This window comes from Lagopus leucura, unplaced genomic scaffold (assembly GCF_019238085.1).
Source record: "Lagopus leucura isolate 7727_CA_CO unplaced genomic scaffold, USGS_WTPT01 Super-Scaffold_100021, whole genome shotgun sequence".
NCBI classification, from domain to species: domain Eukaryota; kingdom Metazoa; phylum Chordata; class Aves; order Galliformes; family Phasianidae; genus Lagopus; species Lagopus leucura.
In genome coordinates, this window is record NW_024962274.1 from 8,728,620 (window position 1) to 8,800,708 (window position 72,089).

Consider the following 72,089-nt stretch of genomic DNA (forward strand, 5'->3'; position numbering starts at 1 on the left):
TCTTTTTAATTCAATCTTGATTTTAAAAGTTTTGAGCACTTACATAGCACTCTGTTCTATCTCACTCCAAATGGACTTTCAAATTCTGAGGATAAATGAATTTACATCAGAGAATATGTTTGCCAAAAGTAAGTGGGTAGTGGTTATCATGTTTTACATGAACAAGTAATTATTTGCAGGGAAAAAAAGGTTCCAGAGATACAGAAATGAAAGACATGAAAGAAGTCTCTTACTTATCTTCTGATTTGCCTTCTACCATAACAATACAATCAACATAAGTGTTAACCATCATGCCTAAGTCTCAAAGCTATATGTATTCTCTGTAATAGTTTGACTGCAGATCATGAAGTTTCATATTTACTCAGTCTTTTTCCTCATACAAATGAAAACAATTTCAACTGGAGATGAAAGTTAAGTCCCAAGAAGTTTACAAAAATGTAAGGGTACTAGCTTAAATCAGTACAAACTGGGAGAAAGTACTGTTTATTTCTATGTCAAAACAGCTCAGTATGATTGTATGATCAATGAATACACAGTTGTTATAATTACAAAATAAACAAGAGAGTTAGGCAAAGCAGATTATAACAACAAAAAGAGAATAGATAGAAAGCTTACCCATACCATAGGCTCACTTACAAAACTCCAGCAGAGCAGATCTCCAGAAGAGATCCTTCCCACAGGTAGCCAGCTCTTAAATAGGTCTAGGAGAGGTGCAGCCAGCCTCCACGCTTTCCGGCAGCACAGGAGAATTGCCTTCACCTGTGCTCCTGTGGCTGACTCATTGCTCACCTCAGGTGATCAATCAGAGGTTCAGGCTGTGATTCAGCAGTTCCCATACAATGATTAAGTATTTCAAAATTCCACCCCAAATACCAAGAAATGAAAAACTGTTGTTTTCTATAGCCATTATCTCTAATTAAATTCTGCCTGCATTTTATTCTAGCATAGTGTAGTTTCATATAGATTTTTTTAAAAAATTCTCATCTAGTTTTGATTCAAAGCATAAAAGCATTTTTTATACAGTAGAGCAGATAAGACAAAGGTTTTACACTAGCAAAAGCACACATATGTAAGAAAAATATTTTTATCCCATTTTGGTATAGAAATGAAATTATTCAGATAATTCAGTTTCTATGAATTCTTTCCTGAGTAACATGTGATTCATGAGATCAAGGAATTAATGTTAGTTTGAATAGTTACATCTCTAATAAGCTTCATAACTAGTTATATATTTAGTTTCCCTCTGTGTTCAGTTTTATTGATTGAAAAAGCTCCAAAAAAAATTGGTTGCTTTCCCACACCAGAGGACTCACCCAACCTATAAAATGTCAAAGGCCAAATTTTCTATTCTAAAGAAGGAGATCTGGAAGAATACAGTTTGGAAGAATGTTTTGAATTACCAGATATCCTACAGTGGTCTTATTAATTTTTACTACACATTTTTCAACATTTGGACTTTAAAAAATTTTTCTACTGAACATTGCATCCAACTGAGTATGTTCCCATGAATACTCAGGGGTATTCCTGCTGTTGTTATTCTCTCTCTGTTGTTGTTGCTGTTTTTACCAAAAAAAAAAAAAAAAAAAAAAAAAAAAAAAAAAAAAAAAAAAAGAAAAGAAAAAAGATCAGACTAAACTCATTAATGCTCTTCAAAATCCATCTGTGTTGCTACTAGCTTCTGCAATCCTTTTTATTAACTTCTGAGGAGTTACTCACAAGTGTCCTCGTATGAAATCTTTAGGAACTCTTATGCATGTGACTGAATGTTCAGGCATGAACTAGATTATTCATATAGTCTATACATTTTCTCTGGAGAGCAAGTCTGGAATCATTTCATTGAAATACCACACATGCTATTACTTGGAGGGAATATTGCAAGATAAAATTGGTAGACAGCCAATAAATCTTTGTTTCTCTAAGCCAAAAATAAAGAAATTATATTTTGTTTTTCTTCCACCAATAGTTCATGTCCTCTTCACATTACCCCTAGTCTGAAGTCTTGGTCTCCTCTTCTAATTCTATCAGAAGGAAGCAACTCCATTGTTTTACCCTAGCAGCTGACCACATCACTCACACTTAAAAGAAAATTTTGTCAAGTCAATAGTAGCAAAACATTTTGACGATGTGTAGCATAAAGCACTGACAATTTCAGATCATAAGCATATGGCACGTGCAAAAATTACAAGTCATTGGTAGGCTAGAAAACAGTAGGAACAGTTCTGAGAGCCCCCCTTATCGTATTTCCTTCTGACTTCCTTACCACCTACCATTCCTCTCAGAACTTATTCCTTCCCGCCTTTATTTTTGCACTGGAAGAGCCTCAGAAAATTCAGGATGTAAAAGAGACAGACATTATACAACAAAATCCCTGTACCATTACAAACACCAAGAGGATGTCCACTACAGAATAAGAACATTTTTTTAAAGACCGCTTCATAAAGAGGGCAGCTTCATCTTAATAGGGCCATAAACTTACATTCTCCAGCTCGCTCTAAAGCTGTCCTTTACTAACTTGGGGCCTTAGCCAAGAGCATTGAGATATAAGGAAGTTGTAGCTAATTGAGTTCAGAGGGCCTTGGATCAGATAATCCTGGCAAGTCTTACTCTTCAACAGCTCTTAAAAGGGAAATAAAAAGTCTGTCTTATTTTACTCTTTCAAAAAGAACCAGAACTACACAGAAAGGAGTGGAAAGTATCCAAATGACATACGTCCTCTTTAAATACCTGGTAACCTAAAAAATAAGAGATGATTAACTCATGCTTTCAGAAAATTGAATTTACAGAGAAAACCACAAGGAACTTTAATTTCTCCTTGCTGACTACAGAGCTACATGCATCCTCTGAAAATTTTTGCTTGTTTTACCCGTTTTGTTTTGAAGAAAAACAGAATAAATGGGATCGCTATCTCGACAATCTACTCAAGGAGGTTATAAAGACAGACAGAAAATACAGTCACATGTATTTTTTGAATTTTGTATGGTCCAATCCAATGACAGAAGCCAATCTCCCCATACACCTTCCCTCTGAAGCTCAGAGCTATGCTCTCAAATATCAGAACTACATTGATACAATGCAATGATGACTACATGACCATTTCCTAATAGTACAAAAGCTGCGCAAATGGTCAGCACTAAGCAGTGGTTGTATGACAGTAGTCCTCATTACTTGGCTCATGGAGACCTTTTTAAACAGTTTTCCTTGCCTACAAAAAGCTTCCTTGCAGTGTGGTCGCCTCTGTTGACCAGGCTGGGGGAAGCAGAGAGGTCAGGCTCTCCCTTCTGGCCCAACTTCACCTCACAGCAAGGCAGGAAAATGATACAGGCAAAAAGTAGCTCAGAAGCATTTTCTTCCTGAGGATGACAGCAACAGATCTGGTTCAGGCCCTTTGTTAGTAAAGAGCTGGAAAACCAAATTCAGTCAGAGAATATGCATTCCCATTTATATCAGAAAACAATCTGTGAATCTCTTTTTAAAAATCGTATTTCCCTCAGAAAAGTCCACAATCATCTGAAATGTTGCTAGTTTACCATTAGCTACAGACAAATATTTATGACATTGAGTGTTTCCAAGACAACAAACAGTCTCTCTGTCACACCCAGCATAAGATTCAAGACCAGGTTTGGTTATCTCCTTTGCTTTTGTGAGCTTCTATCCAGCCTTTAACATTACTTGAATGTATTTACTGTGCTCTGGTAACAGAACAGAGAACACAGCACATGATAGTGATTTAAACTGTGTCATTAGCACATGGCAGGGGGGAGGGCTTTACTTGTATAGTTCACACATACCATACAAATTCTTTAAACAAATAAAGAGCTGCAAAGGGAGGGAGGGAAGGGAAAGAGACCTATACAAAACTGAAATTTTCCATGCTTTCCCACACTTGTTTGGAGGTCTCCCCACAATACGATGGAGTCTCTCCTCTTACCCATCTCATCAGCAATTCCTCTCACACTGCACACACTGGGGTGGCACGCTGCCTACACTTCAAGAAGATCTTGGCAGTGCACAGGCAGCTTTGGAACATGAACTAGACACAGAGAACATTACCTCATATTTTAATAGAGGCAGACACCATTTCAAATTAACCCTTTTTGGTTATGAATTCACAGAAGTAAGTACTGAACAACACCCACTGTGTATTGCATTAGGGTGGAAAACATGATGCTTTGCCCGCTTAAAAAAATCACCAATGCATTTTTGGGTATGTTGGAGTTACACAGTAAAAGCAACTGAAAAGAAGTACTGGGCCGAGCCCAAGATAGCACATCGAGCCACGAACAAATTGGTATTCTCTCCTCTCTGCTGGTACATATCATGAGCCAGGCTGCTGTGCTCTGATGGAAGCAGCACTCATCTCATCTGTTACACTGCCCTCAAGGACAAGCAAAAACCGAAGGAGAGGGAGGTTACTGGAAGTGTGGGACACAGGTGAAGTTAATTTTGTATAATTTAACAAGGCATGACAGTTCCTGACTCAATCTAAATAGTTCATCAGTTTTGTTTTGTTTTGTTTTTTTAACTTGGTGCTGGTCTACAAAAGATAGTTCATATGGATTAAGATCAGTAAAACTTCGCGTATATTATTTAGTGACAGTATTTAACAATCTTGTAGATAGGTAAATAAAATTATCTCTTTTATTATTAAAAAAACTGAGGCAAACTCATTCAGGATCAGAGTTACTTACTAAAGATACAAATATTTCTTCAGTGAGTTTATCGGCAGCCCTTAGGAGCCTAAGACCCACTGAATTAACTGGCTCTTTTAAAGTAAAAGACACAGAATTAATTTGATCTGAAACAGTTTGTGGTTATTGTTCAGAGATACTCTACCTTAAAAAGTTCTGCTAACCAGATAGAAGCATGCTCTGAATAACAGGAGACGACAACAACCCTACCAGTCTGTGGGGCAGATGCAATAGAATACCTAAACATTTATACATCACCCAGATCTGCAGCATGTACAAAAACTGATTTATTGTCTTAACAACTCATGAAGAAGGAAGAATTAGCTCTCAGACAGGGAACCAAGGCAGAGAGAGAGTGACTTTCTTACAAATCCCACAGGAAGCACACTCTAAGTAGATTGCTGCATCACCTGCAGTTTCCAGGTTAATTTTACACAAAGATTAGCAGTTTAGCAGCTCCCAAAAGCGTTTTCAACAGCAGCAGGTACCCTGTTCTCCAGAGTTTAATCCCACCCTGAAGAAAAGTAAGCACAAAGAAGCTGAGAGAATTTTCAAAAAACACAGGCAGTGGTCAGCTGTCAAAGCCTAGTAGTGAAAATGAAGTGTTTTCTGAAGTGTCTGCCAGATATGATGTAGATGAGAAATTACTGCTACCTTAACATATCTAATTCCTGGAGGATTTCTGAACCATAATTTATTCTAGATATATCTCTAACCAGAATTAACACCATTCTGCACAGATAGATACATAGTTGATCTTCCTTCAGGATTAAGCACAAAGCTGTAAAAAGAAGATTAACATCAACGTTACCTCCCTCTTTCCACCCCTATCTCCGTAGTTTCAAATTGACAAGACTTGTCCATTTTAAGAAAACTTCAACTGAAAACATGGAGGGAAAGAAGTCAAGGAGAGAAGGCAACTACAGGGAGAGAATGCAGAGCACAGTCATTTATTTTCAGACTGCTTCCTGTGATTGCCTAGTGCCATCTTTGGATGAAGCTCACGGAGTAAGAAAAAGCCTTCAGTCATATTCAGGAGAAAATAAAGATATCATTTCTTTGATATCTCCTTGCTCACAAAAGCATTCCTGCTGTATTCACTATCTTTATCTGCAGTTACTGAACTAGTGTCTCCTTTTCTTGTACCACAACTCTGTTCCCCTCAGTGATAGCTGGAAAAGGCTCACTTTACTTTCATGACTCAGCATTCTCATGCACCATAGGGAAGAGGTATGTGCAAGGAAGCTGCTTCAAGAAGCTGAAACAGTACAGTCTGAAAAAGGAGGGAAAAAGACAAAAAAAATATATTCTTTTGTTGTTTCAGTTATCAGACATGCCCTGTGGATTTTTGTACATTCTTGTCCATGGTTACAACTACAAGCGTCTTGGGCCAAACTCTCAGAGCATGTAAAATGCTCCAGAAAAGCCAGTATAACAATTTTAGCAGTTTCAGCCATTTGCTGTTGCCAAGAATGAGGCCCAGGAGCATAACAAAGACAGTTGCTTAAATCTGTTAATAAGTAGTGTACTTTTACCACCTTGACACTCTAGTGGCAAGTAACAAAGCCATTTCAAACTCACATGTAGGTGGTCTGCTTCAAGATACAGAAAACAGACAAATGAATTGAAAAGAAAAATGAAATACATAGGTGCAGATGCACCTATACATATTGAAGAACACACAGATGTGTGTGTGTGCGTATTTGTAAATGTGCACATACAGAGATATATAAATACAAATATACATGTGCACATATATGTATATACATAACAAAGGCACACAGATGAAAACTCAAACATGCAACAGAAATACAGGATCATTTCAGTGAGATATATAGAGTTACTTTAAAAGTAGGTCTACAGTTTTTTTTACTACACAAAAGCCAACATTTGAAATATCAAGCAAAACAATCATTAAGAAGTTCATGGACCCACCAGCTGCTCCTTTAAAGCTTGAAGTTAACAGTCGCTGTAAGACGCCTTCCAGGCTCCCTTCCTTGCTGAGAGCATGCAACCTTCATTTCTATACAGCTACAGAAGTACTCAAGATAATCTCTTGCAGTGGTGCAGCATTACAGTGCTTGAACAAATGGGTTTACTTTCCACCTAGCACAGCTAGGTATTTGGAGAGAACTTTCTTTTTTAAGGTTAATCTCAACTTCAGGTTGTCAGAAACTGATTTGTGGTTTTTGGTCATTTCGCACTGTAAGGATTTCATACAGAGTCAAGCAACAGCTCCTCATCTTTCTTCTGGTTCTCCTCTTAGGATTTTTAATTCCTTAGCAGGGACAAGGAAACAGAACAGGAAAAATACAATTTCTGCTACTAATGGATAGCAGAATGACATTTACAGATTATATTACTTTAAATTAGGAAAAATAAGGATAGCGCTATTCCAGGTGTGCCTTTAGATGTCCTGGTAGAAATACCTTTGCCACCACTTTATCTCCTGGGAACTTCTCTTTCTATCCCTGCACTCTCATGCTTTGCTTCCTCTTTTCTTGAAGCAATAACTATGCTATTAACAGGCACCACCCAGCTATCATACACTCACCTCTACCTGCTTTCATTTTTGTACTGCACTACTGCAAAAATGTATCCTAAGGAAGCCTCAGGCTGTTTTACTTTGTGACCTGGTAATGATGTTCTCTCATGCTAGCAGATGAGAAAGATGACAAGTTGACTCTAGTCTGCTCCACGCAGGTGCCATTTGAATATTAATTTTCTCTAGGTAAAACTCTTACTTTCAGGCTGTCCTTTAAATTTGAACTTAAGATGATGAATTTCATACAATGAGATTAATTCCTGGTGATTGGAGAAAGCTAATAGGGACCTAATCAATCACATTCTCTCTCTTTCCAGTGACTGTGAGCAGGTCTCAGTTAAGAACCTGAAGTTAGTTCAGGTGATTCTAGACTGTGTCTTCTAGTTTGTATTTGCAGAAGAAGAGTCCTGCACAGGAAGAGTTGACTTCTCCATAGGAGTTCTCAGGGAAAATGGAGCCTGAAGAAGACATTACTGCCATCAGTGGCAGGATGACATGACAGAAGTGATGGCTCATTTTCACAATCAGCTGTTGAGGGAGGGCACATCTGCATGTCACCACCTTTACAGTACTATAAGACACAAATCAATCTACTGTCAAGCATAAACTGTGGTGCTACCAAAGCACTGCAACTGACAGCAATTCAAGACAAGAAGTATTTTATGTTTCTTTTAATCACAGAGAACCCACTCTAAGATGCCCTACATTGACTGTAGTCCTACAAAATGCAGTAATATTCAGAGATAGTTGAAATGTTGCTGAAATGTAGGACTGCAGCTTTCCCACTTCATTCTTGGTGGAGGACTTACTTTTGTTTTTTAAAAAGGTTTTCTTTAAAAAAAAATCTGTTAACATATATATATATTTATATTTATTGTATTTCTGTAGCTTTGTTGGTGATTTTCTATAGATCTACTAATATTAAGTAGCTTTGTATCACTGTTTTGATCCCATATAGGAAATACAAGGAGACAGGAAGCAAGAAGCTATACGCAGTTTACAATAATTGATGTTTCCTCAGTATAATCTTGGCATCTCTTTAAATCCATTTATAATTGTTTGCTACCTATTCCAGAGTATGAACAGGCTATCTCACCCATGAAGGGCAAGTGCTAAACTCCCTGCCTGGCTGTGAAAGATCCATAACTCAAAAAGGTTGCAGGCTGGAGTCTGTGGTCAAGGTTTGTCTTTACTTTCTTTTTTCTTTAAGCAAGTTGAAGAATTATACTCACTCTTCATGGATGAGACAGCCTATTTGTTCTTCGCTTGTGTTTCTGTTAAATTAAGCTTTTTAAAAAGGGACTAAGCCCTGGCACCAGACATCAAACAGAAGGTTGGGGATAGATCTGGATAATTAGTATTTCCAGACTTGTGAGATAAGTCAAGAACATTTTAAAAAAAAACAAACCACTTGATACTGAAACTAATTTGGGTTTTCCTTGGGGTACATTTCCTCCAAGATGAGTAACAAAAGTAACAGTGAAGGAAACGTTTCACTTGGTCAGGCATGAAATACATTGTTTAATTCTCTAGTATATTTATCACTTAGTTTGTGTGGTTTTTTTATTCCAATCTAACAGTCTCTTTCAGTGATTGTTAAATGAGTCACCAATTCACATTAATCTACAAGGGACAAAATGAAGAAGGAAACACAGCAAAGGGAATATCAAGAGACATCAGAAAATTGGTACAACCATGGAAACAGAATTAAGCACTCCTGTAGAAGTGGAAAGGGATAAAAATAAAAAAAAGACAGAAATGTACAACCTGCTTCACACTCGAGCTGGAGGCTATTGCTCTCTCCTTGACTCTTTCAGGGAATACAACATTAATGTATACAAATAAGCCACACCTTACAGGAATTCACACAGGACTGCTGGCAGGGTACCAAAGTCAGAAGATATTGCACCATCCGTTCCCTAGGAGCCACTAGGGATTCACAGCAGAAATCCTTTAAGGTGATAGTTTGATCCCATAAACATCTCTCTGCATGAGTCCGATTCTCTTAAAAGATGTAGATGTAAGTGCCAGCTCTGCAAAAAATCTCAGAGGCAGGAAATGAACTGCATTTAACAAACACTTCTGACTTTGTATTCTACGTACTAATTCACACGTTTTGAACACATCAAATCTCCAAGAGCTGCAAGATGCTTACATTTCTTTTGTCACCTTAACAGGTTTCCTCCTCCTCACCATTATTCTCCATTACAGTATTTCCCTCCCCTAGTTACACTGGCCCCGAATGTTGAATCAAACAGACTGAGCAGAGGGTTTAAGAATCAATATAATGCCACTCTGCAGAGCTACAAATGGGAGTCCTTTCCTGCAGTGATTAAAGATCGCCAGCTTTCCAATGAGTTTCTAGACCTCAAGATCACAAGATCTTTTTAAAGCACTGACAATTTAACTATCCTTACAGGAAATGCATTTTTATTACATGTACAGGTTTTAAAACCTCAGGGAGCGTGTACCAAAATTATATGCATAGCTTTTACAGCAAAACAAATTGGTTACTGTTAATTGTACTATTAATTGCACAAAGTTAATGAGGTCACTTGTTTACTTCATTTGGCATATGTACTTTAGTTGTAAAAGATCAGGAGTGCTCCAGCATGCAGTGCTTGACAGATATAGCTTTAGAAGGTAAGTATTCCTCTAAAATGCTAATATATTTGTAAAATACTTCACTTCCTAGATTATCTACAGAGGGAGCACGGATATATTCCAAATTCAATCAGTTTTATGCCTTTGATGCTTAAATTTGTCCTTTCGGTTCTTCTGCCCTCATTTCCCAGAAGGGACTGGCAGACACACACATAGCTGCCCTTCATTTCCCATAATGCATTTCTACTACAGCTGAACTAAATCTCAGGTTGCCTGGTAGAAATGTTTTAGAGATTATATAACAAGTGTCAACCTAGGCAACAAGTATGATCCATCTGTTTCTGTTACATGTTGCTCGCTGTTGCATCAAGCAAGAAAATAAAATTAAAACTTGGAAGTAAGATATCACAAAATTTCAAAATTCCTGAAAGCCATTTCTCTAATTCTCCGTATTACTATTACTAGTTTGAAATATTCATCTCATACATTCTGGTGCTGAATTTTTCTGTATTTCTTAACTGACTGATATTTACTAGAAGCTCATTTACTATTCCTAATACCTGAAGCTTTACAAATTAGATGCAGGCAAAAAATTCAAATATACATTGCAAAATACTTTGGAAGCTTTCCCAGTCAGTCAAGGATTTCCTCAAGATAAATCTTCAACCTTTTCAAAAAAGAAGAACAAACACAGGCTTTGTATGTATATACTGCATATAATGTGTGAATTTCTGAATGCCAGTGCCAATATTATTTCAAACGTCTCCTAATACCTCTGGAAAAAAAGGTCTACAAGATATTTTCTGTATTTATTTCCACTCTCCATTTTAGCATGAATTATTATTAATAACTTAGAATTAATTAAAGAATGTTTATTCTTTGAAAAAACTATCAAACTCCAGTAAAAAAAAAAAAAAAAAAAAAAAAAAAAAAAAAAAAAAAAAAAAAAAACACTTAAAAAGCTGTTTGGTGCCAAAGCACCTGATCTGTGATTGTGATACCTCAGCAAACTCTAGTGGAAATGATCACAAAATCAAGGTCAATGTTATTACAGAATCACAGAACCTCAGGTGTTGGAAGAAACTTCTGGAGGTCATCCAGTCCAACCCCCTGCTTCAGCAGGTTCCCTACAGCAGATCACACAGCTAGGCATCTAGGTAGGTTTTGAATACCTCCAGAAAATGACTCTACCACCTCTCTGGGCAGTCTGTTCTAGGGCTCTGTCACTTCACAGGAAATAAGTTCTTCCTTATGTTCAGATGGAGCATCCTGTGCTCCAGTTTGTGCCCATTGCCCCTTGCTCTGTCACTGGACACCACTGAAAAGAGCCTGCACCATCCTCTTGATGGCCATCCTTTAGGTATTAATAAGCATCGATAAGATCTCTCCTAAGTCTTCTTCAGGCTGGCCATCCCAGGTCTCTCAGCCTTTTCTCATAAGGGAGGTGCTCCAGGCTTCAAGTAATCTTTTCCAGAAAGTATAAACATGAGCAGGCTATCTCCTACAACATATTCTTGCAAGCACTTTCATTAGTGACAAAACCCAAAAGATGTTAAGCAGGGGTGTGAACTAAGTTGTTAAACATTTACACCTTTCATCCCTCAACATATTCTCTAGTATCCTTGTTCCTTTTTTTTTTTCCCCCAAAGTTATACCAGACATTGATTATATCAAGTTTAGACCCTAGAGGCTAATAGGCCACTATGCATTTAAAATAAGGGAATGTACTGTTATCAGTATATACTGGGAAGAATTAGAGTATCAATTCACTTCAAACACTGCCTGCCAGAGTTCCTGCAACCAGGGCATATTTTTTAGATGGCATGTTTTAAGTTTGTGGATTTGAAGAAATGTGTACCTCGGGCAAACTTGCACAGCAAGTAGAGCACATCTCGTCTGATTAGAGGACCTTATTAATGACTCCAATCACGTCTTCCTTCTGTCACGCTTTTTCTTATGATAAACACCCATGTTCCAGTCATAATGAGTCAAGCAATTCCTAAACGTGACTTTATTCAAATCAGAGATGGTCCCCATAAAGTTCAAGCTACTAGCATCATTTTTATGAGAACGTTTGATTCTTAAAGAGCAATGTGACATAGGAATGGGATGAACAGATCACAGGAAAACAGTTTTTGTTACTATATAAATACAGTGATTGGGAGTAAACAATTTCTAATTTTCTTTCAAGAATTTTCAACCAGGTTTTACTGAAACAAAGGAATAAAGATGTAAAGAGGAAAATTTTTTCTTAAATCATGTCAGAACTTAACATTTCTAATTTTCTCCTCACAATTTATGAACAGGATTACATCTAGAAAAATAATTTATTTTATACTCCACTTTCAAATCCTTCAGGCTGAATTCTCTCAGACATCCCACACTGCTTTTCTCAGCACCACTGCATTACAGCAACAGCCCTGGGAAAGCCAACTTTGTATATAATGTCACAGAGCAGCTAGTTAATTCTCTTAATTGTGCTCTAAATATCCCAATATTTACTTGCATCAGGATTAGAGGACATTCATCCCATAATGCTACACACACACACAGCATGACTTGTGGCATACTGCTTGGCTATCACTGAGATACACCATCAACACATTGCAGCTGCACAAGCCAATTCCATTTCAACACTTTTGAGCAAATCCTTTTTCACTGTCTTTGCATAAAGCAATGAGGGTATCAGCTGATATAAGATTTATTTCTGATTATTTCCCAGAAATGCACATTTCTGACTGCTGTGATGATATTTTCCTGCATTACTTCATCAGTTGTCTGAATTGCACCTACCCATCCTGCACAGCACTACTTTGTTTTTTATTTATGTTCATGTGATCACTGTTATGACTTATACACATACATAAACTATAAATGATTTTTACAGCATAAAGAGCACTAATGATATATTTGTTACATGAAATACTTCATAATTAAGGTTGCTAGATGTTACAGAATTAAGTTTTACTTTTCCTAAACATAATCAAAATCCTCAAAACTATATTTACAAATACAGTACTGCTACTGATCTTAAATAAATACTGTATGGAACAAAATATCTGCTACCAGTTTCAGATGCAAGGATGAAGCCATTTCACTTTTGCTTAAGACTGTTAAAGCTTGGTCTTAAAATGATAAATAGTTTTAAAAGAATTAAGAATTTCCTACAATTCACTCTAGTAAAATAGCACTATGCTGCCCCTGAGAATGTTAATCCTGAGACATTTTAAAACAATTTTATGAGAAAGCTTTACTACTAAAAATTAACTATTGGCTGTCACGATGATAATCTGAGGCATAACACAAACAAATCAGTGTTCATACACTGCATTTCTACAGTGAAAGCACTCACAGGTTGGTGCAGGTTTCATCTACTACCATATTAGGCACATGGATTATCATGCAGTTTTTCATCAGAGATGATGCAGGCCTCCCCTTCTGGCAGAATCCTTTCCAGTCTTTCCCATCTCACCACAGATCTTTTTTTTTACTTACTTATTTCAAAGCTCAGCTACTCATGCACCTTGTTCTGAGCACTACAGCTCATTTCAATCCAGTTACTTGCCCAGCTGGCCCAACTCTCACTATCCTTATAGTTATGTCCCTCTTACATGGGCCTAGATCTAATCTCACAGAGTCCTATGTTAACAGGATGCTGATCCTATCCGAATTGGAGACAGATAGCTTCTTCTTTCTGACACCTGAACTTCAACAAAGAAGCTGCAGATATGCAAGCAAAGTGTCCTTGTCCTCATCCTACTTTCTCCCTCAGTGGTGCTGAGATACAGAAAGCTCAGCCTCACCACTTATTACAGGCAGTGGTTCAGGTACCTGCCAGAACCAATAGCAAAGTATCCATTTTGCCTTGACTATAAACTGCAAGCAACTACTCTTTAAACATAGTGTCTTAATGTTTTATTGCTGTTGCTGATCCCTAAAGGGAAAAAAAAAAGAATAATGTTGCACCTCATTTCCCCAGTTTTCAACTGACTATTGCTGAGACTTTGATTCTGGCTTCTCCTATTGAAATGATGGGCCTATAAGAGTATTTTGGATATGGAACACTATTTCAGGCTTTTTCCATTATCTTCCTCCAGCCTCATAAAATGTTAGACACAAATGGTCAATAATCCCTTCTTATTTATATTGCAGCAGTGGCACTTCAGTATGGGGCTCTGGCTTACTTTCCACTAACATACATCAATACATTTCAGTTTTAGAACTGTACAGATTTTCTTCATTCACATTGTTATATACACACATTACTGGTGACTTAACATCCATCCACCACCACTCTATCAAAGCACAATTAAAACCAAATGTTTAATACTCAAAATATCAATAAAACAGATCTTCACTTGGCTGGTACCTCAGAAGTTATGATACTTTGGACTAGGCATTGCTTTACTAAGATAAATTCCTAAATGTGGTTTAGTTCACCATCCTTTGGGTCTAGAAAGTTCAAGTTCAAAAGCACAATCTGACAATTGACAGTTAAGAAGGCCTTCAGGAAAAGAAAATGAACTGGGGACTGGATAGTCTATGTTAAGCCGGAAGCCAATAGTGAGATTTCCACATAACAGTCTCTTACTGATAAATACTTCTTACTGAAAAATAGTATGGAATCCCAGCCTCTTATTTTGGACAGTCTCCAATACAACTGATGATACGGTGAATATGGATATAAAAGCTCATGACTGCACCATAGTAACTATGAAAGAGATTTTGGAAGAAATACCGTATGTAATTCAGAAGACATTATGGTCCCTTTTTTGTGAATTGAGTGATCTTTAGTGAAAAATCTAATGACACAAATCAAGTGCCTTTGTGCTCACACTAAAATCAATGTGTCAAAAAATTCAACATTTATAACAATAAGAAAAGACAACAATGAAATACCGTCCTTATTCACACAGATATCTAACATCTCTAACGCAGCTATTTCCTTTCATTTTTAACCCCTAAATTCAACTCCAAACTGTAATTTTCTACCACAACAAAAGGCATTTCTAGACACAAACACAAGGAAGGGCTGTTTGTGCCTACTGTTGTTAGCACTAGCATCGGCTAGAATATTATTACCTACTGCTTGTATGTGTCAAGTATCTTGTTATACTAAACAAAATAGCAAGTACAGACAAAACTAGGCCTTTTGCATAAGATTAAAGAATCTCTTTTCTAATTTTTTTTACTGTATATTTTATGTAAATCACACACTATAGTTTATTAAAGAACAATTGATAGTTGCCAGACGTGAAAACTATAATTAATTTGTTGTTGTTGTTGTTGTTGTTTAGTTAGTACATTAAAGGAGAATACTCACTGCTGGAGATGTTTAGCTTATACAATTTATTTTAAAGGACAGTGAAACAGAGAGAGCGATGTGGAGTTTTTTGTGGGTTTTGTTTGCTTGCTTGTTTTAATATAGAAAAAATGGAGATGGAAAGAGAAAAGTTGTACCAGGTATGAGGCATCTAAGCTTTATTTTCCAAACTACTAAGCCTTTTTCTTTTTTTTTCTTTTCCTTTGGAATAATGAAGTGATAAATCAAAACTGTATGAAATATTTGAAGTATCTAAATACCCTATGTGTTTCCCAAAATCTAGATGCTGAGCCAAATCCCTGAGTTGATCAATCCCATTACTCTAGTTTGGTGTTAATGTTTGTTATTTAGTTACTCTACTAGACCACACAGCACAGCAGAAAAACCACATACATTGTATAGATTGTATATTGTACAGATTTCAATTAATAACTTCACAGTTAAAAACTAGGATTAGTTTTAAACCAGCTGTGTAGACTTCAAATCACCATTTGAGCCCTCTTGCTGAAGATTATTGTACAAATGCTTCATGGAATACACTTAACTGTTCCCCTGTGGAAAATGTGGTTAAGTACAGAGGGAAATACCAGCAAACAAACAATAGTGCAGAGTCAGCAGGACTGGTCTAAGTACTAATCTAATCTTGACTGAATTAGCCTGGTTATGTAATATAGGATTTTCTAGTTCGGCACCTCAACTATCCAACACCATTCTTCTCTCAAGAGAAACTCTGTACTTTTTTTCTATGTATTCCATGTTGAAAGAGCAGGGAATAGCCTATCTGAGAACAACCATCATTAATGCTCTAATTAGCTAGGATTCTGTCACTGAAAATGATTTTTCATTTTAAAAATACCACTTCTTTAAAAATCAAAGCTTCTCTTCTGAAGTGCAGTATTTTGAAATAATTAAGGTCTGGCATGAATTAAGTCAGAGACTGTAATTAGCTGAGAGCCCAATGATTAAGGCACTTCCTGAGGATGTGGAAGATTCTACTTCAAATCTGGTTTGCCTGGCTAGATCAGGAATCTAAATCTCAGTCTTTACAACTCCAGCAAACATTTTAACTTTTGGTATAGGAAACCAAGCCCTTCCTATCTCAAAGCGTAGAACAGAACAATGCCAGTAGCAACCATTTGGAGAGATTCATCCCTTTTGTGGGCAACAGTAGCCTATTGAAGAGCCTACAGTATATATTATTAGGGCACCCATACTGCAAGTAGAAAGTTGACACAAGACTCAGTTGCCTGAACAGGGGATTCTAATGCCTTTTCAAATATCTTAGAATCCAAGACATCTTTTTTGCAATTATGACAGCAACTTGCAGAACTAGACAATGACCTGTGTCCATTGTGAAAGCCAGTGGGGGGTGGAGGGGGGGGGGAGTGAAAGTCAGATGTGAGAGTTTAAGGCATCTCCAATAGCACTTGTTTCCTACATTTAATCACCTAAATCCCACCTTGTTTCCCATGCAACTCTCAATTAGACAAAACAGAAGCTTGAAGATGCTCTATATATAAAATTAGTTAGCTGAATACTAATTGTTCTGGATGAGTCTTCTCTCAAAATCTTTTAGATTGCAGTTAAATTTGGGTTAGAAACACTTTCATTATTATTATTATTATTAATGGTAAAAATGTTCATGGGGTGGGAGAACTATTAATCTGTTGGGTCAAGTAAATCTGGAGACAAGTGGTCCACAGTGGTCTCCCAGTATGACTTTGTACAGAAAAGAAGGGGATTTAGTAATAATAATGCTATTTCGAAGTAAACTATTAAATAATGTTAAGGGAGTTCTAAAGGAGAATCTGCAGATTTTTAAGTTTTCTAGTCCACTAAAAACCAAAAAAACATCTGGCTTACTAGGTTAGGCTGCATGTATGCACTAATAAAAACTGTGTTTTATTGCCTGTCATTTCCACTCATCTTTCTCCAGGACAAAATTATCTAAAACAGTGTGTCCTTGAGGACAGAACTGTGGAGGGTTCTCTATGGAAATCTATGGTATAGTTTACTACCATTTATGTCATTCTACTTAATTTGCTATTTTTTTACAACATGTGGGTAATAATCACAGCAAATTGATTCCCCTGAGCTCCTTGGACAATTAAAGCTATTTGGTTATTGCCACCTGCTTGCTGCTCCCATTAATGCAATTTTCAAGACTTTATTTTTTATTATTCCTTCCTGCTTCTTACCCTACTAAATTATTTGCCCAGTCTTGATATATTGCAATTAGCATTAAAATGGTGTGAATGTCTTTCCAGGAACCTGATCGCTCACACTGCCAAATACTGCTCTTTGTAAGGAGTTTCATGAATTTTTAAATTTAGCTTTACCTTATATAGAGTCTAAGGAAAACAAGACTTAATGACATTACACCATTTTTATAAGGATGTGGACAGTTTTGTTCTTATTTAAATCTCTCTGTAAACTTTTGATTCTGCTAATCTTCATGATACTAAATAACTTGCTGTGTCTTAACCTCTCCACTAAATACAGGGATAAGAGAGGAAAGTAGGCTCTGCATTTGTGCAGGTGTGTCATTGCAGTTTAGTTAGATATTTAACCTTTTGTTTCTCAGAATGTCTTCTTTTGCCCACCTATTTCTCTATTTGGCTATCGGATTTTTTCGATCTGCATTCTCAAATGAGCAATATCATATAGATCTCTCTTTCTTTACAAGAACAAAGTGAACACTGATTTTGGAGGGAGAAGAGAGGCAAAAAGCAAGAAAAGATCATGGATTAGAGAAGTAAAGATTGAAAGGGCAAGGAGGAAATTAAAGGCCTCAGCTCAATTCTGTAAGTAAAAATCAAGTTTTGCCCTATAGAGCAGTTAGAAAAAGAAGAGATCTGTAACTGGTTTCATCTTTTAAAATGAAGTCAAATAACATTAGGTTTTCTCATTAGCCTCCTTTCAGGGCTATGCTGGTTACAGTCAGATGCATGTTATACACAGCCTAGTTTCTCCATACTGAATTCCCAAGGTGGTTGGATAACTGTGGGATAAACAGACTGCAAGAATTCTGCTGTTCACAAATGGCCACATAACTTACTGACTGATTCTGATGGACTCACTACTTTAAAACTGCACAAATATGAGCTCGTAGTGTTCCTCATGTTGCAAGTTGCAATTTAAAAACAAAAAACAACAACAAACCACCCTATGAGTATAGCCTTGATTTTTATTCATTGCTATTACTCATTTCTCAAGCAGACAAGTCAAGTTTAAACATGAAAAAATTTAGACCTACACTAAGTACAAATGTAGATCCAAGTAACTGTCCTATAAATGAATGTGGTTATAGACCACAAATTGTACCTTCAATGGAGAGATTAGACATTAGCCACATTCCAAAAACAGCAGAAAACCAATAGGAAAAAGTAGCAACAACCACCAAAAAAATCCCTAATTTAGGAACAAAGCTTAACCTATCTTTTTTTTTTTTTTTTTCTGCTTTGATTATCTAACATGCCAGTAGATTTTATACACCAGGGTAGAATTTCCAGACTTTGCAGATCATTTAAAAGCTTAAGGGATTATCAAACCAGTCGTTTAAAATGACATTTTCACTGTGCAAATATTTGTCTATTAAATAGGCTGTACGGCACAGGACCTGATCAGCCTTGGCAGTATTACAGGTTCTTCATACACTGCAAACCCCACTGTTTCCTCATAAAGCTGTCAAGTCTCAGTTTAATGAAACATATATAAACTCAATGATGTTAGCCATGTCTCAGCAAGCTAATTCTTTTTCCCTCCCCTGTTGAGTTACCCCTATTAGGACTTTTTATCAATTTATCCTTTTAGGAACAATATAGCACATTTGGTGCTGGCACTGTGATATGAAATCTGACTATATTTAATTCTTGAACAGTCAAAACATTTACATACGTAAAAATATCCTGAGTGACCATCCCTGCATTACTCACAGAGGATGAAAATATTAGGGAGCTAAAGTCCCATGAATTCTTCCATGCTATACTCTACTGTTGTTGGAGATGAATTCCTTACAACTTCTTTGTGTTTGTTATTAGAGCTAAAGGGTATTTACTTACATTCCACCAGACTCAGGGTCTGAAAGATTCAGGAGTTACGAGCAGTTTTCAATAGGTGGGGTGGAAGCTCATTAATGTAAACAGTCTTTGGAAATTTAGACTCTTTACCTGGTTTTGTGGTACCTTACTCAGAAGAAAGGTTACCACAACATCTATTCCTTTCAGCAGTAAAGAATATTTCTACCATAATTTTGAAGTACTGAAAGCAAGTAGTGAATGTGAATAAGTGAACAAACATGGCAAAGAATCTTGTTACCACCAGTAAATATATGATGCTTGTTTTCTGAAAACTTGAGCACAACCACTGAAAATTTGTCTATATGTTCTTGCTATTTATGAATTGCCTCAAATCAGGAAGAAAAGGCTTCTACATAGTACTTCTCTTTCTACCAATGAACAAAGTAACTGATGCCTCCTGTTAATGATTTTAAAAAGCAAACCAAACCAAAACAAACCAAAACCAAAAAATCACCTTCCAATACATACAGAACAGTAAATAACACTGACAACATCTGTCTGAGTTTCTGACAAAATTTTGATTGTTTCTGCCCAATGCTATTCTCCACTCCATATTTGCTTTCCACAAATATTCTAGCAAGCAGTTCATCTTTCAGAAACAAACATCTTTAAAAGACTATTGCAGAACAGATTTGAAGTCAACTGCTAGCATTTGTAGGGGAAACATCAATTGAAACAACCCAGTTTGTTCAACTGAAAAACATAAATACACTGTTTCCAGACATAAAGTGAAAACTTGAAAATATAGTTAATGTATGTAAGTAGCAAAAGTTATTTTTTGTACTTTTTTTTCTTTTTACAAAAAAGAGAGCAATAAAAACATAAAGTTAGAGCAATATTTGATCTTGTTTTTGCGAAACGAATGAATCAGTCTCATTCAATGAAAGTGGGTGCAATTTTTAGTGAGTTCTGAAGATGCTCATCAAAGATTTTGATGAAGTTTTCTTCTTTCTGAGCTTTATTCTTGAAACTAGTTGGTCACAAATCTGCTTACTGCCAGAAAGTGATGACATGAATAAGGTGAGATTGTGAAGCAAGGGACATATTTTTTTGCTGGTAAGAGAGATCATATAAAAATCTAGTAAAAATGGGTGATCAAATTTTTCTTTCAGTTGAATGTCTGATTGTAACTCTACACAATCCACTATTCCATCTGAAAATTTGCATGTATTAATGTTGACTAAAAACGAGGTTGCGACTACTCCAAAAAATTGACCATTTTTTCAGCAATCTTGAAAAATATCCTCAAATACCTTCATTTAAACTGAAAGCAAGGCTGCATATTGCTCAAAGGATTACATTTGGCCAGTGTAACAAAATGCATAAAATTATTTGGCATAGCATAATCTTGCCATAATTTAATTTTGAATGCTGTTATGGTTTGAAATACAGCACACATAAGTGGATTTTCACCATGAAGACACAAGTTTAACTCATTCAAATGAGCCATCAAATCCACCGAAAATGCTAAATCTGTGAATCATTTTCAATCTTCATGTTGCGGCACAAATTTTCGTTTTCATTCTATACAGGAGTTGATGTCATTTCACAAATCATAAAATCTTTTTAGCATTTCACCCTGACATACACACCTTTCTTCACATAAGCAGCATCAATACTCTTAAGTAACTTCTTAAATACGTAATAATTCAATTCCTTGGACTTCATGAAATTCATAGTTTTGATGACAATTTGCACAACATAATCCATTTGAAAAGTTTTGAACATAACTTTTTGTGACATATGATGAAGAGATATTTCATCAAACCTGAGTTACTGGCAGCAATTGCATTGTTTTCTATCTATTTCACAGGTCCCTCTTTTTTACTTTTTTCTTTTTTTTTTTTTTTTTTTACCACTGATTGCTGAGGTGCCATCAGTAGCCACAACAGGTATGTTGAAAAAGGTTTAAAAAATCACATTAAGGTAACTTTTACAGCTTCACACAAAATAAGAGATTCAGTTGTGTCTTTCAATTGAATGACATAATATTGTCAATATCTCTAATGAAAAGTTGAGCTATATCAGCAGCACCAATAAGTTCATCAATCACCAAAATATAAAATTTGAAATTAGCAGTTTTACTCTAATTAGAGTAGAGATAGATTTTCCTATTTCTTCAGATCACCTGACTGTAATAAGGGGAGACAAACAGACTTTAGAAGAATTTTTTATCATAATAAATGATATCTTCTATGCATTCTGTATACTGCATAATGAAAATGGAAGGAGGGGACATTTAGATTAGATGTCAGAGAGTGCTGATTGTGCTGGCACAGGTTTCCCAGAGAGCCTGTGGATGCCCCATCCCTGGAGACGTTCAAGGCCACATCAGATGGAGCCCTGGGCAGTCTGATCTTTTGGTGCCTGATTCAGCAGTTGGCAACCTTGCTTGCAGCAGGGAGTGGGAACTAGATGGTCTTTAAGGTCGCTTCCAGCTTAAGCCATTCTATGATTTTATGACAATATACAACTCTCTACTCAAATAACATTAAATTAAATTAAATCACCCCTGAGAGAGGAACAAATAAGGTTAAGATAAGGGAAAGTAAGGACCATCCATTAACCTATTGATGAGGAATGCCTGGGATAGCATTTATTTTACATCATATACCAACATTATTGCAGTTGTTGCATTTATCAGTGGCAACACCAAATATGCTACATCTGATGCTTCAATAAATCATTTATTTTTCTATTTTTGTGAAACTGCCCCAGTGAAAGTCCTTGGGTGGACTCTGGCAGCAAAACTGTTAACACAACTACCAGAAAGCAAATCTCCATCTGCCTGGGAGCCCTGTGATGTCAGTGGAGAGTCACAATCACTCCGTGACCTCAAAACAAGGCAGGTGCCTAGAAATGCCCCAAGAACCCCGAGAAGCTGCATTATATCATAAACAAACTGGTGCTTCTTTCTGTCCAGGAGTAGAGCAGTGTGAGTTTGTCAGAAAGAAAACAATTGTCTTCTAGCAATGCTCAAGACCAGGTTGTATGGGGCCCTGGTAACCTGATCTGGTGGGTGGCAACCAGCCCACAGCAAGGGGCTGGAAGTAGATATCTTTAAGGTTCCTACTGACTCACTCTATTCTACTATTTTGCAATAATAAACTCACCATCAATAAATGCTTTGGTTTTTGTTTTTCGAGATCAGATTTGCTAACACACAATTTGCTTTTACAACACAGTCCGTTTGAGTTGTAACTTCTCAGAAAAATTTGTTGAGATGACCAACTTTTTTTCAGTTCTGCTTTTTTATGTTTACAAAGTGTTCCTTGATACGCATCAAATTTGGCAGCATGTTTTTGCTTATGTCTTTTCACATTGTAATCTTTGAAAAATTAAATAGTGCTGCATTGTTTGTCTCTATAAAAAAGTATTCATCTGTCTACCTTTTCTTGAATACTTTCTTCATCCGTGATTTTTCTTTTTTTTCGTTCTGTTTTCTTTTGAGACAACATTAGGTAGATTTAAATATTACTTTCAGTAATCACTGCATTTTAGTTGTCAAGTGGCACAAGCAAATATCACATGCAATAAACATGGGTTTTTATTTTACTGTCTATGTGTGGTGGGCACAAGTGTTAGAGATAGCCCTGCATTGTGTCCTCCCCATGTCCTGGTTTTAGCTGAGACAGTGCCAATCGCATATCGTTATTTAGTTGTTGTTGAGCGATGGGTGCATGCCAGGCATGGAGACAAACTGCTTGGTGGGGCAGAGCTGCTTCCATGATGGCACATGACAGTGGGCAGCCACAGAATGAGCTGTTGTTACTGCATTACTGTGAGTTGGACAACCTGGTCTAGCAATGTGTGTTCCAGGGAAGAGGGTAAGTAGTGAGACTCAAAACGTGAACTGAGCTTGCCTTTCTGCCAGAAGCATGACTCTTGATCACAGAAACAATTTAAATAAAAATTAGGAAAAAAAATAATCACAGCTAGCAATAAGCCTTCTTTCATTTTCTTTTACTCTTCAGGAGATTATTTTGATGGGAATTAGACAGCCCCCTGCAGGAAGCTCTTTAGTTCATGTTAAGTCTTTTCACAGTGTGCTTGGCAGAAAGAAAGGCTTGTGTTTGATGCTGTTCATCACACTGCTGCTGATTTTCTCAGGTTAAGAAACATCAGTCTGTTTGCACCACTTTCAAGCACTGCCAAAGTGAAGATCTCATATGGGTTCCAAGTCTGGCTGCTGTGTTACAGCACATCCCCTTAGGCAAGCCTACAAGTCAAGGCTGAACAAGTTTCACATATCAAATGCTCATTAGAGGATCTTTAGTAGGTCAAACAGCTCTTTCTCCAAGTGACTGCATATGCTTGCGCTAACACTGATTTAACTTCATTTCTAGATTGTATTTGAAAATCATCAATGAAATCTTTTCCCCTTTTGGGCATCTGCTTTGACAAATGCTACAGCATCTGCCCCCAGAGAGAAACTCCTTTTCCTCTTCTGCCCTAGAGACTGAATAGCATTTTTCTTTACCCCTTTTTATTTCCAGTGGCCATAAGCGATAGCGATGTAGGTACCCGTGATGTGCGGATTAATAATGAGCATCTATAGTGCAGTGCTTCACTAAGGATTAGCTGGAACTTTTACAATACATTATTTTCTGTTTTGTATAACAGCATGTCATTGTTTTCCTCCCTTTTCTGCTGAGGTAGAAGCAGAAACCATATAAGGCATAAGGTGCTGTCCCCCTGCCTTTTTCAGTAACCCATGCTTCCTCTTGCTTGAGTTGTAACTGTGTTTACCTTTCTTTTCTTCCCTCCAACTTTTCAGGTACGTATTTTGTTCCCTGACCTCTTCGCCATTTACTCTCTAGATGTAAGTCAGGTTCATACAAAATTAGTCTCTCAAAGACTGTCCTTGCAAAATAAACCTTTGCTTCTTTGCTACTTTTACTTCCTTTCACACTTCTGAAAATTACAGAGAGCAGATAAAGTTTGAATCACTTTTACTGCTTATCAGGGGTTAAAAAAATTCACAGTTAATAAGACTCAATCACATACATTTGGTTTCCTCTTTCTCTCCCATTACTCAAACTGCCTTTGTATTAGGTGAAAAGCTACTATAAAGCTGTCCTTTATGGCTACCAGATCCTATTATGTCTGCACACAGAGGCAGAACTTCTGTGAACCTGGATCTCTTTCCTTCCTGTTCAAGGTCTGCTCTACTGTAGTTACAGAATTTGGTGTGCTATCATTGCACGCACATAGATAGAAGTGGCTTTGTGCTGGGAAGGGCTGATCACATCTCCTCCTTGCATCATCAGTGGAAGGCTTCTCTTCAGCACACCTTTAAGAAGGTGTTGCCTGCAAGGAGTCAAGGATCCCAGCTTCACATTTGTAATGGCTGCACACTTAGTTAATTAGGACAAAACAATATCTGTGAAGCGTCCAGTCACTGCTGTCAGAAATAAGCACATTCCACTAACCTATGCCACTGCTTGCAGCTCCCATACCAAGAAAATTTTGCATCTCCCTGTGGCTTAGTAAGCAAACTTTCCTTATTTCCTAACCTTTCCCACGGAGGAAATTATACAACGTATAAAGAGATCAGCTTTCAAGCTCATCCCTGCTTACAGGCATACCTATTTTTTCTTTCAGTGGCTGTGATTCAGCAGCATTTGGATCCATAGTTATCCTCAGCACCTAAATGTGAGGTAGCATTAACATCGTGAGTCAGAAACATCACTCTTCAGTGGCTCTGTGGCCAGTCAGTCTCAGATGTCACATTTTTTTCTGGAGGACTTTTGGTTCGTTGTTTCATCTTTCTGCTTGCTGCAGTCAAGTGATACAAAAACAGGACATAGCACATAGATGTTACTATAATTAGCCAGATTATTTACCCGATTACTCCTTCCTGCTTTTTATTCATTCCTGTGAAATGAAGGTATTTTGTGACGAGATATGCATTGCCACAATACAAGAAAATGCTATACGAAAGCCCACAGACCCCCCATGGATACACACTGATTTCACACACATTTTCCACACATTTCTATTGGCTCTGCTTGAGACCGCATATTAAAACCCACCAATCTTCCCAGTACAGGCTGATGAAAGTCTCAGCAGAAACAGCTGCATTTCACATGTGGTTTAAGTTAATGCCTCAGCCCAAACATTTAACTCTAGCTGGCCATGCTGCTTTTTGAATGTTCACAGTCCTCTTTGCTTCACATTAGAAGCAAGGTGCTGCCTCCTGAAAGCACAAAATAATACAATGAGATTGGTAGCACTTCATTTCTGGAGTGTCCAAAATCACGTATTTTTATTGTATGTAAGATGAAAAGTCATCTAGGTTTGACATCCTGTGAACACATAAAACATTTGCATAGCACTGCAATATATAGCATAAACAAACATTGATCTATACGCAGTGATATTTCCCTTCCAAAAAAAAAAAGAAGCATTACCAAAACTAAGAACACTTAGTAGTCCATTCTAGAAACTTTAAAAAAAAGAGAAAAAAAGAGCAAACAAACAAAGAAAAAAACCATAAAGTGCATCATTCTATTCTCTTTTCCTAGATGAGCCAAAAGGGAAAAGAAAAAAAAAAATGAAACCATTTACTAGAAGCTGGCACACATCTAACAGGGAACAGCCTTTTATAATCCAGGCAAATCTCTGAGGTGGCAAATGTGAATACAGAAGGCCCTTCTTTTGTTCCCCTTGAACCCAGAATTAAGCTAAAGACCAGTAATAAATAATCTTACACAAACAAGCCTACAGATATATAAACATAGTCTCACTCACATGAACAATTAGCACAGATCAGTGCTGCCATTTTTTCTTGGCAATACACACTTCAGGCCAGGTGAATGTGCTCTGCAGGTGACCTCACTACAAACTGCTAGCATCCTACAGATTAAAAGCTAATTATTTATAGCAGTGACATAGGTTTATGTGCATTATGTACACAATTCATTGTAGTTTGTCCAAGGCACTGAGTAAATCAATTAGATCGCAGGAAAAAGCTTACGAAGGACCTTCTTGAACACGCTCATTGTTAAGTATACTGCAATAACAACTTGTAACAAATGCAGGAGAATCCATTCTCCAGCAAAAGCAGTGACAAGAGTCCCTGAGTCAAGATTATTGACTAATTTTTTCAGCTCTGAGACAACAAAAACTTCATTTGCCTGAAGCCTTCCTGCTCTCTATTCACTTGCAAGATCAGGGACAAGAACCATCAAATCTCTTTCATGATTTTAGCTACTTCCTCTTCAAGCTGAGATGATGTTACTCTGTGCAATATAACACAGGCACCAATCATTACTAGAGCTCTTCTATCCTAGTATTTGCAGATAATCAGCTGCCTTACAGGAGTGCAAATCCTAATAAAAAACAGAAGCAACTAACTAAATATTGTACAAACTGTAATAACAGCAGGCAGATAATGAGAGCAGAAGGAAAGCTTAGTTTTGAAATGTTTTTACTGCAGTCATACTGAGTAGGGGGTGGTGCCTAATCACATGGCTTTTGGCTCTTTATCCCTACTCCTCTTAAAGAACTGGTGAGAGTCTTACCAGCAAGGCACTATTTACTGTTGTATGCTGTGCCTCTGCTAGCAAAGTTTGACAATACAGTCACTCCAGAAAGCCTTTTGCAATGCAGAATGAGCCCATCATAAATTCCAAACTCACTTCAAAAAGCATAATAGGCAGTAGTTATAGCACTCCAGATTGCTATTTTTGTTTCTATCAAAGAAGAAGATAGTAAAAGATGGGATTTGGTTTATGATTTTGTTTTCTTTTTGATTTTTATGTTTTTTTTTTCTCCACTGTTCTTTACCTTTTTCTCCCATCTATTCTTTGCTTCCATGTTTCTCCTACAGTATATCCTCTTTTCAAAGCGTGAGAAAAAGCCACAGCGTTAGCTCAAACAAGATCTCTCATTCATTTTCTCCCATATTTTTTCTTGCCCCATCCCTCCCTCCAACTCACCCACTAACTGCAGTATCACTGACAGGAGCAGCCACTGTGGTCCCAGTAGCTGTTTGTCAGTATGAGTCTCTAGACACAGGGAGCAGAAGAGGTGACAAATCAGGCAGCACTTCCCGTGATGCTCTCTGAGCTTCAGACAAAGTTTCCAACTACCTTTGATAACCTTGATGGTTTTATTATTCCATTAATTTGCCAAATTGTTTTTAAGTGTACTGTAGTCAGTAAAGTGTACAGAAGTGGCAAAAAGTCACAGCTGATACCTACCTGACTCCTTGATGGGTAGAGGGAAGGAATTTAAGAAAATCATGTATTTTTATTTGTCCCTATTCTGCAGTGGAAGAATGGAATAGGTGAGGCTCATTCCCTTTTGGCAACTTCCCTTTTTGACTTCTTCTAAAGGTGTGCAATAACTGAAGGCAGTCAGCCTTAAGGCCCAGGAAAAGAGAATGTCTGGTTCAAATCTCATGAATACTTATGCATACTGAAGAAATGAAGTTGTGCACAGCGGAATTATACCAGAATTAAGATAGCAGAGCCTCAAGGTCAGACAGTAGGCTAGACAGTAGCACCACACTATGAAACCCATTTCCCTGGAAACCAAGAAAAGGACAGGTCATTCCTTAAGCTGTCAAAATCTGCTTTATTGCTGTTTTAACAGCTAAACAACAACAAAAAAGTGAAAGAGAATGAAGGGAAAAAGAAAAAGTGATGTGACTAAGACCTCCCAATGGACTTTTGCAAGCAAAAGAAGAAAGGCAAGAAGAGGTCACCAAAGTACATGTAATTAACATAATCAGTGTAGGAGTGGTGTCAGCAAATTAAAAATAGAGTCTGTATCACCCAGAATGCATACCCAGGACAATACCATGAAAAACAATGGGGCATGAGACAAGCACTTTAGAATAAAGAACCTGAGGTGATAGGATTTCCAGTCATTGAAGTTGTATATGTACAACGTACCTAAAAATCCTTTAATTGGATTTCATTAATAGTCAACTTAAACATTTTACATATGTTTATGGTATACAAAATACATTCCTAGGACATTCAAAGTTCCCAACCACTGCCTATCATCTTACTCGCCCTCTCCCGTGTCTGTAGGCAATATCCCATGGGATTCTTGATTCTTTCAAAGATCTCTGGGAAGACATGGAATACATTTCCACTTTTTCTACTCAAGCAAGGCTATATTCCCTCCATTCTTCACAAGGAATTGTTGAAGTAAAGTTTTGGGATGAAGAGCAATCTCATGCTTGGAAACAAGGCACATGATTTATCAGTATACTGGAGCACCGTGGTTATATATAATGTGAAGTAATTTGTAATATTCAAAACATTTACAATTAAGCGGGGTGTTTATTGATTTATGTTCCTTTCTTATTTATTTCTTCCTATTATCACTAAGCTATCTGAAGAACTATTTACTATGTATTTTCTGTTGTTCACAGACTTCACAGCACTTCTCTTGTAAACTGGAGTTATTAACTCCAGTTGTATTAACTTCTATATCCACTAATTAATTTATACAGAAAAACATTTCCTTTGTTTGAAATGAACCCTTGAAAAATATCTAAAAAGAATTCTTCAGAAAACCGTATCCTCTGCAGAAATATATTGCAAAGAAAGGTTCTAAGAATAACATGTGAAACACATTTCTTTCTCTTGTGCTATTCTCCCTCTTCCTCTTTGGGTAGTGAATCAAAAAACTTTTTCAAGGAAAAGTAACATGTATGGCTAGAAAGTGGCTAGATGGCAAGAACAAGAAAGGTAAGTTTCAAGAAACTTCACATTTTCCAGAAACTGGCAATAGGAACAATTTTGCATTCCAACAGCAGAGAAACAGTTATGCAGTTAACTTTGACTTCCTTGAGCTTAGCTTCAGTTGCGGGGCTGTTTTAATTTGCCAACTGGAAGTTCTCTCTGTCAAATGCGTGGGGGCCCCATTCAGCCCAGGCTGGACCCTCATTCTTGCTTTGACTATACCACAGGTAAAACTGTGCACATGCGCATCACATTTGGATTCATCAAGTGCTACACTATGCAATAATCGGGCATGGAAGCAAAGGCACAGCACTGTTGGTTAGAAATTAAGGTATAGCATTGTTCACTGGAAATTAAGGTACAGATTGTTCACAGAAGTACAAAAGCAGAACACATCTTGTATGCCATTAAACAGCATGGAAGGTGAAATGGAACCTCTGCTACTAAGTTCCGTGGTCCTCAGTAGTTCCATAGGCAAAGTAACGTGTTGGCAGCATCAAAGGAACTTGGTATACTGGCTCTAAGAAGTACAATGCTGATTTGGGAATTTGGAAGCACCAGGGTTATGTGATAAAGTGGCACATTTTCTACCCTGGACCAAGATTCTGTTGCTTTTTTTGACAAAATGCCATCCTTTGGGTGAACTTTGCTCATTATTATATCTAAACACATCTCCATCTAAAAAGCTGCCTTCTTTCAAGGTGAGACCACCCCTCATGGAGCATATTCTCTGAATTTTTTAGCCTACATCTTTAAAAAGCGATGCAAGAGAATTTTACACCATTCCAAAACAAAGGTATGTATAACTAGAATCACTGAACGTCACCCATAGAATAAAAAATAGTGTAAAAAAGGGTTAAGAGAAGGGAGACCATAGAGCATACCATCACAGACAAGCCAGGAGGACACTGCTGGATTCTGAGAACAGTTGTCAGGCTGAGCCTCTCTTCCCTCCCCATAAGGATAAATATTGGGTAAGATTTGCTCAATCAAGTGTGCGAATCTTACTCAATAGTAAGATTCCCCATGGGGGGAAGACACTACCAGACAAGCTGGGAAAGCATCTGATTCCTGGGTTCAGCTGACAGGCTTTCTTGCCATCCACAAGAATGCCTGTTGCATAAGATTTGCACACATGATTATGTTGAGTGCTTCCTCAGTAAACTTAGAAATATATCTATAGAATTTTTTATAATTCAAGTGTGCTTGCAGCCAGGTTGTATTATTCTTACTTCTTTGCACATGCTTTGCATACAGTAAATTTATCACCATCAATCCAAAAGTATCTATAATCTGTTGCTAGTAAACTGCGCTATTCATTAAGCTAGCTATGTGAGTTCTGAATACAGCCAAAATTCGTTTGCTGATCTGGTCATGTAAGATCTTACTGAGCATTACTGGACAAATAATGAAGGGATCATGTTGGCTCATTTGAATGCTGCGAGACAAATTGTGATCTATTTGTGAATTCATCATCACCATAGGTCATATACTGAATGCAACTGGACTTCCAGCACTAAATAGGGCATCATTCAAGCACTGTCCTTTAACACGGCAAAACTTATGATGGAGCAAAGTTGTCTTTTCTCTGGAAGTTGTGATCACTTGTAAACAACAGCCAAGCAGGATGTAAAACAACACCTAAATGCTTTTGTCTTTGTTTGCTATACACAAAATAAATTAAATGAGCAGCTCAGTTCTTGGAACTGGGGCAGTGGCCTCGGGGAGAGTCAGGTAATGCCTCAGCCTCTGCACTGTATGATCTGCACCCTTCTAACATGGAATACACCTGTTTTCAATTAGAATAAGATGACATTTCCCTCTGCCTTCTTTGTTACTTAAGAAGGACAGAGAAAATCATTCTAATTCTTTCAAATTTTTCAAAAATCTAAAGTTTCACCTCTGCATTTTCATCTTTTCCTTATTAAAAAAGTCTATTAAAGAACAGTATTATTGTAGATAGTACCACTAATTATTTCACCTGAAAAGTCACCCTTTCAATTCAATCATAGCCTTCCCTCAGCCACCCAAAGGCTTTCTATTCAGTCTTGTAATGCATCCCTAATCTCTGAACAAGCTGTCAAATTCAAAACCTAAACATATAGCCTTGAACCACAATATTATGAATTTTCCAAGTTCACATATGCTGGGAAATAAGCCAGTCCTCATTATTCTCATGTCAGAGGCCAAATACAGGAGTCTGAAGGATTTAAAGAGAGCTGAATTTCTTTATTAGCCTGACTTTTAGAACAAAGAGAAAGTCTCCAGTACACCAGGGTACCCAGTGCCAGAAGCGCGTGGTGCTGGCACGGCTGCCCTGCCTGTGGATGATGCTGCTTTCTCTTCTTTCTCCCTGCACAGAAAAGACAACAAACAACTCCTTCCCACTTTGCATATTCCAATCTACTATTTCAAACAGAGTCCTTCGCTTTTTATCCTAAAGTGGTACTTGTTAAAGGAGCTGTGACCACTCAGGCTATTTCCTTTGAGGATGATAACACTGCTGCAGAAGCTTCATTATTATGCTAATCGAGCACAGTCTGAGCAGCTTTCATAACTGCCACATTAAATCATCTACCAAGGGGAGGCCTCAAGAGCCATTTACATTGCACTGCATGCATATTAATGAAGGCACTAGCAGCAGAATTGTTTTTGAAGCAACAGCCAGGTAAAAAGAAAAAAAAAAGTACATTATTATAAATGTTGGAAAAGCTAGAGATGGTTAAACCTCATGAAGGCTTTGAAAGTTCAGTGGGCTTGGTTCTATTGTCTGTAATTAAGACTGAATAAAACAGCAGAGCAGAAACCTACAGCAGCTGCAGTTGTGACAAGGGTCTCTGTGACAGACTGCAATAGACTCAAAATATCTGTGCTGTACAACCAAATAAATAGAAGAGCCCTCCTTTCTTCATTCTCCCCTCTTCAGACCTCATCCCCCTCCCTCTTGTCTCAAGACACGCCACTTGCTATGCACCTAGAGAAGATAACGCTACCGTGAAATAAGATAAAGAACAGTACCTAATAGCATCCCTTCCGAATAATTCAAACACATCCATCAAGACCAAAGGAATAAAAGCAAACAAGTGACATTTAGAATGATCTTGGGCTGACAGCTGAATACAGATACACTTTTCCCAAAAGATAAACCACCTGGAAGCCACCACAGATGAAGGTGGATGATAGCAGACAGGTTAGGTTGAAAAACTAGCAGGAGCAATAATAACAGCAGCTCAGCTGCCCTGACACTGTCACATTGCTTTTATTCACGTATGTTATAGAAAATGTGCATTCTGAAGAGGCAACTTAAGGGCAGTGCAATGGCATTATTGACAAGAACTGGGAGCTTTTCTCACTCCTATAAGAAAACTGCATAAAGAAAACTCTCTACGAAAAATGAAGATGACGTTGACATTGTTATTGAAGCAAAATCAGGACGTTTTTATCAAATCATAGGTTTGTTTAGACAGTTAGGCATATTTTAAAATGATTTATAGGTGAATATTATGTGCAGTGGGGAAAGAGCATTTTGGAATCCTAGCATCCCAGGAAATGTTTTATTTTATAGTTCAAGCCATGCACTCTCTTCCATCATCACGTTCTGCAATATCAACAATCCACTTCCCTATCTTCCTCCTACTACTCCCCAACTCTCCTCCCCGGTCACCTACTCCCCAGATCCAAACAGTTCTTGACAGCAATACTTGATGTCCTTAAGACATCATCTTCAAGCATTCCACCCTTCCCCCAACCTTTTTACTCTGAAGGGATTAGATAAGATGAAGCAAGTTTTTACAGGATCAAAAATTCACCTGGAACAAGTAAATAACATTTTTTCTGCATGGATTTGAAGTATTTAACAACCACAGTCTCAGGTGGAACCCAAGTCAATATCAACATCAAGATATCTATTTTTATTATAAATGAAGATCTTTGCATATGTTCAAAAGGTAAATAAAAGGCCAGTCCTACAACTAACCTAAGTGCTAACCTAACAAGAAAAGGATAAAGCTAGAAAAACTCTGAAATATTCTTCTCTATCCTAAGAGCAAAGGATCACTTGAGAAAGAGTGGACCTACAAAATACTGGCATAGCCAAAACTAAAAGCTCTGTTCAGAGGTACTGAAGAAAAGAAGATACTTTTCTGCAGAATGGCTGATTCCCATGTTCCCCAGCCAAGAAGAAATTATTCTGTACTTCTCTATGCAACTGGCTTTTGAGGATACACAAATATATTTTCCTAGTCATATTTTCTAGTTATTTCTTTTCTTCTCAACTGATTTTTTTTACAACTTAAAAGTCAATAAATAATGCTCACACTCTCATAGAAACTTCTACCAAAAGCTAAAAAGTTTCAGTTTTCCAGTTTTGAGATTTTTCCTTTAAATGCTACCTTTGCTATCTCAGTTCTGTTGCCTGCATTGAGAGGCACCATATCATCATATGGATCTAAGTTTAAATGGACTGTTCTGAACATTTCAATACTGGTTTTGATTTTAGGTCTAAGTAAGTTAAATTAAATAATATTGAAAAATCCTAAAGAATTGTTTGAGATTTGCCAGCCCTAGTCTGCTGTAGATGGTTTTCTAATGAAATTAGTCAAATAAGTTGACACATGGACATAATGTCCATCACTCATGAAACAAGATATTTCAAAATGCCAAACTTTATCAGGAATCCAGTATATGCCCCCTGAGAAAATACAATAAAATATTTACAAGTATAAATCAACAAGCAATATTCATCTGATACTCTGCTATATGGTAGAACAGTTATAATGCAATTACTTAAATATGCTTACAAAATCAATGAAACTATAACCTTAATTATGATATAACATACAAATATAGATTTTTATATAGATTTTAGGTTTCTTGGACAAACCAGCAAAACATAAGGAAGGTCTGAATAACTGCTAAAGTCAAGAGCTTCATTTAGCAAATGGATAAAACATGTAACATTTAAAGTATCTAATTGCAAATCATGTACACACGCTGCATTTTGTTTGCTTTTTCCAAGCCTTACTCTCATTTCTGTCCAACTAGCTTCAAGAGATTTTTGGTACAGACTGATTCCATCTATATGTTTATATAGTACCCCTCACTCCTAAATGAGGTCTTTGCAAACTACACTGCTGTTACTGCTGCTGTTAATGATCATGCATGTGATTTGCACATAGCAAAGAGGCACGTGCCATAACAGATTCATACTTGTAATAGCTTCACAGGCTAATTTTATTTCATTTCATAAACAAGGCAACTGTATTTTGGAAATGTGTTTTCTTAGCAGTTCTAAGACAAGGATTATTTTGAATTATAGGCAAATGAATTAATCCCAGCTTTTGAAATGTGAACAAAGGGCTAGAAGAGAGCCTGTATGTGTGTTTTTTCTGGTGGGCAGGGTAGGGCTAGTATTACTATATATGTTTGCTAAGATATTATCCAAATAGGGGACATTTCCCACTTTTGATAATCCAAGGATTCAACTTGCTAGTCTGCGAATCACAAGTTCCTAAAACACTGTGTATTTCATTTTAAGCACCATCTTATCCAAACCATTTAGTGTCTATTAGATCACTGTGACATTCTGGTGGTGCCCTGTGTAATTTCAAATGTCTGTTTTAGACATTTATTGTCTTCCACTTCCCCAGAGCTGTTCTGCACCCAATTACTGTGTCTTTCTGAAGGGATTCTTTTCTGCAAGGTGGAATTAGGACAGATTTCACTGTTGTCACTGCAGACTTTCCCTTTCATGTTGTGATTAACTCAGCTAGCTGAAACATTATCATGGAGGATTCAGGGGAGGCTTCATAAAGCCATCTAAGACTGAAAGAGGCACTGCAAGGCATCAGATGTGTCTGTAGGACTGGCACTACAACTGGCTTATCAGATGACAGCAAAGTGCCAAGGCATTACCTGCAAGGCAGAGTCTACAAGTAAAGCTGAACCTCCGCTGGGTTCTGCTTTCCTTCACGAGGCTATGCAAAAGCAGTAGAACCAAAGTGCCCTTTGGAAGCAGCTTCTTAGATTCATCACTCAGTGGCTAAGAAAGAAAAAAGGACGTCTATCTTTGATTATTACAAAAAAATAATAATAATCTTTTGTAAATTGTGACAGTTTTGGAGATCCACCTCCATAAGGGTTTGTATTTCAGATATAGTCCATCCTTATTTCTGTGTATGAAATGTATGAAAGGCAGAAGCAGGGAAGAGATGATAAACCTCCGCTTTCAAGATTGGGACAGCAGCCTTTAGAAGCCACCAGAGGCATGAGGAAGAGAGTTCCCTGAAAGTGAAAATCTGCAAGTTGCTCTCCTCTGACAGAGGCTGCTGGGAATGCCACAGGCAAAAAGGAAGCCTAGGAATTACTCCTGCTTATGACCTGTAGCTCAAGGCCATTAGCAGACAAACAGAGAGGGTGTGTACACCACACATCTTGTAGCTTTACAGTTTGGTACTTTCACATAGAATGTTTGGAGTGTTTTGTCTTTTTTTCTAATGATGTAGTTCAAATTCACTGTGCTTCCTTGTATCAGTAATTAATCATCAGAGCAAATTAGCTGCTACCATGAGTTCTTGAATGTCATGTAGAAGCTAAGCTTACAAACTGGCAATGGTTAAAGGAAAATCTGTATTTAATAATAGACAAAGCAAACCAAATACCCAGATTAGAGGAACAGACAAGTGTTTAACAACCCTTCCCACTTTTGAAAAGCAAGTTACTTCTCTGCGGAGACAGCTTAGTACAATGGAGTACATAGACCTGGACCTCTGCCAGCACCTGTCTGTTTGAGAATTTCATCCACTTAAATAAACTGCTGCTCTCTGGATCTCAATTAACCAGACAAGCTGGTGCAATTGTAGAAAACTCAAAAATAAGAGAGAAGCTTTCACAGATTTTCCATCTGTAGGCCTTCTGTAAGCATGACATATATAAATAGAACATAATATTGTAGGTGACATCCTTAAAATTATGACTTACACTACGTGTATGAGAAGCTAGTAGAGAAACAGCAGCGTGAAGCCTCAGAACAAATGTTACTTTTCATGGCTTACTTCAATCACTGTCATCAGAAATAAGCATCTATACTATGTACCTTATTGATACAACAGCTCTAGTGGAATCTGAAATCTGCCTGAGCTGCTAACTGCTCCATGACTTAACCCTAGATCCAAGAAGGCAGAAGGGTTCACCAGCATGAATCTAATTACAGAATGGAGCCCTACATGTATACAATGACAATTTAACTAGTAGAATATAGATATACCAAAAAAGACTTGGACAGCGCAGTAAATAATGAGAACTTAATTTTCACTTTACAAGAGTCTCGTGGATTTTAAAGGAATGGAATAAATAGATTTCTATTAAGAAAAAAAAAAATCCTATTATGTTTGCAAGATAATTGTATTCCTTCCACATATTTTCCAACTTCACTCTAAAAATCCAGAGCAGAGATAAAAGTTTCCAGTAAGATATTTCAGCTTACACATATAAGCAAAAACTTTCTATTAAATGTCACTAGATTGTTCACATTTATTCTTTAATAATGACATAAAATGCTGCTCTCTGCCCCACAAAACAGCCTGCCACTTATCAGACTGTACATCTATATGGTCTATTGGAATTGTATGCTTTTAAAATTGGATCTTTCCGTATTTATTGGTAATACTTTTATAACAACAAAGTTGTTAACCAAATTGTGGTATTTGGGGCTTTAGCATCACAATGCAGAATTTTATTTTTATTTACAGTGCATTATAGACAACTGTTAAAAGTGGGTATTGTTAAATAGTGATAAGATAATAATTTTACATTTTCCACCTCGGTGATTAAAGAAATTTTGATTCTACTTTAATGCAGGGCTCACAAATATCAAAAGTACATGTTATATTTTTTAAAAACATCTATGAAGTGGCAGAATAGACAGGGGATTTAAAAAATGCAAATCAGTGTGTGGTACACCTCCTCTTTTTCCAAAGCACATCAGTGCAAATAAGAAAAGGAACATGTCTGGTGATTTACTCAGAAAACAATTCAGATAATCTCTACTACATCATACCGCTCACAACTTCCTATTACACTTAGAAGATGGAGGAAGATGCTATAACCAGGTGTAAGTTTACTGATAAAATAGCCATAAGTGCAAGACACACATACTCTTGAAACAGCTGCTGTTGCCAGGGGAGTTTGATCAACTCCTACTGATTCCTTGGAATCTTATCTGTAGGCAATCACAAACCATAAAATATATACCTGAAGAAAGTTCAAGACACTCCCAGTCTAAAAGGCAAGCAAATAAGCATCAAGGCCATACTGGCATACTACAAGAAAGCTACCAGACTGAAGGTGGCAAGACTGCAGACTCCATGCCCTAATCTCTATCTATTTTTTAGCTTATTCTTAAGCCAAACCTTTAACTTAGGCAACTTTTTCTGCTGTGCTGCCTTAATACAAGCTGAGTATTGAAAGAAAAAAGCTTACATTGTATATTATACTAAAATATAATATACTACAATAGAAAATAATACTTTCCAATAGCTAGTCCAGTTCAAATGTTTGCCCAAATTTCATATTTATTTTCCAATGATCTGATTATAAAAATTCAGTTGGAGGATGGAATTAAGAATGAAAAGTTTAAGTCAACAAAAATAAAGCTTAGTACAAGTTTTACGTAGCTGACAGAGTCTCATGAGACAGGAACTAGGGACAGTCATATTCACATGCAGTGTTGACCCCCACCATCATATAATGCCTTGTAAGATACTGGAAACACATGGAGCAGCAGTCTTTAAAGAGAGGTGAACTTCCTGAAAAAAGTAGCAGTAAATTCATTCTCTCTTGTAGTTTGTTCCACTATCCTTAACACACGTAAACCCTTTTCAGATTTTTTTCCTTTTTCCAAGGGCTAAAGATGCAGCAATATACATATCTCCTGTGAATGTAATAACTACCCTAAGAAGAACAGAAAAACCATACGCTTCCAGTTTTCTGTTTTAGATTGATCTTTGGACAGTTTTATGTTAAAGTATACTGTCAACATTGGTACATCGTGACTGCATACTTCTTTCTCTCATCAAGGCATGCCGCATGAGATTACTGTGCTCATTGACGTGTCATAACATGATCTCACACTGTAGATCTTCAGTGGTAGACTGAGGTCGGGGTAAGGTAAATTGTATCACTTATTTGTGTGATCAATTGACTGCAAGGTCTAATACACTGAAGTCCAACAGAATATATGAATATTCTAAGGCATACTGCATTACTTAGAAATCAATGACTGCTTGAAAGGTTTGATAACTAGAGGCTTTAGGCTATTAACATCAGCTGGTCATTAAGTCCACATAGATTGTTATAGCCTTTATAACCCTTTCTTATATAAAGAAAACAATTAAACATTTGAATTACATTAAAGAGTTGACAGAAGATAATTGGAGGTATCAGGAAATGATGTAGTCCCATTAATGTGAGTTACTCTGTCATTTTCATTGTTTACCAATATACTTGCCATCTAGATAAAGTAAAAGTAACTCTTCAGTTAGGTCTACATTCAAACCACAAAGCATGGAAAACAACAAACAAGTAACACAAAGACAAATGAAATATGATATGGTATCATCTTCTAAGAGTATTATCTTACCAGTAGAGATGACACAATGACAGAGGCTGAGTTTAAAAGGTGCAGTAGAATCTGCAGAACTTAGTCACTTTCCATACCTTTGTTTTAAAACTGTGATGTCCACAGAAGCATAGGGAAATTCTATGTTTCTCTCACTTCCGTTACCTATTCTACATCATTTATTTTAAAAATAATACCACTAATAGAGGACAGCCTACCTACACACACTTTTTGCATTACTTCATAAAGTGCTATCTTCAGATCTTTTCTGAGTATGAAAAGCTCCTACTCTGAAATATTGAGAGCCTTCCCTTCTCTTTGAGTGCACTAATCTTCACAGCAATCAAGTTACTATCTGAGAGAGACAGGCAGATGATTACAATTTGATCTAACTGGGTTACTTTTTACATCGTGAATTTCGACTGTTTACAGTACGAAGAGAATGTACTCCTTAACATTTTGCTGCTATACTGTTCTTCAATAAATTGCTGAGGCTGAAGCAGCAGCAGTTGTATTAATTCCCAGGGAATTAATATAAATATTATAAATACAGGTCATGATGTACCAGCCTATTGGACTTTGAAGATTTACTGTTTTGTACTTAAGGGAAATACATAAGAAAATATTTACAAGTGGTTATTAGGGCTAACTGATGTCCTTATCCTGTGCAAGTATAGAGGGAATTAAGGAGCTTCTATAATGAGAACAGATGTAAGGCTGCACGCTTATGCAGGACTAGTCAGCTGGACAAGGGAAGGATGAAGAACTATAGGGTAATCGCAGAAAAAGGGTTGCGGTTGGTAGAAAGTGGAATGCGAATCATTCTTTACCACAGTCACACTGGCATATATAAAGAGAAACATGTTCTAGACTTTTCTCACCTTTCCGAGGCTTTAAATGTAGTACCGTATCCAAATTTTGGCCCAGTACTTGAAGCAGAATGTAGAACAGAAGCAATACAGAAAAAAAAAAAAAAAAAAAAGCACATAAGATTAATGTTCCATAGTATTTAGATGGTCCACATGATCTGAAAGACTGGTCTGCAAGAGCCAATTTATGCAGAAAACAGGATTACATTAACAGTTACAGAAATGGGATTGCCACATCCATAGCTGACAAAACTTACACTGTGGTGAGGAAGCCTCAGGTTGAACTGAAACAAGGGGACAGGCCATGAAAACATCTGACAGAGCATGTAAGCGGTGGCAGGCACAGATAATCCTGCTCTAAAGGGAGACAGGGACAGCACTAGATGGTCACAGTACTAACCACAGTATTTAATATGATTGCTTTAAAAATAGGATTCCAGTCTGTTCTTTATTGTATTGATAGGATTCGAAAGCCTATATTTTTTTCAGTTTTTCCGGACCATCCTGTTCTTTGCCCCATCTTTACTAATGTCTGCCATATCACAAAGACTGCTCACACAAGTTTGTTTCCACTGACTTTAAAGGACTTATTTGCCATTTGTAAAGATATAAACTCAGTCAGAATTAGAGCCAGAGAGTTTCATCTATTTTTCTAGAGAATTCAGCAGATTGCCTCTAAACACAGCACCTCCATCTACTGCAGCAGAGTAAATTCAACTGCCCTAATACCTTCCATTTTGTCCTACCAGAAAGACACACATGTACTTGGTTGTTATACTATATGCTGTGAAAAGCCAGAACAGATGGCCTAGTTAAAGTAGCTCACAGAAGAACTATAATCTCTGAACTGATACTCTGCTCCATACTTTTAAGTAGTTTGGTTACAGCTACACAAAATCTCAGGTGGTTCTACGCAAAAATAGGAGCAACATGTTCATGAGGCAAACGCTAAATAAATCTTTAGAGCAAACCTGTTTCTGTGGAAAAATTTTCTTGTATAAATTAGATTTACCCTAATATCCCACACTTGAGTCCACCCATAACAAACGCTACTTGCACGACAAGACCCCAATAATCTCTCTTGCTCTTTAGATTATTTTCCCCTTGGATGCTCCATCTGTACAACTCTCCAGTGTTTTTTTTTCACAAGGTCTCTGTGCAAATGTGGCCTCGGGGAGCAATCCAACACATTAAACAACTACAAACAGTTTTCCTGATCTACGTGATAAGCTATACTGTACAAAATGGTGCTATGAGGAAATAAATATTTGAATGTGAAAAAGGTTATAGCTCACTAGGGGAAGCAGGAAAGCAGACAATGACCACAGTATCACTGATGATATTGAGATATTGAGACAATATTATGTCCTCATCATGGCTATCTGTTCTTACACCAGATGTTAAAAATACCCATTATAGATGTGTAATAGAAAATAAAATATACAGACCCCTTCTTGTTATGTTTGTGTGTGTGCATTTCTGTCCAAATTATGCTTTATTGGGAAGTTTGCATGTGGCCTTATACAACTATCCAGCTTTGCAAATGGGTACAACGTGATGTGCATTCATAAGGCCATAATGAACATGTATCATACAGAATCCTATATAAATTCTACTTAGTTCAATGAAGAAACTCAGAGCACATTCACTAGATTCTATGAAAATGATTTGCTGAATTTCGGAAAAGAAGTCCAATGAACCTCAAGCATCCATAAAAGCACAGGCTAAGAACTGTGTCTTTATCTTACACACTTCATGTAAGGATTTTTGCAAACATCCTGGATGCAAAGTATCTGTGGAGACAACTGATTAAATTAGTGGTGACACATCTTTCAGACACTAAATAAAGGTGAAATAGTGCTGTCAATTGACCACCTATAATCATGGCAAATAGCATATTAAGAGATTTTGCTTTTTTAAAGAAACATCAACTTTCAGACATATCTATGATTCATCTAAGGGAAATACATTTCATATGAATTAATGGTTATTTCACCAGTGCTACAGCACTTTATTTTGTGTCAGCATTTTCTTGGTGAACCATGTAGTACTAGATCTGTAACTTGTCCATAAAAATTTGCCCAAGGCAGGAACCTGACATAAAAGCTAACATAGGTACATTATTCTAAGCTGGGGAGGATTAGCCATTTTAAGCTTATACAAACATAAATAAAATTAGTGGTAATTGGGTTTAGTCACTTCCTTCAATCATTAAAAACACAACACAGTACCAAGTGTAATAAAGCAACCATTCATAGTATTATCGTACACTTCGGCGATATTTTGATACATCCTCATAATGTAATCAGTGCATATCCATCACTTAAGGTGCTTTAGTTGTTCTTTTTAAATCTCCACCCTGTTGCTTCTCAAACGTGTGCACAGAAAACATACCTTACGAGCAGAGGTGTTAGTTACATTTACATACAGAGACCACCAAAGGCCAGAAGTAATATCTCATTAATAATGTATATACAGCCAATGAACCTAAACCAGATTACCAGAAGGAAATATCTTCTGGTTCAGACAGACAAAGAAAGAGAGAAAAGCTTTACAGAAACATTTCATAACTTTAGGGTGTCTTCAGAATCCATGATGCTGTATATCAATGGACCAACCAATGGCTGTACATCATTAGAAAACCAACCAGAGATATGCACATGTAGGTATATTAGTCTTTTAATTATTTCCACACATTAATATTTTCTCATGCTCTTTTGAGTATTATTTTAGACACTTGCAGACGTTTCTCTGAAATACCAAATGCCCGCTTTCCAAGATGGTGCTTCCCAAGGAATATCCCAAGATCTCTTTCATGACACTCTAGATCTTTGTCTTCAAGGGCATTTCTGAGTGTAGCTCACTCAAATTCTGTTGACATTTTCTGTTCATCTGCAAAATCTCTTGGTTTTGGCAATCTGAGGCTTTCTGCCTTGAGCCCTATCTGAATTAAGCAATCAAAGTGGGTGTAAGAATCTCTTCTTTGATCATTAACGTAGATCAGCTCTGGTGGATGCCTTTCAGGCTGTTTTCTCTCCAGCCTTGGCCCAGTCCTACCTGACAGATTATCTTCTTAATCACTCTGATCTGCAACAGGACATTCATCTTTCTGGTTATGCCCAACATTCCTGTGTGCATCAGACCCCAGTAAACATTTGCACTGCAATAAAACTATAACAAGCCAGGTACATCTTTTATTATTGATTGTATAGTTCCTTGCGTGTGGTTGGTTTAGAACAACCTGCCACATGATTGATACAGTCCCATCCTGCAGCATTACAGAATCATAGAATGGCCTGGGTTGAAAAGGACCACAACGATCACCTCGTTTCAGCCCTCCTGCTGGGTGCAGGGTCACCAACCACCAGACCAGGCTGCCCAGAGCTACATCCAACCTGGCCTTGAATGCCTCCAGGGGTGGGGCATCCACAACCTCCTTGGGCAACTTGTTTCAGAGATAGTTCAGTCTATGATCATTTGCAAAGCTGTTCAGGTCACAGTGCTACAGATAAAAAGTCTGAAGATCTATGGAAAAATTTTAAATTAACATGCCAGAGCTACACTACTAAAAACAGGCTGAAAAAGGTGGGGAAATATATCCTGAAATGAACCTTGATTCTTTGTGAGAGTTAATAGTCCATATGAAACAGGAAAAAAGAAAAATCCTTTCCATTAGTCTAAGGATACAACAAATGGAAACAATTCCATAGGAGGCTCCACAGAATTTTATCTGTATTGAATCATACACTGCCGCAGCCAGGCTCTCCCTGTGCATGCAGGATCAGAAACTTTGTACAAATCAAATTCATACAAACCAAATCTTAAAACTAGACATTCCCTAGGTTGCTTGGTTCACCGAGGTTTGGAAATCTCACATATCCAGCTACATAACATGTTCTGACAGAAATAGCATTACTATATCTTAATATCTGGGATATCTGGGAAGGTGGAGGTGAGGACAATCTGCCTATTTAAGACCTGTATTACATTCCTGTTTGACAAAACACCTTAGCACAGATGTAAATTTAAGTCTATGCTTAAATTCAACTGAATTCCACCAAAGATTTTTTAAGCTGTCAATCACTAGTGAAGCTAAAGGCTTTGAGTTCAAATATCATAATTCTCACCTGCAGACAGCAGGACTCCTGCAAGAGAGAACAATTTCCTGTAGCATGCCTCACTATTTGAAGAAAACAGTTATTATGGTTTTCAAACCCTGAAGTTAGGTATTTAAATCCCAAGGTAGATACACGAATAATCAAGCTGCATGATTTTCAGACATGCTGGGTTCCCACTGATTTTAATGAGAGCAGTAGATGTTCAGATCCTCTTGAAAGAAAGATTGTTTGGATACCCAGGTATGAATGAAGATGCTTGACTTTCAGATGGAAACTGCCTCAAGATCTTAAGAAACAACAGGAATTTTTTTTATTGAATGTTGTACATCACTGATTAGGGTCTCTGGCTCTGAGAGATTATTGATCAGCACAGCGCACAGAAAAGAAAGTGCTTTTGCTTACAATATGACAGTACCTGAGGTAGAAATAGACTACTGTCTAACTACTAAGGTAAAAAAAAAATGTAAAATTTCAAGTGAGCTTCTATATTACTAGCTCCATGAGTGCCTGGATTTCCTGATAACAACAAATGGAAGTTATGGTATCATACAGAAAGATCATAGCTTCAGGTTTCTCAGACATGGCAGGGACAAGACATATTTCACTGTTTAGATTTTCTTTGAGTCTTCTAACACGTCTGACCAAAGTTCATTTACTTGGTTTCTCCATTACAAAATGGTGAAAGCTTAAAATCCGGGAATGGATAAGCTGCTACAGACTTTGGTCTTTCACAGAGTCATTGCCACCTGACCTTTTGAGTCTATCTCTGAGGGACCAGGGTCAAGCAATGCACAACTTGTGTGAATCCTGCTTCTGTCAGCTCCTTGGAGTTTGACAGGAACAAGACTCCAGTTATTAAGTACTAATCCATACAGCATCGATCACTATCTCCAAAACCTTGTTTTGTCAATATATTCAGTGGTGAAAAGCAAAATGCTGCACAGCACTTTCAAACAGATCCTTTTGCAGTATCTGAGATATAGCTGAGAGGAAAGTAACTGCTCGTTGGCTCTCACGCTATTAAAGCAATGTGTGTGACAAAATATGTCATCCATGTAAAACATCAAACAGTTTCTAATATCAGTTACCAACTAAGAAAGCTGACAGAAGAACTTTTGCAATTAGCAGCCTACCGAAATTGAAGTTCGATGGTAAGAAAGCAATCATCTCTTCTTCTATGCTCTATGCTTCTACACTTTCTATTGTTACAGACCATTCCCAAGTAAGGATAAGGAAACTGTCTGAGGAAAACAACTGAAAAAAACAGGGAAAAATTGTCCACAGGATTTTCAGATGTTGTTTCCAGAGTTGTTACTGTATAGGATTATCACATTTCCCAGAGCTGTACTGCATTTATTCAGTGTAATCAACTTGATGGGTATGACCGTACCCACAAATCAGAAGGCAAGGAAGCAATTCATATTCCTGACACAGTTTAGATACCTGGTCATTGCTTTCAGGAAATGCAAATTGCTCAGAAGGACAACTTTTTCAAGAAGCTGTTTATTTAGCTGTTTAATGGATATTTTTGTCACACCAGGTCAAGAGAAGTCACATCAAAAGCTCTGCCACATCACTTGATGCTATATTATACTTTAAGAAATTTGTCTCACATCATATTATATCATGATGCATTAAGTCATATCATATCAAATCATATCATTCCAGGATATGAAATAATCCATCAGAAAAACCCTTTGGGATCAAAGGAAATTGAATAACTGACATTTCTGCATGAACAAAGTGTAGGGGGAAGTAAAAAAAGTTGACATTTCAGAAACAAACTGTTTGAAGAAGCTTAATTATTTCTTTTCCCCTTTTTTCCCTCATAAAATTTTAGTTGTATTTAGGTCTCAAATTTAAGGCTCTTCTTCCACTCGGTGTTTGGATTTCCCACCAGTTACACTGTAAGAGTTGTAAAACAGACATTCTCTGTTAAGAATCTGATCATGTTAGTCAGACCTTTTTGCCTTGAGCTTGCATTCATTATATCCAAGCCTGAAAGCCAGCAACAGAAGGGATTAAGGAAGCTATCCAGATCACCCCCTCACTTCCCAACTCTTTTCCTGTTCCCTCTGTACTAGGCAAGCCTGTTTTCCCAAATACACTTGTGTGCAGACTGATGCAGTGTGTTGAGGTAACAAAAAGTCCTCTTTGGGAAAAAAGACAAAATTAAAATTGTTATTTATCTCAAACAATACAAACCTAATCTGATGAGTACAAGCAATAACTGGTAAGATGACTTTTATGATTTTTTTGAGCCAATATATCAAAACTACCACTGATGTTCAGCATAGGCTTGGAAACTTTAGTTACAACCTGTCACACACAGAATGGCCATTAGTGCTCTGCTATGAAATAATTTATGATTATCAAGAGGGCCAGATTTAACAACCAAAGTTATGAAAAAAGAATATTAAAATATATTACATAACTTCTTAAATTATTTTATTTCTTCAGCCACATATGCCTCCTTTTGATCATTTTTCATTTATTTTACAAGTTTCAGACAAATTATGTACAAAGAGGCAGCTCCTGAGCAGAAAAATAAGCCAAAGTAGTACCTGTACACTTGGAAAAAGAAAACATTCTCCCACTGCATCATATGAAAACAAAGCACACACAAACAAATATTGACTGGTGTATTTAAAACATCACTGATACTGAACTTCTAAAGAGCATTTCTCTAGAACGTCTCATGTCTCCCATCTCAGAAAGCAACTTGTTTGATGGCAAAAAACACATTTTAATAGGTGGTGTTTAATTCATTACTGTGATCACAATGGCATGACCTCTGTTGCACAGACAGGAAAGGGATTTTTTTTAAACCAACTAACCTTAATTACTTTCAATTTACAAAACACATAAGATAGCAGTTAGATTTTTAAAAACGACAAAATTAACAGCTTTCCTTTAATTATCATCAATTAAGTAGCCAACTAAGGAAGTATGTTTAGAAACATCACAATGAATTAGGCTTATAAATCCCTTTAATGTTTAATGATGTCCTTTCCTAATTCATGTGGGAACTACTGAAAAATAGCACTTCAGATGTTACTTTTACTGGGTTGATGCCAACGGGAGGAGGCTCAAATGGGACTGGAATGAGTGAATAGAAGAGTCAAGGAGCAACGTAGTCGGAGAACAAAATGCAATCTACAGTGCAGTTAATGCTTCTCTAGAGAAACCATGGGCCTCCACAAGTACAGTGATAACTGCACAGCATTTGTTCACAGTGCTTTGGGCTTGCTGCACAGCTTCTAAACCTGAAATTTTCCTTTGGGGAACAAACCATATCATTCAGTTTCTTAATGCAGGCATACTGTATGCAGGCATACTGTATGCAGGCTGAGCATCACATCCAGTTTTGCTCACTGCTTTTTTCTCTCCAGAGCACATTACTGAGGAAAATCAAGGGCCATTTTTCCCACTAGCAAATGAGTAAGCATTAGGTGGGTAAATAATAGCATGGATGCAATGGGAGAGTTGTTTTGACCAGTACATGCGTACAGTTATTTATCAAAAAGTATGCATATATACAGTAATGCAATGACATCTTCCTAAAGACACACTTTGACCTACGTGAATATTTTAAGCGAAACCCAAGAGTCCCTCCCTGTTGGCCTGAAGAGTGGATACATGTGAGGGACAAGCTGCACACTGGAGCCATGAGCTGCACCTTGCTCCCAAGCACTGAGGGGAATTTGTAGTTTCTAATAAGGTCTTATTTTCTCTGTTCTCATTTTTAACCCAAATACCTAAAGTTCACCTAAATAGCCAGAGCAAAAGACAGTGGTTCAAGGAAAGCTCCAAAGCAGCAATCACACTGTGCAACCTGTCTGAAGGCTTACCAGTTCAGTTCAAAGGGCAGAAAGGGGACTTTGATTCTTTGAAGCGTAGCTCCCCATGGTTTTTCTTCCCATAAAGAGCAAACATGTGCCATAAAACTTTATGCTCAGACTTACAGGAATCTGGCTGAGGGCCTGAGAGTGCAAGGAAACTAATTAGTTTAAGCCACCCCTTGGCTCCCCTGTTACCTCCCATCCAAACAGTAGTGAACCCAAGAGAAGTTAAGACTTTAATGAAAGTACAGCCAGACCACAGGCCACCTGTTTTCCCTTATGTAGATTAAAAAGGAAGAGGGAAACAAAGAAAAAAAGACACCAAAAGGACAAGAAAATATGCACTACCCATAGTAAATTTCTATACCATACAGAATTCATCAGAAGTATATAGGGGCAAAGAAAAAAAGGAAAAAAAAAGAAAACCCCACAGATCTGTTTTCCTCAGATATCAGTAACATGGTATTTCTATATATACCCATATGTACTACTAGAGAAAGGTGCAGTAACGCAGCACTGCTTTCCACAGTATTCAGCAGCATTACACGCACTTAAATAAAAGAGAAAAAAGGTCAGAGTAGCAGCAACACAGCATAGCCAGAGGCAAAAATGAGAGACCTTCTGCTCACAGCAACTGAGGCAGACTTGGGAAAGACACTGCGGTCAGGCACTGCAACAATAATTCCAACAAGAGATGTTACTGCAACACTATGCTGTAAAATACTTTGCTAAGGGGGTTGTGGAACTGATGAAGGCAGGCACAGATCCAACAATCTGCCTGCCCAAATTGTGCTATTAAGTTATGATAATGCTGACATTTCCATTAACTAAGAAAGATGAAGGTAAACAGATTGACTCTACACCCTCACCTGACTACATAGCTGTACAGCCTAAATAATTAAAATCTGTTCTCTGTAAGCATAAACCAAGACACTGGTTGACACTGCAGAGTCTGTGGCCCATGAATCCAATGGGTCTTTCAACATATCTGGCCCAATATTTAATATTGAGCAGAGGGGGAGGAAAAGATTGACCAAGCATCCTTCCCAACTCTTCTTTCCCAAGTCCATTTCTTACTTTACATTGTGTGAATGAACTCTCAGGTACAATTCTGTAGCTTCAAAATTGGACTCAGGGAGCCATTATTAACACACAAATTAACTCCTGTCTCTTCCTGAAAATTCTCCCATGCTGAGATCTGCCAGAAGCTGATGGCTAATCACTCACACGCCTTGTAGGTTACGAAAGCAGCAAAGCAACCACAACTGGCCCTGCCACCGCTGTTCATAGGCTAGCTCAAAGCCTGTAGTGTCTCTGTACTAGTCCTGTCTTTGCATGAGATCAGCCCAACTCCTGAACCCAAAGCACTTTTCTAAACCAACAAGTAATAAACTGAAGAGGCAGCATTTGAATATGGTCATCATCAAACACAGCGAAGTCTTGCCCTGGCTAACTGCTTTTTGCTGACAGCTACTCTAATCAGAATAGCCAGGATATGATGTCTAAGAACAATTACAGTTCTAGAAGAAACTATACTTCGACAACTGCTTTGAGTTTTTGAAAGCTTTCAGTTTTCTCTGCATGGTTGTATCAAATGAAGAAAATGCACAAGGTCTGGTCTAATATAGGCACCAAGAATACCTCTATGCATGATCTAATGATCTTGACTAAGATGCATCTCATAACAAGCTGTTATTCAAAACACAGATAAAGAAGTGCCAGCTAACACCTACACGATGTGCTCAGACCTCTGCAGAGTTGACAGCTTTGAAGATCATTTCAGACAGGGTCCAAGAAGTAGATCCCATTGCTCAATTAGAAATCCAAGCTGGCCTATGCAAATCTGTATTCTCACACCATATTCATTTTACACGTGACTAGAGTCACAGAAACCCATGTGACCACTTTAATTAGCAAAGGTTACAACAAATGTTTGTGGGCTCAAGACGTGAGAGCAAAAAAAAAAAAAACCACATCCTCTCAAATAGCCATTTCAGGTTTTTATATTGTTTAAGAAGAAGGAAGAGCAATTTGCAAAGTAATACACTTACTGCGCTGCGATTTGAATTTGCATAATAAAAGCATTTGCTTTTTAAAGCATGTATTAATCCTCAGAAAAGAGAGAAAGTGAATGTTCTAATATAATTCAAGATAGCTAGACACAGTTCCATTATTTTAATATACATTTTATTGGGTTTTTGCTTTGGTAAAGAAACACGTTATAACTAATCACAGTTCTAATTACTGCCCGATTCTATCTTTTATTACTGCTAAAATTTCTATTAAGGGAATGAAAGAAACTAATAGGATCATTAAAAGATCAATAGGAAATATTGCTTACACAGAAGTTGCATTGTATAAACATCAATTCAACAGTTACGATCAAAGGAATTCCTTGGAAACAGAAAATAATGCATTCATTCCACTTAGAAAAGAACATGAACTGATTTAAAGGCTATCCACAAGAAGAATTCTTATAATTTCATTCCTCTGAGAGCAATAGCAAAACTAAAAACACAACAAAAAATGATTATCTTTCCATCTCCACACTTTGTATAGAGTCTGGATATCTTCAAAATGTATCATTAAGATCTAGGATGCACATGACATTCCTGAATATAAGCAATATAGGAACGTGAGTTGCTTTTAATTCTAGCCTCGTGACCAAGGTTGTTCTTCTGAAAACATTGCTCAGCTAGATCACACTGGCTCTCCAGAATATCTAAGCCCTCTTTTTAGCTTAGTTTCATTTAAATTTATTTCATTTCAAGTCATTATTTTGCCAGAAGTTCTTAATCCGGCATAAACGCAATGCATAAAAATATCACATACAGTATGTCTCTTCACATATGAAAACATCAAGCTTGATATAACTTTTTCCTGCAGCTGACCAGAATGAAAAAAGTATGACTGTACTGACATAAAGTAAAATGGAGCATCAGTGGTTCATGGGCTGATTTAGCCTGATTCCATGACTAGCAGAGCAGAGGGATTTGTGGATCCTGTGGATCCACATCCCAGAAAGGGATAAGGGAAACGGATAGAGGGATGAGCCTAAAACAAAACAGGAGCAATGATCTGAGGAAAACCAAACTAATTTACTAAATAAGATATCAGAATGCAAGATAACACACTGTAATACTATTCCAGAGAGAGAGTGAGTTTCTGAAATTGAGAGAAAGTCTCCATTCTGAAAGAGTGTTTCTGAGCTGATAGGGAGAGTCTCCAATACAACATAATTAGAATTGGAGCTAATAAATAAAATGAAATGAGAGCACCTGAAAGCTAAAGGCCTTACACTAATGCTGTGACAAGGCAGCACCCGCAACAGAGACAAGCCAGATGATTGGAAGAAAAGGGGACATCACCTGACCTATGAAGGCCTTTTATCTATTCTCCCTTAGCGGAAGTGATAACAGATAGCAAACAGCCCTGCAGAATGCAGCAGTTCTTCTCCAGGACCTGTACCCAGAACTGGAGCAGTAGCTCATTAACTCCCAGTGCACTACATGATGTTATAATGTGAAATATTGATAAGCAAAAATCATAAAACCATGACATTGATTAACTTCTGTAATTATTGGTAGTATTTTAATACTTTTTAAAACCTCAAATTCCACCACAATTTCAAATCTAAATGCAGAATTTAATGAGAAGCTGATGTGGTTACTGACTGGGCAGCAGCCCCAGATCAGCAGTATCACATCCTGAAATATGTAAGGTATAGCAAACAGATATTGCAATTTTAAAATAGAGCTCACAAAGATTTACTGTCTGACCCAGGACACCAAATAAAACAAGGAGTACCAGTGGGGCACAAATATATGAATTGTGCAGATGCCCAAAAGCAAAACTAACAAATTTATTTCTGTTCACAATCTTACCTAAAAATCTCTCTCCCTCCTTCTCTTTTATGGTTCTCCATAGAGCTTTATGTTCTTATTCTTCCAAAGTATTTGGAAAAGCAACTCTGTCAAAGATGGAAAAGAAATAAATTAAATACAATAAAAAAAAAATCATTGCTTAAAATGTTTCAACTCCTGAAAGTCAAACACTCTCTCGGACATTTGCAATGATTGCTCCTACTTTTTCCATGGGTCAAAATGTCAGTTCCTTGCTACCCTTCCACATCTCGATTCAGTAAGAAAAACCTTATAAGAAGGATGTTTTTGGGAACTCTGTCATCACACAAACTAGCAAATTTAGCATAATCAACCTGCTCAAAGCTAAAGACTTCAGAGCACTACGTAAGGTAGATTTCTTAACGTTTCTGTATGTTAAGGAATATTTTGTAGCTGTCTGTGTAGGAACCTTTCATCACCTCTTGCAGATAACTCAGAAATGAGTGGGCAGCTGGCTTGGTTGCAAGTTAGCCATCAGAGAGATACCCTATCTCCATAGAGAGATGGGTTCAGTTCTGAACAAGATTTTCAAGGTAGGGCAGAGTATCATATGAATGAATCTATTTCCATGTAGGTGAACTTAAATCAAAAGGTGCTGATAGAGATGCTGTAGGTCTGTGTAGAGACCATTTGTAAGAGTCTTCCTGTAATAAAACAGCTGGATTCCTCCAGAAGGTATTACATCTGCAGCGGCACCTGTATTTACAAGCATTCTTATGAGCTAGAAGATTGTAAGAATGGCAAACAGAAATCTCAGTGCCCCTACAGGAGCCAAACAGTACGGTATGAATCAAATTTAAGAATCCCTGATTCTAAGCAGTGTTGTGCAGGCAGAGCTGAAGCATGTTCCCCAGAGCATCCATTGATGCCTTTTATTCAGCCTTTCTCACCATTTCCCAGCCTCCAATAGCCCAGGTGGAAACTTGGCTTTACAGACCTTAAGAAACAAAAAACAACAACAAAAAAAACACAAAACTGCTCAATGTACATATTAGTAACGTGAGAAAGTTCAAGTCTTAACAGTAAAATGAACCGAGACTGAAGTAACACTAACAGCAACAGAAATAGAAGTGGTTCTGTTTCTGTTAATAAGGACACTAACATCTGCTGTTTTTAAAAACAGACAGGATTACAGGTTACTGTAAGCCAGCACTCATCGTTTACAAAAATACAGCCAACAAAAAAAACTCGATTTCAAGCGGGTAAAAACTGATGTGAGGACAGAATGAATTTTCTTTAACAGAATGTTGCAACTCTGTCTTTTTCTTCCTCGCACAAAGAACTATTAAAACAGGTCTTTCTGCTCAAAGCAGAATCAATACTTTAAGTCAAAGATGTCTAACATTCTCAAAAAATATGGCCTGATAAACAAACAATAATGCATATTTTAGATAAGCAAGTTACACCACGCAGAAGTATCACACAGCTGATAGAACCTAAATCATAACAACCTCAAAAGCAAGTACAGTAAAATTCTTAAGACCACACTGAAAGTGAAAGAAGATATCCAGGTCACAAACCTATCTGTCTGAAACCTTAAAATGAGTAGAAAAAAAAAAGAAAAATACAAAATACATTTCCTCTTTTTGCTCCTCCTTCAGAAGGTAAAAATATTCTAAGTATAGCATATATGTAGATTGGTATACATCTTCTCTGAAGTTTGCCCATATGAATGTTGCTTTTCTCTACAATGAGAGAGTTTTCTTTTCAAAAAAAAAAAAAAAGTCATTTTGACCATTTAATGAATTTCAGGTAAGTTTCTATTTGAATGTCAAAAATTGTTTCTTTCCTGAATGGCTGCTATTTCATGAATAAATGAGATTATAGACAATTTAGAAAGCAATATTCAAAGTTATACTTAGCAGTAAATTATGCATTGCAGAGGTCAAAAGGATAGGTTTTGCAAAGCTCTGATTCTCTAATCATCCTTAAATTGTTTTACATCATTCCACATAACATATTGCAGTTTATCAAGACTATTAATGCAATGTACAGAGTCAGTTAAAAAAAACAGCAACAATTAACCTAAAGCCATAATGAAGTTAATCAGAAAACTGATTTGTTTGAAAACAAAGACAAGAAAACTTTGACAGCAACAGTGCGTCTCTTTTGAACAATCACAACACCTGACAAAGGAAAAAAAAAATGTTCCCATTTAAAAATCACACGATTTTCTTAACCTGTGTTCTGAAGAGATATTATACAGCTAAAAGTGTTTGCTGAAGGTAATACAGGGAGACATTTTATAGCTATTCCACAAGGCTTTTCATCAAAAGAAAAATGTTACAAATACAACCCATTCTTGGCAATAAGGCCTTACCAGGTGTGAACACAATTCATAACAGACTACCCAAAACCAATTGTCTCTGGTGTTTATGCCTACTATTCCCATACAAAAACTGATCATCCCGACACTGCCCCCTGTTGATATGAACAGTGCAAATTATTGGCTTCTGCAGGCAACTCTGAGACATCTGTTTCCTTCTTTTGTAGCTACACCCTTTTTTCTTTTCAGGATTCTGTTGCCTGGAACTAAGCCATGATCTGGTACCAATCAAACCAGTGGCCTAATTTACTCCAGTAATAATTAGAAAAGTTTTTTGTATGAGGGAAGACATGAAGGGGTTTGGTTCAATATCATGCTGCATTTCAGGCGGCATCCTACTCTACTGTTCTAGTGATCTTCATCTGCAAACATTTTATCATTGTCTAGTTGTTCTAGTAACAGAACACATGTGTCAAATAAACAGTTAAAATTACGGCAGTGTATTTCCAACCTCATTGCACTTCTTGCATTTGCAGGATCACCTTGCCAGAATCTTAATTACAAATATCATACTACACTACCATTTATGAGCAGAAGTTAAAGAATTCTTGACCATCTTTTCATAGCTTTTCACTGTTGTCTCTGTTCTTGTTTTCTGTTTCATATTTGGATTATTAAGCAATTTCCCAAGGTACTAAGTTTTATGCACTGGCTATCAGTTTGTCATATCCTCTCATGAAACTCATCCAGTAACAAAAAAAAAAAACAAACAAACAGAAGTACAAACAATACATTCAACACTTTACTGGCAAACATTGACTGTACAAGGAGAGACTGAGATTAAAATTGGACATGACACTGCCCAAGATCCATCAATCCTAATATAAGCCACAAGAATTTTCATTATAGTGGAATGCATGTAAGCTGGTAATTTCAAGGCCTTTCTTCTATGTGTTTTGTTTTCTTTGCTTGTTTGTCTTAAGTGAACTGCAGAAAATAGTCTTATTTTTAAAAATATGTTTTGCAGAAGTAAATAATGTATTTTAATTACATACATTTTACACACAGAGCATGAGTGTTTTACATGGTTTCAATGATCCATGCTGTAACAGCTTCAACTAAGACAATCACATGGGCTTAATAAAGTCAGTTGTAATAAAAAAGAAAAGCTTTACTTTAAGAGGAAAATATTTATATTAGAAGCAATAATTATATCGTATTTTTCATCCCCAGAAGTGCTTTTTAAGTGTCATCTGGTGGTTTGCTAGAAAGACTGAGGGCCAGAATTGAATTTCTTCTCCCCACTGCCACCAACTCGCTGTGTGGCCTTGGACCAATCGCTTCTTGTCACATTCTCAGCAATGCCAGGCACCCATCCCAGTACTGCTGAAAAAAAAAAAAAAAACAAACCAGACCATCAGTTTCCTTGGGCCTCATTTTCTGCATCTGTTAAATGAGTTTAGTTACTCCATTTCGCAGGGCTGTCAGAAGCATTAGTCAGTATTTGTAGGATGTCTGGAGATTCTCAGATAGGAGAGTGCTACAGCAATCTATTTATTGCACTCTCCTTCCCATGCCAAAGAACAGGAGTCACTCTCTGAGGTGGAATAGAGCTGCCCTTAAAGTGTAAAAGTTAGGAAGTGGGATAAAAGTGAAGGAACAGCATTTCTCAGTTCTTATAAGCAATAACTATGCCCTACCAGCTGTATTGCAATAGCTCCCGAGACCACTGTCCAGCATGGATTCTTCCAAGAACCCTCTGCTATACAGGTACATTAGAGTAGAAAGAAGGCTACATAAGGAAACTTAATGCAAACTAATTAAAACAGTAATTGCACACAAGGCCTGCTGGAATGCACTGGATCAATTCTCACTGTCATCATTATAGCAGAGCCAGAAAACTTCAAAGGCGTTATACCACATTCTGCAACACATACAAGAATTAGGCTCCAGAACAACTTCTAAATATTCTTTCTATTCTCCCAGGAAAATTTGGTATTTAGTTACAGTCATCTAAGCCAAATCCTTATTCTGTATGGAAACATACTTGCTAGAATGCCTTCTCCCACGCCGCCTCCAGGCATAGAAAGGCAACCGATACGCTTAAGACAGTTCAAGCTACTTTCAACCACTAATTTTTCCAAGTTTTAATGGTATCCTGGCATGCATTAAAAAGAGAGTAGCCAGCAGGTTGAGGGAGGTGATCCTCCCCCTCTGGTCAGGCCACATTTAGAATGCTGTGTCCAGTTCCGGGCTCCCCAGATCAAAAAAAGACAGGGATCTCCTAGAAAGAGGCCAGCAGAGAGTCACAGTAATGATAAAGAGTCTGGAGCATCTCCTCTATGAGGAAAGGCTAAGTAACATGAGTCCATACCACTTGAGGAAAAGAAGACTGAGAGAAGGATCTGATTCATGTTTATAAATACTAAAGGTAGGTTGGGGGAGGGGGGGGGGCAAATGGATGAGCCAGCCTCTTCTCGGTAGTGTATACTGACAGGACAAGGAACAGTGGCCTAAAACTTGAAATGGGAAGTTCCACACAAACATCCAGAAGCATAACCTTCTTTACAGCAAGGGTGATAGAGCATTGGCACAGGTTGCCCAGAGAGGTTGTGAAGTCTCCTTTACAATGTAGTATCTCTTAAAAACAGAGCATATAGTTTAATGTATATTCAATGATATTTTTTCTGTAAACAGGATTAATCTTTGAGAAGTGCCACATACTATCACTTCCAACAGCTATCAATAAATGGTCATTCACAAAGGATCATTTTGACAGGATCACATTAGAATATCCTCATATTTGCTTTCAAAATCAGCTGCAACTCAGTGCACATAATCTGGCCGACTAGTGGACAGTAGCTTTAGAAAAAGATTACACCCTCTTCCCTAACTCAGCTTTTTTGGAATGCTTGCCTAAAGAATAAAGATTAACTTTGATGTCAGTACTCTTTAAAGTATATTTTCACTGACAAACATTTTGATGATGCAGTCTGAAATCCCAGAGGAAAACATTACCTGCACACTTGAAATCTCAATGTGATCTTACAGCCTCAATTCACTCACAAACAATGATAACATTCACTTCGAGGCATTTTCTGTTCCCATGGGTTGATTATTCATCCTTTAACAGTGCTCAGACCATGATGGCAAAATTTGGTCAACACTTCTTCATCTGAGTGTTATGTACTTTCCGGAGCAGTGCATCAATCCAGCATGTGATTATTCAGTTGCAAGTTTGTGGGTTTTTTTTTCCTGTTTTATTGTTGTTGTTTTCAAGAAGTTCAACTACCAGCTCACTCCTCTCTCTGTTTATTGTCTTTGGCAGTTCTGAGAATACAACCTCACATTGCACCTCCTGGTGAAGAGTGAGACCATCTTGTTTGAAGACAGAAGGAAGACTCTGACTCCTTGCCCATAATGTGAAATTTACTCTTTTATAAAATCAATCTCAATTTGTTCCTTCCTGCTCTAAAGATACAAGTGAAAGGCTGGCTTTTTTTTTTTCTTTTTTTTTTTCCACTCCAGTGTTACCTCACTGGCTGCAATGGAATTACAAACAATTGATACTAGCTCAAGAAAGAAGAGAATAAAGCCTCCCCCCTAATCACAAAAATGTTCAAACATTGTACTTCCTTGTAGCCTTTTGAGACATAATTCAGTTGGCGTGTTAACATCCAAAAAAGTGATATTTAAACATATTTTTTTGAACAACTCAATGCCCAGCTGGGAGGTGCAAGGCTATGATCAATATAGCAACCATAGAACAGACGAGTTTTAAGCACTGCCCATTAGGCTTTATAGATTGCTTTAAAGTGAGCTTTAAAAAAATAACAAGGAAAGCAATTAAAAAACCCACACCACCATTTTAGCTTTGGCAATCCGTTACATGATCCCCATTTTGGAGAGCTAAGGGAGAATAAAAACCCAACCTTTTAGACCTTAGAAACAGGTGAGTGCATTACACAGCTGGGCCCATGAATGTCATACTGTCCCTCCATTTTTGCTAATGGCTGTGCTCAGTCTCAAATACCAGCAGTGAACTGAATTTATCTCCAAAGGGTACAAATTCAGACACTGAGAAACAGAGCAGAGAGAGACAGACACTGACAGGCATTTACTCAACACAGTTTTTTTTTACAACCTGCTTATCAGTTGTGATTTTCAAAATATGACACTTCAGTGAAGAACAAATATATATATATATATATATATATATATATATATATGATGACCTAAGTTATTTATTTAGGGAGAAAAAATTACTCAGAATGCATGTTACTGGGGGATTTTTCAGAACTCTCTCTGTGATCCTATTCTCCTTTCAGAAGTGCCCTCAAATTTGTATCATCTGGAGATAAACAGAATCCCTGATTTGGATCAGTGTGCTTAATTGCACATATACAAAAGCACACATGGTGTAACAAACAACATGATGGGATGGTGATACAGAAGGCGTAACAACAAAAGAACTAACATCATACAAAGATGTTACAAAGGAAAAGTACTTACCATCTCTGAGGATCTCGGCTCACAAAGGAAGGATCTCCAAGCAGAGATCCTCCCCCTGTGGAGGGATCAGCCTTTGAGAGACGTCTAAGAGAGGTGCAGCCAGGCTCCATCCCTACTGGTCACACAGCTGAATTGCCTTCACCTGTGCTCCCAGGGCTGACTGGATCCTTTCCCAGGTGCTCAATCAGTGGTTCAGGCTGTGACTCAACAGTTACCATACGTATGGATAAAACAATGGCTTATTACACCTACCAATCCATCACTGATATATATAATGAAGCTCAAGTGTACTTTTTGATATATATAATGAAGCTCAAGTGCACTTTTGTACAATTTTAGGTAATAAAAATGCCATTTAATTTTTCAAGCCATAATATAGCTATAGGAAGTCGTAGGTGAAGTTAAAATACAAAGAAATCACCTAGAAAAAGATAACCTCACTAAGTGTTTGCCACACTGAATTAACACCAGAGCTGTGTACGTGATTTCAGAAATACCAGTGCTGTACTAAGGCTGATACCTCCTTTTGGAGTTTGATTCTGTATACTGTAACATACACATACGATAGTGTTTAAGAACAGTTGCATTCCTCTTGCACACCCATAAAAATGAATGTTTTACCCTTTGTTTTATTTCATTCTAGAAGAGAAAGGTCTGCAAGTAACAGCTCTAGATTTTTCCTCTTTAATCTGCTACCCTGACATTCCATACACACCAGCCCACACACACAGCCCTAAAAACACTAATTACAATAGAGCTCTGATAATGGTGGCTAGGTTTTGGTTTCTTCACGTTTTAATATATGCTAAGAAAGCTAAATAGGAGTTCCTGCTACTCAAGTGAGAACTGAGTGAGTTGTCTCAGGTAGCACTGCTTGTCTGTTACACTAGAAATGACTGGACTCTTGGAATAGAATTCATCCAATTCAGTCACCAGAAGAAGAGAACCTTGCTGGATGAGAGTCTAATGTAATTGTGAATGCTATTCTCTCTCCTACCATGCAACCTCCCTCATCCAAATGCCTGCTGTATATATACAACTTTCTCTGCATGATTCATGCATTCCCTCATACGTTGTCTGTTCCATCAGCTGTCTGCTTAGGGGACTTGGAGATCTCATCCTTGCCATTCAGGTTTAGTTTTTATTTTCCATTACCAGTGCAGTTTTAAAACAGCAGTCCTATACCTTGCTGATGCAATAAGAGCTATCTGTCTTTGTTCCCACTAACACTGTGCTGCAGTCAGAGCTATTCAGACCTCTTTTTTTCTGCAAGATGTACATATCACATTCAGTATTCAAGAATGCATGGCACAAACAGATTTTTCAAGACCATCCCAAACAGTCACAGTACCTCTGTTGCAGCATAATCAGTTTGGAATTACAACTGATTGCCATTATAATGAACAGATTACTTGGGGTCACATGGCTACAGACAAGTACTATCATGAGCTCTCTACATAAGGGGTGTAAAAATGGAGCAGTATTATCTATACAAAATGCATATCCACTCCTATGTCACTGTGTATTCACGCAGACAGAGATTAAATGAATTCACCACTGATATAAGGAAGTACAGGTTTCCTCACTTAAAACAGAGGATTAGGAACCATGTGAAGGATTATACAGGTAAGTAAAGCAAAAATCACATCGCTCATTTTAACTTACTCCTTCTGTCACTGAAAAAAACAGGATCTATTTCAAGATGATTTGGCCTGAACCCTATTGTAATCGGTCTTAGCCTTTTTTAAAGGAAGAATTGAGTTGTCTACAAAAGGATAAAAAAAAAAAAATCCCATCATGGAAAGCTGTGCTGTGAATCTAGTGTCAGTAAACAGCATACAGCTGTAGAGTGAGACTGCCATACATTGCTTCAAGTCAGCCAGCAGTGCATATGCTAAATGCATACTGATTTAAGGCTTGATCCTTAAAAAGACTGTACAAATTCAGTAGCCATATTCCAATCTACAGATGATATATATAACACATGTGTGAATCACCTTTTAAGAGGCAGAGCTAAATAAGAATTTGAAGTACATGGTTAAGACAATAGACAGTATTAACATAATGTTTGAGCCTATTCTAAATTCAGTGGTAATCCTCTGATTTTGATGACCTTTGCAATGAGCCTTAAGACTACAAGTTATTAAAACACAGAACTTAATCAAGTAATTCTGCTTCCTTGCTGATTCAATCACCTTTATCCTCTCCACTTCTAGATATTGAGGAACCAAGTGACAGAATTATCATTACTTTGCCATTAAAAGGAAATATCAGCCTTTTTTTCTTCCACTAAAAATGTAAGGATGTAAATATGTAATTTCCACTGCCACTTTCATTGATTGATCTAATTTTCTCCCTTACTTTCCAGAGCGTGGGTCAGGCAAATTGATATTCCATGCTTCCTTCTGTGATAAGGACCTCTCAGAGAGGCACTTAGTGACACAGTTGCAGTGTCATTAATGATGTGCTTGTGCAGGGACATCAGAAAACTAAAAGAATTGTTATCGGGTTTAGTTCCTTCTTCATCTATCTGGATATACCTAGACTTGTACTGAAAAGGTTTTGCATGTAACTATTATAATGAAGAAAAATAATTTCCTAATTCCGGTGCTATTTTTCTTTCCAAGACTGCCACAATATTGTGCGTACATATGTATCTCTATATATCTGTAAATGTGCTGAAAGAGATTCCCAACTCTTCTAACAGTGAGAACAATACATTAGATTTGAATGTCTGTGGTACTGTCAGAAATTACTTGAGGTATACAGTAAGACAATACAAAATCTTTCAGTCTTCAATAGTTTATACATTTCCTTTGTCTCTAAGGAAAGCTACACAGAGGATCTCACCCAGCAATCTCTTAAATAGCCTTAAGTTTGCTCTCTTGAAGTTCAGGGTCCTGAGTTTGCTTTTTGTTGGGCCTGTTGCCCTCAAGATTTCAAAATGCACGAGCGCATGCTCTCTGCAGCCCAGGATAGCTCCTATCTTAACTCTTTAATGAGCTCCAATGCATTGGTGAGCAATGGATCCAGAAACACATTTCCTCTGGTCCTTTTGTCTAATACCTGCATTAGGAAGTTATCCCTATTACACTCAGGAATCACTGGGATTGCTTGAAGCTTGTCTGAGTTGAATATCTGTTACCCTGCTAGAAATCAGTCCATGAAATTCTGTTCACGTTGACACGAACAACGTTGTTGTCTTGTCAGTGAAGAGGAAGTTCTTAACTTCAGTAAGATTCTAAACAGGTTCATAGCAATGGAGGAAAAGCTAGGGAAAGGTATTTATTCTAGACTGCAAGCCAGCCTCCTTCTTTCAAAATCCAAAAGGAGAAGAACGAGTAAATAGATACTCAGAATGCAATCAAATATGGCCAGGTTTTTTTAATTTCTGCCTGATGGTAAGGGATCTTGGTGTACTGACGGACTGTTGGCTGAATGAGCCAGCAGTGTGCCCAGGGGGCCAAGAAGGCCAATGGCATCCTGGCTCGTATCGGGAACGGTGTGCTGAGCAGGACTAGGGAAGTGATCCTGCTCCTGTACTCAGCACTGGTGTGAGGAGCAGTCCCAGCTCTCTCCTCGTAGGAGAGATGCTTCTGTCCTTCCAAGAGCTTGGTTGCTGTTCGCTGGGCTCTTTGCAGTGTGCCCAGGTGGGCTCTGTTGTACTGGGGAGCCCAGACCTGAACGCCTGGGTGTCACCAGGGCTGAGCGGAGCGGAATGGAGGGATGACCTCGAGCTGCTTCTGACGCTTCTCCTTTTGCAGTCCAGGGAAGTGATGTCCGTAGAGCTGAGACAGAAGAGCTGTGCGGTGCCTCAGCCTTCTCTCCCGCCGGCACTTTCTCCTTCTCATCTCCAGCCCTCAGCGCCTCTCGTGTGCCATGTCCACCAGTGACGAACACCTCGTATGTCTCTGGCAGGACCTCTGACGTTTGGCGTTCCACGAGCAGGATCCTCGGTGGCTCGTAATCCGCCTGCAGGACTCTGACGTCTCACGTAGGGCTGGCAAGATCTCGACGTCTCGTGTTCCAATGGGAAGATGTTGACGCCTTGAAAGTCCCCAGCAGGACTGAAGGTGGGCTGGGTGCTTGGGGCATTTCTAGGCACCTGCCCTATCGTAAGGTCACGGAGTGATTCTGACTGTCTGGCAACATCACAGGGCACACAGGTAGATGGAGATTTGCTTTCTGGTAGTTGTTGCATTAATAGTTTTGCTGTTTGTTTGCCAGAGTCCACCCACAGACTTTCAGCAGGGCTGTTTCACAAACACTGAGACTCATTGAGAATCTCTGTGGCTCTCCTCTGGACTCATTTCAACAGCTCCACATCTTTCTTGTGCTGGTGACCCCAGAGCTGAATGCAGCTGGAAGCTCAGTTAGAGTTTGGAGTAGAAGAGAGAATCACACTCCTGGTCTCTCTAGTCTTAATGTAGCCCAGGTTGCAGTTGTCTTTCTGGGCTGCAGGCACATACAACTGGCTCATGCTGAGTTCTCCATCAACCAGCATTCTCATTTACAATAATCCCTCACCAACTCTCATTTATCCTATGACATAATGATTTTATTCTATTTGTTCCTCTCTTGGTCTTGTCCTATCCTTAATTCTCATTCAGCTTGTACAGTATGGCCATTTCCATGTCACCTCTGCCCTCCCAGCTCTGTATATCCACAGCCATTCTTCTTTCATTACTGATGCATTTTTCTGATAGAGAACACTCTTGAGCATGAACTGGCTTTAAAACAGATAGCAAGGATCTATCTGCCACTGAGTATGAGTACTATATATATATATTGTGTATATATATATATATATATATATATAGTATAGAGAATAACCAGCTGCTATAGCAAATATTCTTGCAGTTTGTAGAGGTTAAGAAATACTAGAATCATCTCATTTCATCTAAGTCTTTCAAATATGATGAAGATGTAATAATATCTAAAAGATCCTATAACAAGAGACACATTCAGTATTGAAAATAGTTGCAGTTATAACTCTCCTTTAAAAGAAAAAAAAAAAAAAAAAAAAAAAAAAAGGGAAAATTCTTGCTGGTAGAAGAATGGTCTTTCCAAAAACACTAGCTGCTATACCCAAAAGAACTGTTTCTGTATGAAGATTATCACATTTCATGCCGAACTCCACTCATGAAACCTCTGCTTCATTACTAGGGAAAAAACCTACACAAAAACCTCAAAAGCCTCAAACTTTGCTTGAACTTTTGGTTCTGTATTCCAATGTTTGCAAAATCTACTGTTAGAAATGAGGTCACTTAAAAAATTAAAAAATACAAAGATCATTATTTTTAAAAATAGAAATTTCTTAAGCAGATTGACAATTATTTCAGATTGAAGAATTTTAAAGCTTGGTAAAGCTATGTACAACTATACACCAAGGAAAAATCCAGAAAGTTTGCAGTGTCTTCTGTCTATCACATATATCTGTATTAGAATATTTGACAACGGAATTTAGTAAGTAATATGAATTTTACCAATAGAAAGAATGAATAAAATCAAGCATTTGGAGACACACTGCCATGCATTATTGACACAAAATTCAAATATATGATGGATTGCTGTCTTTCATATGAATTTCAAAATTTTTTCAGTAATATAACTAATATAGCAAAGTAATATAATTGGTACATGTAATGTACTTCATGAATCAGAATTTGATGGATTAATCCACATAGATTTATAAATCACATCAGGATTTTCCCTCCCAAGCAGAGCTTGCTTTTTACCTACTTTTTTCCCACGGATTCTGAAACAAAATGTTACGAGCCTACATCTCCAAATGTTGTGTTAACTCTCCAGGGGTTTTCCAGAAAGCATTGAAAGATCACAAGAGCAAAGTGTGCAGTCCAGATGAACTTGGCAAGCACTCTCATGAGGCTATAGAGACTGGAACAAGTGCAAATATTAATGTAGTTCACATGCCCTTAACGGATGCACAATCAGAAGTTCATCTACAGCTGAAAATCCTCGCTCAGACCCAAAGCAGTGAAGTCATCATCTGCAACAAACTCCTTAAAGATTTGTAAACAATTTTTTTTGTCTCTGTTTCATTCAGAAGAATTTTTTAAAAAATATTTTTCTGTAGGAAAAAAAATGAAATGCTGATAATTCACTTTGTACTGTGCCAAACAGAGCTATGCTAAAGTATGTCACATGGTACACTGACATTACTTAACCTACTTATTCAACATGGAAGAAAACGAAGCCACGTTCACATACTCTCTCACGATAGATAGACGAGGACACTTGACAGGAGACCTTCTGTGCAAGTACGACTGGGAGACAATCTCAGGCCAGAGATGAAGGGTATGGAGCCAGGCAGAAACAAGAGTTTCCTAGGCTGTTAGTTGTTAGTCTTTTAGTGACACTTGTGATACTGCAGAGCTTAGTAATTCAGCAGGAACTAACAGAAGCCTTAACCAAGCTCTCTCCCGTTCTCTCTCTCTCTGTCACTCTCTCACTACAGTTCTTTCTAGTTCACTATAGTCTTTATTTCAGCATTTTAATATTGACAAGAAAAAGATCAGCAATCCTGCATTTCTTGATGTTTTTCAGTTTCCTGACTGAAAGTGACACCTGTCCCCAGTTAACCTCAACAGAATTTCCAAAAGTCCTGTGAAACTTTTTAAAGCCTACGTCAAAAGTTCTCAGTAACTGTGTCAAACTCCACAAAACCAGTGCTGTATTTCACTTATCCATTCTTTACCTTTAGAGACTCAATAAATTACACTGACTTCTTTGTCCCCTAAAGGTATTTTAACTCCAGCTTACTGACCACACTGATTATAAGGTAGCTGACACCAGCTACCTGTGAGAATTCAACAGCACTGTATATTAGAGTGAGAAGTGCAGGGCTTTAGTACATGGCTATGATTACTGTAGAGAAAAGAATCAAATATCCTTAAAACTGTATATGCTAACTTTACTGGACAAATTCTTTAAAACAGAATTTTAGAGGCTCTACATACACCTACAAGTAGGCAATAGCTATTTAAACATATTAGCTCCTGAAGACCTAACACTTCAAGGCAATTTTACTCAATTTAATACAGGCATTTAAAAAACTCTGGCCAAATAATGACCATCTATAAGCATCAATGGGAACTTTAAGGCATCTTTATTAGCAGCTATTCATACACATACACTGCTATAAATCTTCTTCTTTCTACTCTCCTATAACTGTCAAGTTTTGAACACTTCTTCACACGAGATTATAGTAGGAACAATAGAAATGGGAATGAGGACATTAAGATCATTCATTTCAGGTGGGGAAAAGAGGGTGGAAACTGGCAGCAAACCAAAAACCATCCACTGTAAAATCCAGGCTTAATATTCAAAACAAGTTTTTACTAGTACCATTTTAAATTAAACTGGAATCCTTTTTAATTACAGGATAATTTCCTTGAGACTTCTTACACGGCCCTATTTTTAGAGTGAATATGAGCCATTGTGGCAAACAGTTTTTCATTCTTGAAGTGCTATCATGAGGATGTGCCTGTCTCCAAGACATGAGTTACAGCACAGATGGTAGCTTGGGGAAATCCAGCTGTTATTTCAAATGCCCTGACACCTCCCTCCCTTTATGCCCCTGCAAGCTAAACAACCAGTCCTGCTCTGCTCAATCGATCCCAAAACAAGTACTTTCTAATCAAGCAAAAAAATTAAAAAAGAGTATCATTTACCTTTGCTGTTGACTTTAATTAAATGTATTTCACTCTGGTACTGGCACTCTCTCTGAACCTTTTGCTATGCAAATTTCAAGGCTAACTGCTATTCAGAGAACAACAAGTATACACTTGAGAATGAGTTGGCATCTTTTCAGTGCTACTGCTGTTTAAGTGCACTCTCAGGTGTTTATGTTATCCTTCACAACAGCCTCTTCCCTTTCCAATTAGAATAATTAGAGAACAACTAGAAAAGCAAAAGCTTTGTTTCTTTTTATCCACAATAGATCATATAAGACTATATTTCATTCTGAAAATAAAGCTCCTAATTTTATGCCCCAAGCAGCCTGAATACATGTATTTAGTTAGGAGACATTTGTAATGCAGCTATCAGCTGCATTCACACACCCCCAGAAGATCACCAGCTCTGCTGCTGCTCTTACAATTCAATACAGCAGGGCATTTCAGGGACTTTATTTTGAGATCTTTAAGTGTTACTGCTGTTACACGTAAACCAAAACTAGCCCCCAAGATTAACAATACTGTGAGCTTGTACCAAGTCTGACATCAGTTCCAAATCAACCTGGAAGGTTTTAGACTATTTCTGAACCAGCAGAGAGAAAGACTATCAATCACTCTCTCTACACAGCGTGTTACAAGTCCATTCACAGACCTCTGCTCATTCACTAAATCATGAATACAAGGGAAATTTATATCAATTACTACTATGCAGTAAAGAAGATGAATTGCTTCCTTAGACTTAATTTCCAGAAAGGGAAAGCTAAAGAACACCATAGCTTTGCCTATCAAACACCAAGTAAAACATCTCTCTCTCCAAGTAAGAGATTTGAGGAGAAACAACAACAGTATAAAAATGTAGGAAACAAACAAACAAACAAACCAACAACTATCCTCTTGTTGGGCTAGTACCTCTTTGTACCTGTAAGAAACACAGAAGTGGGAGTCTTCATCCTGCCTCCACACTGTGCTCAGCTGCAATACAGCTAAACATGCAACTATAAACAGGACTAAGATCTGAATTGCTGAGTGAGCTCTAATAACATGAATTACTTTCTGTAATCATTGCTTAACCATAGAGACTTCACTTGAGAAGAAGAGATTCACAAGTAGTTGTTCGTGAATGTAGAACAGTTTCTTGGAGTCTAGTGAGTCACATACAATTTTAAAGCAGCCTTAAATCCATTATTTCCATTCTCCAAATTATTTCTACCTAATTCAGCTCCACACCTTTAAAGACAACATAGAATCACAGAATCACAGAATTGTAGGGGTTGGAAGGGACCTCCAGAGCTCATCGAGTCCAACCCCCCTGCCAAAGCAGGTTCCCTACAGCAGGTCACACAGGTCGGCATCCAGGCAGGTCTTGAACATCTCCAGAGAAGGAGACTCCATGACCTCCCTGGGCAGCCTGTTCCAGTGCTCCGTCACCCTCACTGTACAGAAGTTCTTGCGCACATTTGTGTGGAACTTCCTATGCTGCAGTTTCCAGCCGTTTCCCCTTGTCCTGTCTCCACTCACCACTGAAAAGAGTCTGGCCTCGCCATTCTGCCCCCCACACCTTAGATATTTATAGACCTGCATCAGGTCCCCTCTGTCTTCTTTTCTCAAGGCTGAACAGACCCAGTTCACTCAGCCTTTCCTCATAGCAGAGATGCTCCAGGCCCTTCACCATCTTTGTGGCCCTCCGCTGGACTCTTTCCAAGAGATCCCTGTCTTTTTTGTACTGGGGAGCCCAGAACTGGACGCAGTGCTCCAGATGAGGCCTTACCAGGGCAGAGTAGAGGGGGAGGATCACCTCCCTCAACCTGCTGGCCACGCTCTTTTTAATGCACCCCAGTAAGCCATTGGCCCTCTTGGCCACAAGGGCACACTGCTGGCTCATGGCCAACCTGTCATCCACCAGGACACCCAGGTCCCTTTCCGCAGAGCTCCCCTCCAGCAGCTCATCCCCCAACCTGTACTGGTGCATGCAATTATTCCTCCCCAGAAACCCAGACTCTACACTTGCTTTTGTTAAACCTCATCTGGTTTCTTACTGCCCAGCTCTCTAGCCTATCCAGGTCTCACTGAATGGCAGCACGGCCTTCAGGTGTGTCAGCCAATCCTCCCAACTTCGTATCATCAGCAAACTTGCTGAGGGTGGTCACTATTCCCTCATCAAGGTCATTGATGAAGATGTTGAACAAGACCAGACCCACCACAGACCCCTTGGGGACACCACTGATTACAGGTCTCCAGCCAGACTCTGCACCACCAACAACAACCCTCTGTGCTCTGCCAGTCAGCCAGTTTTCAACCCACCTCACTGTCTACTCATCTATCCCACATTTCCTCAGCTTTGTTATAAGGATATCGTGGGGGACAGTATCAAATGCCTTGCTGAAATCAAGGTAGACTACATCCACTGCTCTCCCCCCATCCACCCAGCCAGAGACAACATCATAGAAGGCTACCAGGTTGTAGTACCTGCTGCCAACGTTTGCATTATGAGGAAATACAGGAAAAAAAAAAAGTAACTAAGTACAATTTTGGGGGAAGTGATTTTCCCTTAAAAAATAGAGCAGATAAAATGGAAAACAGAGAAGGATCATTTTCTTTCCCCAAGATTGCTGAAAAAAATGCCTTTCAACTTAAACTTTATCCATAAATTTGCCTGAGATTTACACCGAAGATTCTCATAGAAAAATTATTGACAACAAAGATTTACATCTCTGATGGAAAAGAAAGCAAAGACCTGTATTTCATTCAGTAGATCAGTGTTCAATCTGAAAATAGGTTCAGAGAAAATAAAAAGAAAAAAGTCTGGATTTTGGCTCCCTGTATCTCTTTTGATCATTCTTTACATAGAAGTTGGAAGGAAAACGCACTATTTCTATCATACCCTTGCAACTTCATTTCAGTGGGATGCATCAACATTTCCCATGTATTAAGCCAAGTTTCAAATTAAGCCACATTGCTTCCCACAACAGGAGCAAGGCTCTGGATTTCACTGCACTTTGAGTTATACTCAAAATGTAACCCCAAATTTCTATGTACTAAGTTTCAGTTTGCAGCAGCCCTGAAGCCAAATGCCATATGAAGACAAATGTTCTTCTATAAAAGGTCCCATCAGTCAGTGCAATCCTTGCAGGGATTACTGGAACTGACCGAGCTATGTCAGAAAAATCACTAGGTACAAATACAGATCTACCAACTTTCCTCATGGCACCTGAATGTACCTCCATGCAGCAGTACAAGGAGTGTGAACCCATGGCCCTGTGCAGAGCCTGGGAGAGCAACCCATTTCAACACATTTGGCAGGATGCCTGACCCACAGCACAATGGGAGCATTTCTTCATTTGGCTTCAGCAATAAGATTTGTGCCCTTGTGTAGAAATATGACATGAGATGGAGATGCTTCAGCATCACCACTGCCATCAGGGCTAACATAAAGATGTAGAGTATAATACAAGTGTCCAAAGAAATAAAACCGAGACTCTGTTAGGTAATGAAACTCTCAAAAATCCTCAGTACACAAAGATTGCTTTCAGAACACCAAACCCACTAAATAAAATGAAAATCTAAAATGAAACAGGAGACCGTGGAATGATCTTGAGAGCTGCAATCTTTAATTCTGTCAGATAGCAAGAGCATCAAATCCCAGAAACATGAACTGTATGTGGAAACTGTCCCATCTGCAGACAAAAAGTGTCATGAAGAGAGTCTCCAAAACAGGCAATGAGTCACTTTCTGTTAAATATCTTGTATTATTCTTAAATATGAGCTAAAAGACAAAGAAAACCACATAGCATACTACAAGAAGGAAAGACTACTAAGGGACTTCTAGACATGATGAATCTTCCAAGAGTAGAGCATCATTACAGTAATATCAAAGATAGTTATATCTTTGATGACAGTAATCCATAAGAAATAAGCATTTTAACTTCTGTTTAGCTAAAGCACTATACTATTACCCACACTACTCAAATGAGCTTAGCTCCGTAGCTGTGTCAACATGCACATTTTGACTAGCACATACTCAAGTTCATCTTCTCCTGCCTTGCCCCCTCACCTTAACTATTACTTCACCATGCAGAGTGGCAGTGCTTTCACTTCTGTTGGTTAAATTTCTGTGCTTATGACAGGCATAACTATTTTTAATAGCTTGAGGACTTTTCACAGTTTTCAAATAGGACAAAAATGTGCCTAATTTGCCTTTGATTCTTCTTCAGACATTTAAAGAGTTATGAAAAGTGTGAAAACACACCAGAAAATCAGAAACAAGGTATGTATACTGTTTTGTTGATATATGTTTAGTACACACAGAGTAGGAGGACAGCTGAGATTCAGGCCTCGTAATGACAACTTAGCAAACACCTAAGCACAAAAACTCTCAAGTTGTCCATATAATACTTACTAAAGCATCTATATTGTCTCAGAAATAGAAAATGTTGACAACTTTTGTTAACAAACACTTTCTTCCCTTCTACAAATATAGAAGTATTTAAGTTAGCAGAGTTTGTCTTCAGTTGTATTACCTGTATAAGTATTGAAGTCATTTTATTAAACCAGGGGAAAGCAGAAGTGAGTCCTTGGGCTTACACTGCAAGACAGTGGATAACGATAACACTGGGTTTGAGTTTGCTCATAATAATGAAAATGATGGTTGATTTCACTTCAGATGTATGGTAAAATTGCAGTAAGAGAAGAGTTCAATCCCTCACTTTTACGTGTTCCAGTGGTTTAAAACTACATTATGCAGACATAGGTCTGATTCTCCTCTCATTTACACCATCCATAATAACTAGCCTACCATCTACTTTGGCTGGTTGGATTGGTTTGATGTTCTATGAGTACAGCTCCAGGATTAAACCACTGACTTATGCAGGATTACTGCTAATACAGTCATAACAAGATGAGATATAGCCATGGTAGATTTGTAAAGAAGTTTCCTCCTGTGTAACCATAATTCTGCATACAAGTTCTCAGCATTCACTATAAGAGCTCAAATACATTTTGTATGTTCTCTGTAAAGGTGGTTTTTCATACTGTGTTTTTATAATATGAAGCTGCTTTACTTGCATATTTCTGGTATTATCCTTTGTATATACACATGCAAAAATAGTAACAATTTAATATATCAGGCAATAAACAAGTATTCTCTTGAGTATATATTTATCGACAACAGTAAGGATTTGTAGAATACATATGTGAATGATTCTATAGAATCATAATACTGATTGAAAAAAGTTCTTGCATGGGGGAATAACTTCTATGCAATTACAGTAGCTGCTTTTCTAACCTAAGACTTTCTTTCAAGATGATTTCAAAATGCTCAGAATAATCTAGCTCATGGCACTAATGTTTTTATGACACTGATTATCTAAAATTTCAGAAGTTGTCAAAACTTTTGAAAAAGGTACAACTTCACCTTTCTTTACCTTCTGTAATGTTAAAAAAAACTCAACAGGCATTTCAGAAAGTGTCTTTACATAACACAATTCTCCTTTTCATAGGTCGACTGAGTAACTGTCAGCATCATTCCTCAGTTCTGCTTTACAATACTTTTTCTTGACTAGATATTCTGGTGAGTCCCTTCAGTGTACCACTAGTATTACTGTACCATAAGCATAAAATAATGTTCCTATTTCTTCGGGCCAAGATCCACCCAGTCCACACTGTCATGTTTCCCATAATGGATAGTGGGAAAAAGCATAAGATTAAGACATGCATAGTTTCTCTTCACCCAGTTTTGGCAGCAAACAGTTGAGGAACTTTCAAAGCCGGACACCACCTCTTGATATTTGTTTAGAGAGCTGAAAATGAACATACTCTTTAACAATGTATGCTGGTTTTATTATGAACATCATCACCATAACTGACGTTTTCTTGGAAACTTTAACCTCTAGTCTAGTCAAATGATCACCTGACAATCTAACTTTTCATCTTACTGATTGTATGTTGCATTCATACAGCACACTTTTATTTTAGAAAAGTGAGTCCCAGTTGTCTCTCTTTACACAGAAAGAGAAAATCATTTATGGAGTCAGATTCTGAACAGTAAGTTTACCTCCTGTTTCAGCAATTATTGTGGAAATAGGGGGAAAGCCTCAGTATATTACTTGGAGATAAATAGAATGATATACAAAAATTTTCTTCCCAAGAAACCTTGCTTACATCAATATCTTTCCCAAAAGAAAACAAGAAGGATTTTTTATTTATTTATTTATTTTTTTAAGAAGTATCACATATCTTTCAAGCCAACTGCATGATTTTTTTCCTGATAGTACAGGGCCAACAATACAAAATCTTACAATTTATTCTGCTTACATACCTATCTCGGTT